This window comes from Gopherus flavomarginatus, chromosome 6 (assembly GCF_025201925.1).
Source record: "Gopherus flavomarginatus isolate rGopFla2 chromosome 6, rGopFla2.mat.asm, whole genome shotgun sequence".
Classification (NCBI taxonomy): Eukaryota; Metazoa; Chordata; order Testudines; family Testudinidae; genus Gopherus; species Gopherus flavomarginatus.
Window position 1 is genome coordinate 105,591,632 of NC_066622.1, and position 65,759 is coordinate 105,657,390.

Below are 65,759 nucleotides of genomic sequence, written 5' to 3' on the forward strand. Positions count from 1 at the left end.
AGGAAGCCAAAGGAGAAAGGATGGCTTTGTGGTTAGGATTACAAAATGGGACTCTGGAGACCTTGGGTTTAATTTCTGCTCTGCCACAGAAATCCTGTGATCTCCTAACTCTTCAGTGAAGCGGCTGATTATGGACAAAGTTCTAGTGAAAGTGTAGGCACAGTATACTTGAATTACAGAATTGTTACCTCTGGCCCCTTCTCTGCCAGTACTACGTATTTGAGCCTTGTTTTCCAGTGGTTATCAGAGCAAAAATAAATTATATACATCTTCCACCTTTTCACTGCAATTCATAACAAATAACAGTTACAGAACACATTGTTTTCTTTTAACCTGTTTGCTTCTCCCAGCAATTCGCAAGTAATAATTCTCATCAGTACTTTGTATTTTAGACATAAAGGGCCTTAGTGTAATTTTACATCAGTGCAACTCCACTGAAGTCCAGAATAATGTAACAGTGAATCAGACCCAGAATGTGAGACTCCAATTGGCACTGAAAGCGTGCAGTGTCAGCAGGATTCTTCTTGGAGTAACATTAGGAAGAAAGTAAACTGGACATTTAGTTCTTAAAAATATGGCTAATTTATGATTAAAGCACAAGAGAAAATAGCTAGGTATCTTTGGTTCCTCTGCTGCCAGTTTTAAACTGTCACTGTATTAGCAAGAGCACCACTAAAAGGTTTGGGAAGATCTACAGTAGAACCTAAGAGTTATGAACAGATCAGTCAACCACACCCCTCATCTGGAACCAGAAGTACACAAATCAGGCAACAGCAAAGGCAAAAAAAATTTTTTTTTAAAAAGCAAATACAGTACAGTTCTGTGTTAAACTACTAAAAACAATAAAGGGAAAGCAGCATTTTTCTTCTGCATAGTAAAGTTTCAAAGCTGTATTAAGTCAACGTTCAGTTATAAACTTTTGAAAGAACCACCATAATGTTTTGTTAAGAGTTATAAACATTTCAAAGTTACGAACAACCTCCAGTCTCAAGTGTTTGTAACTCTGAGGTTCAACTGTATTTGATTTTCAAATCAATGTTAATATTTTATTCAAGGGCAAGTGCTTATCTTTTGAACTTTCAGGCTCCTGACATGCAAAGTGGGTTAATTTGTCTTTTAAACATATCAATAAATTTACTTGGATTTAAAATATTTCCTCTAGGCAAAGGCACATTACTGTTTTCTGACAGTATTACCACATTGCATGAAGCCAGCAGGATAGCAAAGGGAATGTAAGGGTGAAAGAAATAACACTGTTTACATCAAAAATAGATATTAATCCAAACCAGTGGCCATTATTGGCATTTTTAAAGGCATTATAAATAAAGATGTGGTGCTATTTCCAAGACAACACCACACATTCCAAGAGAGGCATTTAGCAAGATTTTAACCCCACACCGCCCAAGCAGCTTTACAGATGTGCGCTCATCTCTTTAATGATTTCTTTATACATGCGATGAGGTGCGTCGAGACCCCAGATGAAATCCAGATGTTCCCATTCAGGAATGTGTTTGTGGTACACCAGATTAGTGACTTGGGTGAGCAATATGCCAATATCCTTCCAGTCTGCAAGCCAGTCATGTCCACCAGTCCACAGTGCAGTTGGCACAGTCATATCTTTTACTTTGTAGAAAGGAGGGGTAGACTATGGGGGGAGGGGGAGAGAAAGATTGCAATCTTTTAAAAATGAAAGCATACATACATTATATATATATATATAAAAAGAAAACTCTGGCTTTAGAAAGAGCCAATCTGCTAAGGGGTTTGTCTAGCACTACTGCAATGTACTCGCAAATGCAAGAGGACAGTTTCCTTTCTTTGCTCTGGGTGGCAGTCGCTGGGGAGCAGCAGTCAATTCAAGAGAAGCCCTGACTAACTCCATATTAAAGCCTGCTCGGTAGGAAGAATGAGGTTTTTGGACATTGCAAGGTAATGGTGGATGGGCTGTGTGTGGAGAGTCTACCATGTAAAATTTAAATCCCAAACCTGCTTATACAGGTCACTATTACACTGAAAGTAAAACTACGCCTACCAATAAGCATGCATATTCCTAGCCTGTATTGCACTGCTCAGACTAGGATTACTGCAAGAGATTACAGTCACAGTAAAGCAAAAGAACGGTAAACCTATGCACAGAGATCTAGAGAAGAATTTGGTATCCAAATGAAGCTGCAGCGGGGGTTTTAAGTAGGCTGAAGTTTGGCCAGGGCAGCATAATTAACCCTATACAACTCTAATGATCTCACAGCGCTTCTCACTAATGATCTAATGCTGAGCAAATAAGTGATTTTTCAACTGAAGAGCCACACCAAAAAATCTGGGAGGAAAATTGGTTTATTTCTAACTCAAGATTTTTTTTCCCCACGTTTTTGCTAAAGACATTTAAAAACAATTATTTCAGACTAAAACACACCCTAAAACAAACACTAAAATGAAATTTTTGTATTTTTTTGTTTCGCCCTATTTTTTTAAATATGTAGATATATTTCAAAACCAAAAGAGTCAAAACAAACATTTCAGAATGGTCAAAACGAACAGCTTTGACATATTAGAAATAAATTCTCTCCTTTTGGCTGAAAATATTTCTAAATTTTTGAATACTTCCAGTGCCCCTTACATGCATTTTTTTTTTTGGGGGGGGGGGGTAAATTTACTATTCACTGAAAAACCTGTACCCAACTCAAGTCTTAACCAAGGTCTTGATTGATTTACTGCACCTCTTGCAACAAAGTATCGCCCCATGTCATATCAGAAGCACTGACTCTGTACTGACTCAGAGACAACAGTGCCACCTTATGTCTAATCCAGGAGTCAGCAACCTTTCAGAAGTGATGTGCCAAGTCTTCATTTATTTACTCTAATTTAAGGTTTCGCGTGCCAGTAATACATTTTAATCTTTTTAGAATGTCTCTTTCTAGAAGTCTATAAATATATAACTAAACTATTGTTGTATGTAAAGTGAATAAGGTTTCAAAATGTTAGAAGTTTCATTTAAAATTAAATTAAAATGCAAAGCCCCCCCCCGACCAGTGGCCAGGACCCGGCAGTGAAAGTGCCACTGAAAATCAGCTCGCGTGCCGCCTTTGGCACACATGCCTTTGGTTACCTACCCTAATCATTTCTGAGCACCTATATGTTTATATCCTGGCTGCAGGTCCCTGTTTAATTTGCAAGGCCTGACTAGATCACAACCTGACATGGACTTCTGGCAGTTTTTGAAGTTTTCTTTTTTTGTTTCTCAAGGATTGTAAGGACTTCCATTAAAAAGTTCTTTACCTGATTATAGTGAACCAAATTTTCAGCCTTGCTTCCCCAGTCATAAGCTTTGAGTTCCCCAGATTTAACAGCCTAAAACAAATATTCACACACAGAAACATGAGGGTCAGTGTCTGCACTTAGGAATTGTAAAGAAAGAACATGAAGGTTAGGATTAAGGCACTTCTCCAGCTGTGTGATTAATGTTTTACCGAGGCAATGAGACCAAGATAATTGTAGCAAAGGAAAGCCAAACTGATTATAGCCTTTGTTCTTCTAAAATATTCATGCTACCATTCCCACACCACTTTCCCTCTACCATTCCCACACCCACTTCTTTTCCACAGGGTTTCTTAGATCTCATATTTTCACCTACAGATTATGGCCAGAAGCAGGAGCAGACACCATGTACTAAAATGGAATAATACACAGTTGGCCAGATTTTTAAAAGGTAAACATCCAAGAGTGCTGGATTTAATCCAAACCAGGAGTTGCACATACACATTGGACTGTATATTTCTGAAAATCTAGCTCAGTGCCTGCAGGTCACTATTTAAGCAGTAAAGATTTGTTCCTCCAAAGCTGCTGTTTTGGTGCATTTGCATTGCAGCAAAGCAACAATTAATTCATGTCTCACAAAGCCATCTTAGCCATTTGGGAACAAGCATTGACCATAGCAAAAAGAAAAAAAAATCATCCAGGCCAACCACTCTCATTTTTTTGCCTATTACTACACAGAAACACCTGTGAAGTCTGGCAAGGTAACCCCATGCAACTAGCCATGAGAGTTACAAAAACAATGCTGGTGATGCAAGACACCCTTAGATATTAATACATTCTGTTGCTTTGGCCTAAGGCTCCCAGCCCAATTTAATTCCCTTGAAATTATCTCAATTGTATATATTACCATCTTAAGAGCTCAATTCTGCCACACTTGCTCAGATTCAATAGTACCTTACTGCAACTCAACCTAACCCATGGAAGCTCAAATTACACTTCCCAGACCAACACACACTTTGTGTAGAAAACCAAGTTGACTCTAAGGCCTGGTCTACACTGGCGGGGTGGGGATTCGAGCTAAGTTACGCAACTTCAGCTACGTGAATAATGCAGCTGAAGTCGACATACTAAGACCTACTCACCACGGCGTCTTAACTGCTGCCGCTTCCCCATCAACTCTGCCTGCACCTCTCGTGACAGGGGAGTACAGGAGTCAATAGAGCGCTCAGGGGTCAATCGCTGCCTGCCGATCCGGCGAGTAGTGTAGATATACCCTAAGATCATATCTCACTTTGAAGCACCTATGCAGGGACCAGCAGCTGCTGATTCCACAAGAAATTTCTTCCCGCAGCATAGGGGTACTGCACCTGTTTTACACCACTGAGATACAGCCACTTAAATTAACTGCTACCATAGAATCATTTTGACATTTTTATCCCTATTTTACTGGCAGCAGTATTTTATACACAAGTTAGGTTAACAGGCACTTCAGATTTCAGAAGCTCTACCTGGCTCCAATGGATCATGTTTTGTACAGATGTCCCAGCAGGGCAATGTGTTGAATACACATCAACTCGGCTCTGTAACAGCAACATAATTAATCACAATTTTCATCTATTAATGTGCATCAATTCCATCTTTTATTGCTTTTTGCACAACCGAATAGAGTAAGTTTAAAAGAAGTAAGTTCTGATCAGAAAGTTAAGAGTAGGCTAGTATACACAAACTGGATAGGATGCTTGAGTCTTGCCATTAATTGAATAACACTGTCAACTTAGTTTAAACTAAATTTGATCTAAAGCTGATGTTTTATTTTATTGTAAAATTACACTTAAAAAACCAAGAAACTGAATCTGACCGGAATGTTTCAATGTTTTAGTCAGTTTTTTTTTCCAAAAAACAACCTCCACTCCCCACCCCCACAAAGAAGCATGGTTGTGAAGGAGAGATGTAAGCCTTCTCCGAACACATTGAGAAAAAACAAAGAACAGTATTGCTCGAGTTAATAAAAGTTACTAGATGCAAAAGTGAAACTAACCAATCTAGCTTTGTTTCCCAGCTGAATGAAATGCAAACTAAGTTCAGAAAAAACACTTTAGTTTCAATATTCTGTGGTGTCCTTAATACAAGGATTTTGTCATAAATATTGACTTTAAACTTAACAGTAATGTGCAAAAATAATTTATATCAAATTTACAAGTTTAAAAGTGTTAATGTTACCAAAAGTGTTCCAAGTTCTTCTAAGTTTTAAATGCCTCCCTACACTATACTATTTTTGATAAACTATTTAGCCTACCTATACTAACATAGGCTGTTGCTCCAAATAAGCTTCATTTATTTTCAGTTTAAAAATACTGTCTTCTGAAAGCTGAATCCTCAGGCAGAGTAAAGTATTATCTATATTTAGAACTATGCAAAATTGTGTGGGGAGAGTGGGGAATTCTGAACACAAAAATTAGCATTTTTTCTATTTCATATATCTTGTGCCAAATTCACATTTTCATTCAAAATTCTGATTTATTTATTTTTTAAAATTGAGGGTGAAATCCTGGCCCTATTGAAGTTAATGACAAGACATCAATTGGGACAAGTTTCAAGTTGTGATTTTGCCCAAATAGTGGAGGGTTTTTTGTTTTGTTTTTTTTCGTTTTTTGGGGTGGGGGTTGACAAAAGAAATAATTTTGCAGATTTTCCCACAATATTTTAGCATAGCTGCTTGGAAAAGCAAAAACTTAACATTGAAATTTAAGTTTTGTTGGGAATATTTTGCACAATCTTCCCCATATCAGAGTGTCCTCATTTCATTGCTCCTTCAGGTGGCTTGATCCCACTGGAATCCCAGTCAGATTCACGCTCTCTCTCTCTTTCTCTATGTGCTGACCAAGCCCAAATTTCCTTATGTCTATTAGAACATAAAAGTAGCCATCCAGGTCAGCCTAAAGGTCCATCTAGCCCAGTATCCTGTCTTCAAACAGTGGCCAATGCCAGGTGCCCCTGAGGGAATGAACTGAACAGGTAATCATCAAGTGATCCATCCCGTCGCCCATTTCCAGCTTCAGGCAAATAGAGGCTAGGGACACCATCCCTGTCCATTGTATTCTTACTATTGTGTCCCAACCACTGCCCTCAGCTTACAGTACTACTCCACAAACTGATTCTAAAAAGTGGCACTGTGGGATTCCATGTTTATTGTCTGTCACAGACATCCAGAGCAATGTAGAGAGATGTTCCGCTATTTGGTATTTGTTTGTTTGTTTAAACAAAAACCCAACTCTGGAAACTGAACTTTGAGACTCGAAATTTAAAGCTGGATTCTTTCCTTCTGAAGTTTTATCACCAGCAACAAAAGATTCTGCAGGCCAAATTATGCCCTCATCAAAACATACATCCCTTCAGTCTTTAAACCTCATCTTCAGCGACACCTCTGCAACAACATTTCCTCCAATGTATTTGCACAGGTGTAATCAATTATGACTTGGTAGATGATTTTTTTACATAAATCGCTTTTCAGACTAGATATGCACTTAACCAATTTGTCCACAACACACCTGCACTGTCTCTTGTGCTTCAATCCTCATTTGGAACACAGAACAGGCTACAGACTTAAAAATGTACAAATTGACTCCTAGGAAAGCAATTGCATATGTCCACTATGAGAACTGGAAATCTCAGTAGTTCTTGCACATGGATGCATCCCAAGCTGTGAAGTCTAATTTTTACTTCTCCCTTCTCTCCATGTTCTATACCATTAATTCTCTTCTCCATCTATCCATCTTGCCAGTGTTTTTCCCACAGAATACAAAAAAATTGTTTCATCCTTTCAATCCATTTTTAAATTTAGTTCTATGTATTTTATCAACTAGACTGTGCAGCTGGACTCCTGTCTATAGCAAGAAAAGATACTCATTCAAACTCTCAAGAACTAGAAGGTATTAAACTATTTTTAAGTTACATATGGAATATAAACACTCAGATCATAGTCTATACTCTTAAATGTCATGAGGAGATAATTGCTAGGTGTATATAGAACATACCATGTTTAAGTTTTTCACATCAAAGCCACATATAAGAAAGAAGAAATTGCCACAAAGGTCATCAAGTAATTGGTGGGTACAAACATGAGTGGCAAGCCACTTCAGCAATGAATTCTGGGGAAGGAATTGCTTCTTTCCAAACATATCCTGAAAAATAAGCACATACACATAACAGAAGGCTATTTGCTTTTATTCATACTATAGATTTCTTGAGATAACTACTTCAATTCATAAAAGAAAGATTGTTTTGTATTATATGTTCTCACCATGTGAGCCTAGATCATTTAATTTGAAGTGAAATATATAATCAGTACCTTTCCTACCAAGTTAAGAACAGAATAAATTATTCATGGTTACCAAAAGAAAATCCATGAAAATTCAAACTTTTAAAAAAGTTCTTACCAGTTTTGTATTCATTATGACAGAGAGGGCATGTCAGATTTCTGATAAAGGTTAAATATTTTAAGCTACATCTGCTTAAGTTGGTTGGTTGATATTTGAAGCTTCCTCAATTCAAACCATGTGAATAAAACCAAGCTTGCATTGTGGTGGCAGTTTCCTCTTGCAAGATACTATTTTTAAAAAGTCCAAAGGTTTGAACATGATCTACAGAGTGCTTTTTACTCACACTGACACAGCACAAAGTCTATGACCCATCCACTGGTTTGTGGTTAACTGGGTGGTTCCACAATAGCTCACTGTGCAAGTCACCGTGACTGGGTCAAGTTTCACAGGACCATGTGAACAGGTGCATTTTTTCTATAAAATAAAAGCTTCTTAACTGGGGACCCTGATCAGCCTATTATTCTAACTAAGCAGCCATCTTCACTATGAGAAGAGGGACAGAGGGAGCTGGCAGGTGTGATTTGGCCTCATTTCTATCTGCCTGAGAGGAGAAGGGGAGCCAGTGGCAGTTACAATACACAAAAATATCTATTCAAGACATGTCCTGTGATTAGAAAAGGTACATTACGCCTAACAGAGATGGAGTGACACTTCCAATATCTAAAACCTCGTCTGCCATAACTCACATGGCTATCCCTCCTTCTCCCACCAAAGGATAGCTGCGAATAGAGGTGGGCAGTCCAGCCCCTGTACACAGCACACAACAGCTAGTGAACATCTTCACTGGATCCTCCTTTTCCTCTCACTCTTTCTTTGGCAACTGGTGTGAAAAATTTAGAATTTCAAGTCTGGAAAAGCACCATAGTATTTTTCACCAGCCCAACTCTCCTTAATGGGAGCAGCATTTATGCTAATACTCCCCTGCCCAAGAAGCAGACGCTAGATTAAACAGGGTCTCCAGGAGACATTCCAATTCAGTGGAGTAGAACATGTGAGTTTATCAATGGAAAAATCTACAGAAAGTCTGAAGTACACAGAGGTGATTGCTAAATAAATCTACAGAAACTGATGACAAATGAAAAATACTCTATATAAAAGGAAGAAAAGGATATCAAATGACCCTACTAGAATTGAGCACTGTATATATTAATCATGGCTTTTTGACAACACAAGTCCTAGAACCATGTGCAAATGAGTAAATATAATACTGACTCTTTCAGGTCAAGCCCTATTCATGAGATACAGTTTAAGTTTTAACTTTCCCCCAGCTTCTCCTGTCATGTATTTAAATTTCTCAGCCTGATAGTTCAATTTTCCCATTTTGAAGGCTCTCAACATCCTTGTGTATAGTACATCAAAGATAAACATTAAGCGTTTTCAGATAGTATGTGATCCACCAACATCAAAACAAATGTTTGCTTTTACATTATTATTCACTTTTTTTAAAAAAATGCAGAGCAGTGGGCAACATCAAATGCATTTTGTGGTCAGTGGGCCAAATTCTACTCTCAATTACACAGTTATCAACACGGAAAACCATCAGAGAGCAACTCTGGATATATATTGATATACGGTCAAAATTTGGCTTAGAATGCATGTCATGCATGTTAATCTCCTGTACAAGTGTGTACAGAGCAAGAGAGGCACATTCATATGCATTAACTCTACACATAGTTTTATTTATACACCTCTACCCCGATATAACGCGGTCCTCAGAAGCCAAAAATTCTCACCGCCTTACAGGTGAGACCAAGTTATATCGGGTTCAGTTCAATATGGCATACTGGCAAGAGTCAGTATGCCGTGCTGGACTGGACCGGCTTCCCTGGCAGTGATTTAAAGGGCCCAGTGCTCCAGCCGCTGCTGGGAGCCCCAGACCCTTTAAATCACCGCCGGAGCTCCGGCAGCATGGCTCAGGCGGGGATTTAAAGGGTCCAGGCTCCCCGCTGCTTTACCGCGTTATAGCCGAATTTGTGTTATATCAGGTAGCGTTCTATTGGGGTAGAGGTGTATTCTCTACTAAAAACATTTTAAATGGAAAATAAATATTCTCACTTTGTTTTAAAACAAATATCTTGACTGAAATACACACCTTGAGCAGCAGCTCTGGAAGCACTCCGAGTTTTGTCAGAGGGCTAGTAGAGAACTTGACTGTGGCTACAGGTGCCAATGCAAAAAACATTTTTATTTTCTTAGCTAGCTCTGGCATAGTTGAAAATGCGATGAAAGCTGTTAAAAAAAAAAAAAGACTTCTCAAGACAATATTTGACAGAAATTAAATCAAAATTTTAGGTAGGCATATTTTCATTACAGTGTATAATAAGTTTTAAGTTCTGAATTTGGAAATTGTGTATGTGTTTAAAGAAGAATGTGAATTAGAATCAGTAAATACTGGTTTGGTTAAATACTGGTCTTTAAATACTGGTTTGGTTAATTAAAGGTTGACCTGAGCATCAATTTACATTTTAGTTGGAGTGATGAATCTATGATTTTCCATATACATTTTCCCAACTCTTTCGAATATTTGTTTTTACGGAAATTGGATGAATAACGTAATCTATTAGCATAATTTACTGTTTTACAAGTTTTCACTTCAAATAAATAGGTGAAAGTTAATTCTCTTTCCTTTTAGTTTTAATGAGGATACAAAATAAACTGTACATGTAAATCTGTATTTTATCATTATTTAACCAAAAGTGTGCAAATCTTTCTCTTTTAAAACAATGTATTTAAATTAAATCTCTTAACATACCTATAGTGGTACCCTGTGAATGGCCAATGTAATAGATTTTCTCTTGTCCAGTTTTATTCACAATAAAGTTTATAGCGGCAGGAAGGTCGTATTTAGCCATTTCATCAAAACTATAATATAAACGACAAGAAGATAGCTATATAAATAAAGCTAAAGAATTTCCATAGCAACATATATAGAGAAGAATTACTGAATGGAACTTTAGTACACTGAAAATTAGTCAGCTAAGAATGAACAAAAATTTCCAAAGGCTGATTCCAAATAGCCAAACTCTGACCAAGATTCACTTAGGGCTTGATCCTGAACCACTCAAGTCAATGGGAATTTTCTCATTGATTTCAATGAAGGCAGGATCAGGCCATTATTATAAAGGCAAATTTATAGTTTCCCTTACTGTTAGCATATTAGCACATATATAACCAGGATAAACAATTGCAGTGGCACAATCTTGTTTAATCTGTTACTGAAGTAGGGTAGTAGATAGAACATAAGAACACTCATACTTGGTCAGACCAAAGGTCCATTTAGCCCAGTATCCTGTCTTCCAACAATGGCCAACGCCAGGTGCCCCAGAGGGAACGAACAGAACAGGTAATCATCAAGTGATCTCCTGTCATCCGTTCCCAGCTTCAGGCAAACAGAGGCTAGGGACACCATCCCTGCCCATCCTGACAAACAGCCATTGATGATCCTTCATGAACCTATCTAGTTCTTTTTTGAATCCTGTTATAATCTTGCCAGAGGATGTTGTGAAGGCCAAGGAGTTCCACAGGTTGGCTGCAACGTGTGAAGAAATACTTCCTTTTGTTTGTTTTAAATCTGCTGCCTATTAATTTCATTTGGTGACCCCTACATCTTATGTTATGAGAAGGAATCAATAACACTTCCTTAATTACTTTCTCCACACCAGTCATGACTTTATAGACCTCTATCATATCCTCCCTTAGTCGTCTCTTTTCTAAGCTGAAAAGTCCCAGTTTTATTCATCTCTCCGTTCCATACCCCTAATAATTTTTGTTACCCTTTTACTTTGTTGCCCTTTCCTGTAGCTTTTCAAATTCCAATATATCTTTTTGGAGATGAGGTGAGAACAGGGTGAAATTTTTCAGATGAACAGTTTATTTGCCCCAAAAATGCAGATTTGGCCAAAGGAATTTCAGGGGGAGGGATGGGAGGGAGTCCTCCCTCACAGTCTTTATCCTAGTGCTTAGGGCAAGTCTTGATATGTGGGAGACTCAGCTTCAAAGCTCTGTTCTAGAGCAGCAACTGGAACAATTCGCTTCACCCGCTCTCCCCCAGGAGAATGCCCTACCACCCGCTTATGGACTATTCTGGGGTGGGTGTCTCAATTCCTCCTCTTGAAGAGGTCTCACTTTGTATAAAAGTACATGAATAACCAATAGGCCAGAGAGAGAGCGATAGAGAGAATGATTATATCCCAGTGGATAGGGCACTCTCCTGGGAAGGAAGAGACCTGGGTTCCAGTCCCTGCTCCACAGCAGGAATTTAAACCTGAGTCTCCCACATTCCAAGACAATGCCCTCACCACTGGGCTAAGGGGGAAACCCTACTGCCTTGGCTGTGAATTGAGACCTTCATTACCTTTTATTTTTTAAAAATGCCTGGAAACAAAATGTTTCATTTGACCCAAAAGGAAATTTTTTCTACTTTTTCAATTCACCAAAAATTTAAAAAAAAAAAAAAATGTTTCAGTTTGGCCCAAATCAACCCCTACCCTCTCGCCTCCAAGAACTGCCAGCAAACCAAAAATTCAGTGATCGGCACAGCACTAATACTGGGGGCATGGCATCACGGAGGAAATGGCAGAGGGAAAGGAGTGGTTCCTGTTGACAGCATGTATAAAATGTAATAAACAGCACTCCTCAGAAATGGGATCCAGCTACCTGAAAACCCAGAATTCTTCTTGCTTCACTGTATAGTGTTTATGCTTTCTGGACCAAGTGTTCCCCCTGCTGTTTCCCATCCAAACATCAAAGCCAGCATCTGCCAGCATAAAGCCCAGGCTGTTGTTGTCCAAATTTGTGATCCAGTTACTACCATCTGCAAGCAAACCATGCTGCAGAAAAACAACAGGCTTGAGACCTGAAAGATAAAGCATTTTATGTAGTTAAAAATCAAAGCTTCATGTTCTCCTCGCACTGAAGTCCTGACAAACTCTAGTGAGTATTCAATATTTCCTTCATCTCTATATTTGAGTGGTTAACCTATACTCCTATAGGACTGTAAGATTAGCAGCCTTTATGATACCAACAATGTCTTAAATTCATGCATTGTAATCTTTCACAATAGCAGGGTTTTAAAGAGTTATTTTATTGTAGTTATGGATTTAAAAACATTACATTAGGTTCTTAACTAGAGCAAAAGGCACCTAATATTTCTCACACAAAAAAAAGCAGGTTTGAAACAAGCAAACCCAAGAAAAGCAGGAACTACAGCAAGAACATAGAGAGCTATTTGTTCCCAGCATTTATAATTTCTGGGTGATAAGAGGCCTGATCCTGGAGGCATTCTAGCTTTTCTTCATTATCCTTGCTCCCCTCCTCTTACCACAAGGCCATGGAAGGCCTTCCCCTAGGTGAACTCCAGGGATCAGGCTTTTCAGGCTAAGACAATGACAAACTAAGGTGGTGTACCGCTGTCTTTAGCATCAGATCCCCTTCCACTATGTATCAACATTAACATCTGCTGCTGGTTCTCACAATGCACAGGAGCACAGGAATGCAAATGGGAATGGAAAGAGAACTTACTTTAATACCTTCCTTTCGCCTGTTCATGTTGATTTTCAGCATTTGTTAAACTGAAAGTCATTGCCATTTTTCTTTAACATAACAAATTTCCCTTACAGTTTTTCCAGCTGTGGAACCATAGACTGTTGTGGACTTTCGCTCCAAAAGATAATGTCATACATAACTGCAATTAATTCTATTCACATTTGTCAGATATTGCAACAGAAACATTATGAAATATTATCCACTATAAATTCTGTTAGCAGTAAATAAACACTGTTTGGGAAAAGATACCAGGTCTGTAATAGCGTGAAGTCAAAATGAACTTTTATGTCTTCATTCTTCTTCTAGAGGATCATACTTGACAAAAGTTGCTCAGCAATCTTTGTTTTTAAAAATTAAAAAAGTGCTTTACAAAACATGAACTTTGATACCGCTTCCTTCTCCACCCCCTCATCACTCTTTTGAGACAGGAAACTTCACTATTTGCTTACGTTACAGATGAAAGATTCAATAAAAAAGCCACAGAAGCATAATCTATCTTCACTTTGCGCTTAAAAAATCCTGAGAAATCCACAAACATAAAACTAGCCAATTTGACTACCTTGCCTTGTGCACCAAACTGTCTGCTCCTTGGCTCTTTGAGACAATAGTTAGGGCAAACATGCTTAGGAGCGATCAAGTCAACCATTAAGGACAGACAGATTTTTTTGCCTTTGGTAGAAGAGGGTCTTTTGCCATAGTACTTGTTCACACCTGCAATTATAGGATATTTGCTTTTTCCTCCTTCCATAAGGTACATATGTATGCATACATCTTCAGCTTTTTAAACTCCATGGGTTCAGACTCTACCCTCAGATATAAGCATACAACTCCCATTAAAATAAATGATAGAGGCATGCATGCCTCGGAGGACAGAATTTACCCCAAGGGACATTAAACATAATTTGATTCTGACTGAATTCATCAATTGCTATTCAGGTCTACAAGCATATTAGTTTCCACAGAATAGCATTCTTTAGAAATGATATTTTACATACTATAAATAGCTATGTACAATATGGTGCTATAGTAATTATTACTTTGCTTTATAGTTTATTATAAAGACAAGGAGAATAGCATACTAGAATCTAAAATCAACATAGTCTAATTCCTCTTTCCATGCAGAAATCAGAAGAGCACTGGGATTTTTCTTTGTTTTTTTTGTTTTGTTTTCGGGGAGGGGATGTGTCTTTCTGGTATGTTTTTCAACAGAAGGGGAACAAGACCTGCCCCTACCTTTAGTGTTAGTCAAAGTTTTTAAAACAAAAAAAAAAGTTTAAAAAATGAAATTTTTGCAACAAAACAGACTTTAGCACATTCTTACTTTAAAAAAAATTACCATTTCTCATTTATCATAAATTGAGTTTTTTCAGTAAATGTAAAATTTCAGCACAAAAAAAAGAAGTGTTTCTTTCAGATCCTACAAAATACAAACCACTTACAAATTTTGAATTTGGGGAGGAAATCCCTTCCCCTCCAATAATCTACTGTTTTTCTCCAACATTACCTACTCTAACATAGTCTGCACTGTTATTTTCCTTTATAAGTAATTGTAAACCACATAGGTTACCCACATTTTATCCTGGTCAGGTTTATTACAAGAGTTAGATCTCTCCAAATCAAAGTGATCTTTTTCAAGACTTCCCTTTCTTCAGGCAGAAGTAAATCTTACCCTTCTTCATCCCATGGCTTTTCTTCCCATGAGGAATTCGGTTAATGCTAAGGATATATCCATCTTCAGTCACCACTTCATGCTCCTCACTGGGGTAGCCTCTGTAGGTAACAATTTCACTCTGCAAAAAGAAAAACAAAAGCTTTTGATTGAAATTGTTGACATTTTTAATTCGTTATATGTCTGTAAAATGCTTGGAGGTCTTTCCACAGACAACAATATAGAAGTGTGATGTCTGCATTGCTGTGGCTATGTCTGGTAGGTGGTAGAGAGAGACCATCAGGGAAAGGTTTGTTACTAGGCGATGATGCGTTTACTCCTGCATGTGTTTCAGTCACCAATGAGAATTAGGCACCCAACTCCCATTGATTTTCAATAGGAGTTGGGCAGTGTTGGGCAGGAGTTGAGTGGTGCCTTTGAAATATCTCTTATCTGTCTCAATGTTCAACCCCTACAGAGAGAGAGATCCAAGTTCTAGTGCATATCCCAGGCTAAAGCTGGTAGTCTATGTCTTCACTACAGAGAAGACACATAGGTCATCTAGTTTACCACTAACCAGGTGGAAAGAGTGTTGGAAAAGGGAGCAGGGGAAAGAAGATTGGGGACAACAGGATAAAGAAGGGAAAGACTGTCCTTCTTTTTACCACTTCAGACAGACAATGCTCACTGAAAACAGCAAACGTCTGTCAATTACAGACAAGCGATGTCACCAAAACACGTGCTATCAGTGGTAGATGAGGGGATGCATCTCTCTTCTAAAGGGTAAGATTTTAAAAACAATTCAAATATTAGAGGCATGATCCTTACTCCTATTAATCACTCACTGAACACTATCATATTTAAATACATCGTCTAAATGACCTACAACACAGCAGGTTTGAAACAAAATGTTGTATAACAGTGGCTTCAATAAAGTCATTTATATTAGGACTTAACCATCACAGCAAGAACAGGAAAGTTTTACACACTGTTCATATGCTTAGGCTACAGCTTTTAATATCTGACACTAATACTATAAAATAGGACTACTAAACATCGTCTCTTCTAAAAACTCACTTCTGTTCTATCACCTGCAAGTGAGTTAGTTCACAAACCTTAACAACAACAAAAAAGCTCATGTAGCTGAATCGTTTAGATGATGTGTAAATACCTAACCCGTACAACTGCATGATCCTATTGGCAATAACTCTAGTTACCTTTAAAAAACAGTACTCAAAAATACGCTAGGTGTTGCATGGAAAAGGCAAATTCTCTCTTCCCCAAAAAGTTTATAAGCTAGTTTCAGATGTGATGCAACAAATGAAGATAAGAAAGAGGGCAGGGAAATGAGAGGAGGGGCAAAGGTACCAATAAGATGACAAGTAATTAACAGCAAGTCCTTACCCAATGAGGGTAAAAACTTGGTTATTATGACAGAAAGAGGGGAAAGCGACAACAGTGAACAGCAAAGGGGGAGCAAACAATTGTCAGGAAAAACTTACTAGAAGCTTACTAGCAACAAGTGATTTTAATAAGTACAGTTCCTTCTAGCAGTTTTAACTGGAGTGGAGGCAGAGCCACAGAGAACGATCTGGAAAAAGGCCGAAACAGTGGCATTGCAAAGTTTACTTATGATACAAAATTACTCAGGATAGTCAGCTTTGGACCTAACTACCAAGAGTTACAAGATGATCCCACAAAACTGGGTAATTGGGCAACAAAATGGCAGATGAAATTCAGTGTCGATAAATGCAAAGTAATGCACATTAGAAAACTTAATCTCAACTATACATACAAAATTATGGGGTCTAAAATTAGCTGTTACCACTCAAGAAAGATCTTGGTGTCATTGTGGATAGTTCTCTGAAAAGAACTGCTCAATGTGCAGCAGCAGTCAAAAAAGCGAACAGAATGTTAGGAACCATTAGGAAAAGGAAAGATAAGACAGCAAAAGGCTATCATAATGCCACTATATAAATCCATAGTATGCCCACACCTGGAATACTGTGTGCAGTTCTGCTCGCCCCATCTCAAGAAAAAATATTAGAATTGGAAAAGCTACAGAGAAAGGAAACAAAAATTATCATGAGTGGGGAACAGCTTCCATTTGAGGAGAGATTTTAAAAGGTTGGTACTGTTCATCTTGGAAAAGAGATGACTAAGGGGGAAATATGATAGAAGTCTATAAAATCATGACTGATGTGTATAAAGTGAGAGTGTTATTTACCCCTTCATATAAGACATGAGACAGCATATAGGCCAGAGATATATTTTATTTATATATGTTACTTCCTCTACATCAGGGGTCAGCAATCTTTCAGAAGTGGTGTGCCGAGTCTTTATTTATTCACACTAATTTAAGATTTCGCAAGCCAGTAATACATTTTAACATTTCTAGAAGGCCTCTTTCTGTAAGTCTATAATATATAAGTAAACTATGGTATGTAAAGTAAATAAGATTTTTAAAATGTTTAAGAAGCTTCATTTAAAATTAAATTAAAACGCAGAGCCCCCCAGACCAGTGGCCAGGACCCAGGCAGCGTGAGTGCCAGTGAAAATCAGCTTGTGTGCTGCCTTTGGCACATGTGCCATAGGTTGCTTACCCTGCTCTACATCTTTCTCACACGCATTTCCATACCCTCAATCAACCCACAGCCTTTTTTTCCAATTTGCAAGCAAGTAGAGAGATGGAAATAGAATGTCACTGACAAGACTCCTGCTTACTGTCAGGCATGTAAACAGGTTTAGGCAATTTAAAGAACTAGGTTAGGCAATTTCCCTCTGTTCCTTAATCCAGATCTACAACAAGAACATTATTAATTAAAGTTTAATAGGCAAAACACCCTTCCACAGTTAAAGTAATCATCATTTTTAAAAAGTCAGCATTTTCCCACAGTAATTATACTACAATATCTGAGATAACTAGCTATTCCCTGTATATAGTAACCATATGACAGATGACAAACATCATTTTTATAAATGACAGCTACTGAATGAATTTTACAATATGTAACTTACAATATTCATAGATGTTTCAGGATCCACATTTCTTCTTTTTCTGACAAATGCTTCTGAACTTACAATTTCTTGGATCAAACATGCCACAATTATAAGGAGCCATATCTTCATTCTGTAGAAATACATGTCATAAAAAATAAGGCTTTGTAAAAGCTGCACTGTATAAGATAAAAAAGACTTATGCTGCAAAAGAAAAAAAAGTGAGGCCCTGAGGTTAAGTTGTATGGCTTCTTCTGCAGAAGAAATACATGGGGGGGAGAGGGGAAGACAAAGGGGGTATGAGTACTATACAAAGAGTCACTTTGTCTATTATAATTGAGAAACTTTTCTGCAGCATTATTTCCTTTCATAAAGATTTCCAGTGGATTTAATACAAATAAATCAAATATTCTTCCCTTCCAAAAATCAAATTTTTTTTAAATGGTGATGTAGAAACAGAAATCAGAAACAAAAACACTATAAAGACACATTAATTTTAAACAAAGAATGGTGAAAGCTGAGCCAGCTGTATTAAGCTGTGCATGTGCTTCCCTGGATTTGCTCTTAAAAAAAAAACAACTAAGAAAATCACTACAGTTTTCTTGTGCAAACTGCCCAAGAAGTGTAACCATCTCATCACATTAGTGTAACCATCTCACAATGCTATTCACCTAGTTATATTCAGCCCTGACTTAGCCATCTCACAGCATCCAATGCTATTAAAGTTTAACATGCAAAAAAAAAAAAAAAAAAAAAAAGCCAAACAAACCAGACTTTTGTGAGGGGAGAGAGATATGTACTCAAGGAATGTCTTTAACAAGAAAATAGCAGCTTCTGCCACTGTTTATAACCTCTCTTTCCCTTTCCCCTTTACACCTCATAAGCACTGCTCACAGGAGGTAAAGGACCAAAAGGCTCAGGGGCCACTGATGTGATCAGATATTTTTATTACTAAAAAAAAGAATGGTGGCCGTTAATAGTTTATAAACTTTATTTTTCCCATGGGCAGCATATAACACACAAAACCTTGTGGGAAGGAGGCAACAGCCTAAGTGCCTCCCACAACGATAACAATGAGTCCGGTGGCACCTTAAAGACTAACAGATTTATTTGGGCATAAGCTTTCGTGAGTAAAAAACCCACTTCTTCAGATGCATGGAGTGAAAATTACAGATGCAGGCATGATATAACGACACATGAAGAGAAGAGAGTTACCTCACAAGTGGAGAACCAGTGTTGACAAGGTCAACTCAATCAGGTAGATGTAGTCCTCTCCCAATAATAGATGAGGAGGTGTTAATTCCAGGAGAGGCAAAGCTACTTTTGTAATGAGCCAGCCATTCCCAGTCTCTATTAAAACCATTAATATAGGCTTGAAATTTGCAAATGAATCTCTTATAGAACGTCCAGGGAGATTGACCTGTTCTCCTACTGGCTTTTGTATGTCACTATTCCTGATGTCTGATTTGTGTCCATTTATTCTTTTACATAGGGACTGTCTGGTTTGGACAATGTAAATAGCAGAGGGGCATTGCTGGCACATGATGGCATATATCACATTAGTAGACGTGCCAGGTGAATGAGCCCTTGATGGTGTGGCTGATGTGGCTGGGTCCTCTGATAGTGTCACTAGACAACAATAACTTCATTGGCAAGAAGGAATCAAGGTGACTGAGGGAATATCTTTTATTGGACCAACTTCTGTTGGGAAGAGACAAACTTTCGAGCTTCCCAGAATTATTCTTCTGGTCTGGGAAATTTAGAGTGTCACCACTAAATACAATGTGAAACAGACTGTTTAGCATAAGTAGTTAACACATTTCAAGATTAACTGTCCCATGAAATGCGTGTTAACTACTCATTCTAAAGACTTTGCTCCCTTTAGCTGACACTCTTCTGAGAAGAAGAGCTCTGTGTAAACTCAAAAGCTTTTCTCTCTCACCAACAGAAGCTGGTGCAATAAAATTACTTACCTTGTCTTTCTAATCTCCTAGGACCAACTCAGCTACAGCAACACTACATAGAAGAATCAAGACAGAATTCACTGCAACATATTTAAGAGTCTGAGATTTAGCAATATTCGTGACAACTCTAAAGGATCACAAGGGCAGCTAAATGGCTCCAGCAGTAACCAAGGGCTTGGGAGATCTGGATTCAAGTTCCTGCTCCACCACAGACTTCCCATGTGACACTGGGCCACTTACTTCTCCTTGCTGTGTCTGTTCCCCCCTCTGTAAAATGGGGATAAATACCTACAATAAGGGGGGGATATTTAAGTACTTTAGAGAGGAGGGGGAAGCCACACAGCTGCAGCCCAAAGAGGCAGCATGCTGTCAACTATTAGTATTAATTTATTATTTGCACTGGGGTAGCACTTGATGGTGGATCAGACACAGTTCAGGCCCCCAGCGTGGTAGGTGCGGTACAAACACTGAAACAACAATCCTACCACACAGCACAGAGAAACAGGGAGACACATCAGGCGCCCCTGCGTTCGGGAAGCGAGGGCACAGCTAGAACTAGGCATTCAAGCAACGGCAGGGGGCCGGGCCGGAGCTGCTTCCCCCCGGTGAATCAGCTCCAGGGCAGCCCCAGGCCTCATGGGGGCCTGCACCCGCCAAGTCTCTTGAGAGTGTCACCGCCCAGGCCGTGCCGCCGGTGCGGCGAACGGTCCGTGCCGTGCCCCGCCCCGCTCAGGCTGAGCGGTACCCGCACGCTGCCGGGGCGCTGCAGGCGGCATGGGGCCACGGCGGCGCGTCCAGCCGCTGCCGGGGCAGATGTGCCGGCGGAGCAGGGCAGCGCACTGACCTGAGAGGAGGCTGCAGCGGAGCGCTCGGGCCGGGCTGCCGGGGACTCGCAAGAGGCCGCGCGGTCGCTGCTCACACCGGGGTGGCTACTCCCTGCTGCGGAGGGGGACACTACGCTGGCGCCGCCCAACCCCGCCGGCCATCTCAGGCCACGGCGCGGCGCCAATCAGCGGCTTCGGGAGCAGGGGTCGCTCCTCCCACCTGCCGCTCTCCCCTCCCGGTCTAGCCCGGGCCCCTGGGCGGCGGGCACTGGTCCCGCCGAGGGCGGGCGCTACCGTTTAGGCAGCCTAGGCAATCGCCTAGGGTGCCAGGATTATTGAGGGGCGGCATTTTGCCGGGGGTGCAGCAGGCGGCTCCGGTTGACCTGCCGCAGGCATGGCTGGGGAGGGGCCGTTGGTTCACGGCTCCAGTAGAGCTGCCGCAGTCATGCCTGCGGACCAGGGCCGGTGCAACCATTTAGGCGGACTAGGCGGTTGCCTAGGGCGCCAAGATTTGGGGGTGCCAAAAAGCGGTGCCCCCCCCCCCAATTTTTTTTAAATGGTTGAGCAGCTGCTGCTGCTGGGACAGAGAGGGAGTCTGAGTTGCTGGCGGCAGCGGCCGCTGGCAGCCCAGGGTGTCCCCTGGGTCAGGGCGCCGCTGCGGCAGCTGGCAGCCCAGGGCCCCCCTTGGGTCAGCGCATCGCCGCAGCAGCCCAGGGCGTCCCCTGGGTCAGCCCGCCGCTGCAGCAGCCGGCAGCCCGCGGCATCCCCTGGGTCAGGGCGCTGCCGTGGCAGCCGGAAGCCCAGGGCCCCCCTTGGGTCAGCGCACCGCCGCAGCAGCCCAGGGTGTCCCCTGGATCAGCGCGCCGCTGCAGCAGCTGGCAGCCCAGGGTGTCCTCTGGGTCAGGGCGCCGCTGCGGCAGCCGGCAGCCCAGGGCGTCCCCTGGGTCAGCGTGCTGCCGTGGCAGCCGGAAGCCCAGGGCCCCTCTTGGGTCAGCGTGCCGCCGCGGCAGCCGGCAGCCCGGGGGTCCCGTGGGTCAGGGTGCCGCCGCGGCAGCCGGCAGCCCAGGGGTCCCGTGGGTCAGGGCGCCGCCGTGGCAGCCGGAAGCCCAGGCGCCCTCTTGGGTCAGCGCGCCGCCGCGGCAGCCGGCAGCCCAGGGGCCCCCGTGGGTCAGCGTGCCGCCGTGGCAGCCGGCAGCCCAGGAACCCCCCTGGGTCAGGGCGCCACCACGGCTGCCCAGAGGTTCGGGCTGCACGCTGACCCAGGGGAATCCCTGGGCTGCAGGCAGAGGCTCAGAATCCCTCTCCCTCCCAGAGCAGTGGCTCCAGCCTGTGCCATTTTTCTCGTTGCCGGCAGGGGCACCGGCGGCTGGGCAGAGCTGCGCAGCTCTGCTTAGGGCACTGGCAGGAGCCCTGCAAGGGCAGCATGACACCAGGGCTTCTGGAGGAAAGTGGAGGCTGCCCCCTGGCTCAGCCTCCACGTAAGCCCCAGCCAGGGGCATGGAGAAGAAAAGAGCCTCAGCAGTGGTCTGGTGGAGTGGAGGAAGAAAGAGGACCCCGATGCTCATGCGTTGGGCAAGGTAAGCAAGTGCTTCCCCACAGCTTGGCTTCAGGTGCCTGTGCTCCTGCCCCCTTGGTCCTTAGGTGGTCCCTGCTGCTGATCCCCTTGTGCCTGGATGGCTGGAGAAAACAGCAGCCTGCAGAGCTGAGCTTGCCCAGCGCCCCCAGGCACCCACCTGACCCCATCCCCCCCACAGCCCTGACCCCCAGCTCCAAGCCCAGTCTCTCTGAGCTGGAAACCCCCTCACCTCATCCCCCCCACAGCCCTGACCCCCAGCTCCGAGCCCAGTCCCTCTGAGCTGGAAACCCCCTGACCCCATCCTCCCCACAGCCCTGACCCCCAGCTGTGTCCCTAACACAGTTATTGCTCTTCACATCCTCTTGACTCTCCCAGTTTCTGTGGCCAGTGGTGAGCGAAGCTTCTCAAAGCTCAAGTTGATAAAAACATACATGTGAACATCAATGTTGCAACAAAGACTTGTTGGGCTATCTACCTTGTCACTAGAACATGACATTGCTCACAGCATTGACTTGGAGGAACTTGTTTCTAAATTTGCTAAACTTAAAGCACGGAAACATAAATTCTAAATTATAACATGTTACTCTGTGACCGTGTATTGTCTATAATGTATGTGATTTTTTTAGGGGTTGGGGGGCGCAAGATGGAAGTTTCGCCTAGGGCACAAAATATCCTGGCACCAGCCCTGCTGCGGACGGTCGGCTACTCCCGCTGCTCCGGTGGACCTTCCGCAGCTCCACCGAAGCCACGGACCAACGGACCCTCCACAGGAATGCCTGCGGCAGCTCCGCCAGAGCCGCGGGATCAGCGCGGGGGGCGGCGAAATGGCCATGCTCCAAGGGCGCGAGAAACCCTGGCGCCGGTCCTGGCGGGAGTGGAGCCTGCTGCAGGGACAGGGGCGGTGATAACTGTTATACCAATTATATTAGACCAGTAAAAACCAGCAGGATCTTATTAAAGAGGACAAGGCAAAGATGCCACATTTATTATGATAACAATTTCTGACTAATAACTAATATTTTAATTCTTATACACACACATTATACCTATTACCTACACACACACACACACACACACACACACACACACACACACACACACACATACATACATTTACATTATACCTAATACCTATACACACACACACACATTCATTAGGTGTTCTGCAGCTGCTGCATAGTTACCAGTCCTGAAGATAGCTTAAGTTCATGGCTTGATTTTGCAGCTTGGGTTCGTAGCTTATGGCAGCTAACTGGCCAGGAAAGCTGGGCACAAGGACAAGCTGGATCTCTGTTGGGCAGGCACTGATGTCCTTCCATGTTGGCAGCAGAATGTTACCCAGAGTTTTTCATCTCACCCTTTTTTTTTATAGGCTTTTAGTTTGGATTCAAAGTCTATAGATCTTGCTGTGTCACGCTGCCTCTAGGTTTAGATTGATCACCCATCAATTGCAGGCGTGACTTTCAGCCTTGGACCTGGCTTTGATCTTCCTTCTGTTGTTCTGTTGTCCTTTTCTTTTTAGGGTGGATGCTTCTTACTTTGTTTAGGGCTGTTGTCTAGGTCTTCAGCTGTTGGTATTTGAACTTTATGTCATCAGGACAGGCTGGGGCTGGAGGTTGATTTCATCATTCATACATACCTCATTCACACATCTAAACTAAACTAATAAGATTACAGCAGGGTTTGCAAAAATGAAGGTTGGAGGAAGCTTTTACAAAATGGAGTGAGTGTTTTAAAATGGGGTTTGAATTACAATATGGAACAGAAGTTACTGTATAGGCAAGTGTAGTGAATGGTGAACAGAAGTTACATTAATAAAGTGAACAACTGAAAACAATTTCATTTATCAGTTCTACATTGTCCCCCTTTTGACCCTTCAATCCAGGGGCATTGAATGGGTCACACTTTATGTAATTGTTTTAAGGCAGAACCAACATAACAGTTAGGATTACTAATAGGACAATGAGGGGATGAAAAATTATATTTAGAACTGCTGACCAGGTGGGCTGCTTCTACAACACTTTGCCCCTTGATTTATGACCATTACAGTAGTTGTTGACATTGCAGGGCAAGGTGATCTGTTGCAAACAAACCAAATAATTATAACTAGGTGAATATAACTAAACCTATTACAATTGACTAAACACCAGATATAACCTACACATAAATTAAAACAATTATAGTTATAATAATTGGGAATACAATAAAACCATTACAATCATTGGGTACATTAACAAATAAAATGAGGACCAAGTTTGATGCAGCAATTACTGAAGTCAGGACCTTTTTAAGCACACACAGCAAATAAGATTTTGTAGGAGGACCACAGTTGTCATGCAAAGTTAAGCTGATTTGGACTTAAACTAACATTTTGTTGCTAAAATGTTGCAGAATCCCCTATTTTAACAGTTGTTTTCAAGAGGTTTCTGGAGACCTGAAAGATGGGGCCCTACAATTATGGGCCAAGGTTTTACAAGTTATGAGGGCCCAAGAACTACCCTTTAGGGCTTGGAGGAGTAGAACCAGAGTGCATAGAGGAAAGTGTGGAATTAACAATATAAGCAAATGTAACTAACAATACAAATGTATCAATAACAAAAATTAACAACAAAATGACTATTAGATAACCTAACAAAAAATAAACCTGATGCACTGGGGACCAAAGTTTTTTGGACACAAGTGGTGATTGCTAAGTTGGATGCTAGTGTAGTATTTTTTTTTTTTTTTTTTTTTTTTGGACCCAATGCTAGCACAGGACACCATGAGAGACAGACACAGAACTTGCAACACAGAACACTGAACACAGACTTTGTCGCAACACTATAACCATGGTATTTTATAACTCTTCAACTGATACCAGCTCTTCTGATGTTCTGGTTCAGAGCCTGAAAAATAGAAGCTTAGAAACAAATTAGCACAGTGCTCCCCCATGGCAGACCCTGCTCAGTCTTTGCCACAGTGTGTTTGGTACTTGGGGCTGCACAAATGCTAATTAGGTGGTTCATTTCTTTGTGACTTTAAATTTTTTATTTTAAAATCCCCAGCCACTTTGCCATGGCCTGGAGGTTTGAGGCAGAAGCAGGCACTGTTGTTACTGTTGCAATGGCATTTTGGCCCTGGGAGGAGGAATCTACCCAAATATTCCCCTTTCCACTCTCCAGAGGGGTCCCAAAAGTCTGCCCCTTCTGGGGTCTCAAATGTTCCTTTTTTTTTTTTTCTTTTAGTTGGAATAGTTTCTCTTTTAGCTTTTTACAGGCTGTTAGGTGGAGGTAGCTGTCATTACAAGCCTCCCACAGCAGCCAGATCCCTGCAGCGTCTCTTTTTGTTGCATTTGGGGGTTTACATATGAGGATATATTGGGCCAACCTATCCTCTAGATCCGAAATGGTGCAGATATCTGCAAGGGCTTGTTCAGTCTAAGGACTGTGCCCATATCTCTGAAGGATTTGTTTAGAAGGCATTATCTCTTTAATAAAAGGTGAGGTAGAAGCTACTTTTGACTCCATTCCTCCCTCTGAGACTGTTTTCCCTTGCCTTTTCTTAAACATCTTTAATTTTGTTCAGCAAGCAGCACTGCTGGTCCCTGAGACCCTCTTGTTGCTCCTGATTTGATTTTTTTTCTTTCTGCTACCTGTTCGGAGGCCAGCAGGTTTTGTTAACAAAAAAAAACAAGTTTTCTGCTACCTACGCGGAGGCCAGCAGGTTTTAACAAAAAAAAAAAAATGTTTTCTGCTACCTACGCGGAGGCCAGCAGGTTTTGTTTAACAAAATATGTTTTCTGCTACCTATGCGGAGGCCAGCAGGTTTTGTTAAACAAAATATGTTTTCTGCTACCTATGCGGAGGCCAGCAGGTTTTGTTAAACAAAATATGTTTTTCTGCTACCTATGCGGAGGCCAGCAGGTTTTGTTAACAATTTTATGTTTTCTGCTACCTACGCGGAGGCCAGCAGGTTTTGTTAACAATTTTATGTTTTCTGCTACCTACGCGGAGGCCAGCAGGTTTTGTTAACAAAATATGTTTTCTGCTACCTACGCGGAGGCCAGCAGGTTTAACAATTTTAAGAGCTCTTTTATTGTCCTGCTACCCACACGGGGGTCAGCAGGTTTTGGTTAACCAAGAATAGAACCATGCTCTGTAGAGCTGGTTGTGTGCACACAGATTGGTTTACAATAAGTGAGGCAAAAATACCAATAATCCCCCTTTCGCTATTCTCCACCAAAATGTTATACCAATTATATTAGACCAGTAAAAACCAGCAGGATCTTATTAAAGGGGACAAGGCAAAGATGCCACATTTATTATGATAACAATTTCTGACTAATAACTAATATTTTAATTCTTATACACACACATTATACCTATTACCTATACACACACACACACACACACACACACACACACACACACACTTACATTATACCTAATACCTATACACACACACACATTCACACACACACATCCACATTCATTAGGTGTTCTGCAGCTGCTGCATAGTTACCAGTCCTGAAGATAGCTTAAGTTCATGGCTTGATTTTGCAGCTTGGGTTCGTAGCTTGTGGCAGCTAACTGGCCAGGAAAGCTGGGCACAAGGACAAGCTGGATCTCTGTTGGGCAGGCACTGATGTCCTTCCATGTTGGCAGCAGAATGTTACCCAGAGTTTTTCATCTCACCCTTTTTTTTTTATAGGCTTTTAGTTTGGATTCAAAGTCTATAGGTCTTGCTGTGTCACGCTGCCTCTAGGTATAGATTGATCACCCATCAATTGCAGGCGTGACTTTCAGCCTTGGACCTGGCTTTGATCTTCCTTCTGTTGTCCTTTTCTTTTTAGGGTGGATGCTTCTTACTTTGTTTAGGGCTGTTGTCTAGGTCTTCAGCCGTTGGTATTTGAACTTTATCTCTTCAGGACAGGCTGGGGCTGGAGGCTGATTTCATCATTCATACATACCTCATTCACACATCTAAACTAAACTAATAAGATTACAGCAGGGTTTGCAAAAATGAAGGTTGGAGGAAGCTTTTACAAAATGGAGTGAGTGTTTTAAAATGGGGTTTGAATTACAATATGGAACAGAAGTTACAGTATAGGCAAGTGTAGTGAATGGTGAACAGAAGTTACATTAATAAAGTGAACAATTGAAAACAATTTCATTTATCAGTTCTACAATAACAACCGTGCCCCCGCCACACCTGCCACACTAATCCCCTCTCCACGTGGGCACGCCCCATCCCCTACCAACACACACATTGCATACGCCAATTCCACCCACTGCAACCCAACAGCTCCCACCTCACTGTCCCCCAACCCCATCCCACTGCAACCCAACAACCCCACACACACACTGCATCCGCCAATCCCATCCCTGCAACCCCAACAACACCCCCCGCTGTCCCCCAATTCCATCCCACTGCAACCCAACAACCCCCACACGCACACACTGCATCTGCCAATCCCATCCCTGCAACCCCAACAACACCCCCTGCTGTCCCCCAATTGCATCCCTCTGCAACCCACCCCCCACCATACTATCCCCCAGTCCCATCCCACTGCAATCCAACAACCTCCCCACACACGCACACCATCCCCCAATCCCATCCCACTGCAACCCACCACCACACTGTCCCCCAATCCCATCCCACTGCAGCCCAACAACCCCCCCACACACTCTGCATCTGCCAATCTCATCCCTCTGCAGCCCAGCAACCCTCCCCCACACACACTGCATCCCCCAATCCCATCCCACTGCTAGTCACACACACACTGTCCTCCAATCCAATCCTGTGCAGCCCAGCACCCCCACACACACACACACTGCATCCCCCAGTCCCATCCCACTGCTGCCCAACACCCCCCACACTCACACACACACACACTGTTCCCCAATCCCATCCCACTGCAGCCCAGCACCCACTCACACACACACTGCATCCCCCAATCCCACTTCAGCCCTGCAATACCCCTCCACACGTGCAAAAAACATATTGTCTCCTAACACACACCCAGAGCATTTCCCTCCAAACCAGGGCACCCCTCACATGCCAATCCTTCTTTGCCCCAAGTTTACTATTTTATGGCACCCCAAAATACAATGGGCTCTTCCCAGAAAGACATAGTCTTTGCCTAGCTTAGTTTAATTTAACACCATTTAAGGTGTGAAACAAGTGCAGATGACAAGCAGGGAAGTAATGATTTTTCATAGATTCCAAGGCCAGAAGGCACCACTGTGATCATCAAGCCTGACTGCATGTCTGACCAATAGACCTGTGTACCCTCCCCTGCTCTGGTGTTATGTTGCCAAGACATCTCTCCCCCGACCCCCTGCCATTTTAAAGCTGATGGAGGACCAGATTTTGCCCATTTGCTCCTGAGTTCCGAAGTATCAGCATGGCTGAAATGCTACTTCAGAAGGCCCACAACAACATGCCTCACACAACCACCTGGAGCCATGCTGAGATGGATCTCATTGCCATCTAGGGTGACCAGATGTCCCAATTTTATAGGGACAGTCCCAATTTTTGGACCTCTCATTTATATAGGCTCCTATTCCCTCCACTCCCTGTCCCGATTTTTCACATTTACTGTCTGGTCACATTATTGCCATCTGGGGTGAAACAACAGTGCTAGAAGCTCTTGTAGCCAGCCTCTAGAATTAAGATCTGTTTGTGGACACTGCAAAGCAGATGTCCAGGATTCTGAGCAGTGCAAGATAATGTTAAAACCAGGGAAGACAAGGGGTGGGGGGAAATCAGATAGAGGACACATAACCTGTCCATTTTTTGAAGAACTGGACAGAATTTTGCACTAAACAACCACTCAATCCGGTGAGGTTGTTGAACCTGCTGCCTGCTGTCCCCTAAGAGTCAGGGTCTCTTTGGGACTCAGGACCCTGATGCCAGCCAAGTATAAAGCCAACCTGATTCCTGCAATGCAGTCCAAGTCCCAGCCAGAGGCAGATTATCTAGAGCAGCATTTCTTGCATGTGGTCACCTGGGGTTTTTGTGCAGCCACAACAACCTCTTCGGTGTTGATAGGGGGGCAAAACATTGGCCCCTCCCCCTCCTGGATGTGCTGCTCTGCACTGCCTCTGGAGACAGGTGAGGCGCAACACTGCAGGAGCAAGGTGAGTTCTCGACGCACCTGGGAGGCAGAGGAGCTCAGGGTCAGCCCTGTGGTGGTTGGACAGCAGGCTCCAGCAGCAGGACTTCGGGAGCCTGGCCATGCAGCCCCGGCAGGTGCTGATCCCTGTCTCCAGCCACATGGCCCTGGCCTCCAGCCACGGGGCTTCGGGCTCCAGCCCCTGGTTCCAGCCATGCAGTGGCAGGTGCTGGCCGCTGACTCCACTTCAGGCCTCTGGCTGTGCAGCAGGAGGCACTGGCCCCAGGCCCCAGCCCCAGTCACACAGCAGTTTCCTCTGACCATGGGGATTTGGGCACCAATCCTTAGTTCCAGCCATGTGGCCCTAGCCTCCAACTGCAGGGATTCAGATGCCAACCCCCAACTTCGGCCGTGCAGCCCCAGCCCCTGGTGCTGATCCTCAGCTGCAAGGCAGTGGGGGCCGACCCCTGGCCTTGCAGCAGCAAGTGCCAGCAGGTGCTGATCCCCAGCTCTGGCCATGCAGCCCCAGGCTCCAGCATCCAGCTCCAGGCTCTGGCCACATGTGGTGGGCACTGGCCCCAAGTACCAACCCATAGCTCTAGCCATGTGGCAGCAGGCTCCAACACCCAGCTCCGGCCGCACAACATGTGCCCCTAGCTCCAGATTCTGGCCAAGGGCACTGACCCCCAGCCCTGGCTGCAGACAGAAACACCTTCCTTTCAACCGGCCAAATGCACGCTCCACTACCATTCTCCTACTGAGGGAGGTAGTTAAAAAGTTTCTTCCTTTTGTCCAAGTAGCCTGTGAATGTCTTCATTATTCAGGGAAGCAGAGGATAACCCAGGTCTCCCAGGATAACTGGAGCAACCTCCACACCATTAATGTCCATAGTAATTCTGGGGACAAATGGTCCTTTCTCCATTAATGTAGATAGAGCTGAGTTCCATCAGGACACATGTGGCCACCAAGTAAAAGTGATATCAGGCCATAATGCCTACAGACAGTCATGGCCAGGTCCCTTGTTTATTCTCCAGAGACATTGCAGCACATGTTAATGTATCTCCAGCACTACCAGGTAGAGATCAGATATTGTCCACAATGATTACTGGTGTTAGCTGACACCCTGAGCAGGACACAGAAACCCAGTATCAGTGAGTTGGAGAAAGGAGAAGAAGATATACACCATCATGTTAATGGATTCAGTCTCCCAGTTTCAGCGGTGAAGCTGTTGAAAATCAGAGAGGCTATGGAAAAGGACATCCAACGACAGGTAGTCAAGGTAGTGATACCAGCAGAGAGGCCAAAAGACAAAAAAGTCAAGTACTGGTAGGAGCAGAAAAGGTGGCAGTTATCTAATGTATTGTTTGCAAAACTGATGATGTTTGTTGTGTAAGTTTATATTTTGTTTTTATTCACCAGGATTATTTAAGGGTATTATTTGTTAGTATTGCCATTTCATTTGTGCAAAAATCTGTATAACTGCACTCTTACTGCACTGAAGAAAGGTGTACCAAATCCTCAACCTACAGTAAAAAACACTGTCTATACAATACAAAGTTTCCCATCTCTGGCCTTTGTCACTGAGTATCATGTTTTCTTTAGAATGACCTAGTTGGTAAAAATATTGCTCAATGTATCATTGGACTTTGGCTTTGCTGCCAAGTTAACTGGAGGAAATATAGTGTCTCCTCTCTTATTGGTTCAGGAGCTGAATCCAGGTTACAAGTGTCACAATTGCTGCTGATAAACATGGTCATTAAATTGGTAGAACTAGTGGCTGCTAAACCACACTAATTGGAAGCACAAGATAGGACTTTAAAAAAGTTAAAAAAACAAAAGCTATAGATAAATGATCCTGACAGGTTGAATATTTTATTGGAGTGATTCAAAATATGGAAAAGAATGTGACCTACATTTCAGGTAGGTATCTCTGAGCAGATGATGCCATGGGAAAAATTCATTGTCAGCAGATATCCGTTTCGGCTCTCAAATACAATACAGATGTAAGCTTTATCTTGCAAATGTTTAGAGGCCTTCGAAATGTCACCTGAATATGGTAGGAGAGGAAAGAGCAGAGATTTTTGCTACAGTTGTTGCCTGTGTTCTGCTTCTTTGCTTTGTTCTTTGGCCTCCATTTTTGCCTTAGAAGTCATGGTTCCTGTTTTCTTGTGTTGGGGTGCCCTGTGGTGTTTATTGTCTGAAATGCAGGCTCTATTGTCTCCTGGGGTCAGCCTAGCAACAGTGCCTTTTTCCCTTTCTTCCTCTAGCTAATCTTTTAAATGTAAAGTAAACCAGAAAAACCACTTTATTTGCATGTGTATAGTGCTGGTAATTGCCTCCTAATGGGAGTGCTATTGTGTGACAAAAGACCCTTAATAGCTTCTTAATGGTTCCTTGCTTAATATGCAAGCCACAACTGCCAGAGAGAGCAGAAAAAAAAATTCTCTCTGGTTCCTTTTAAAATTAAACTGTCTCTGCTTAAAAGCCCCTAGCAGAGAAAAGAAACATATAATATTTCTACTGGCTTCTGGATTCTGTCTTTCCCACAAACGCTGCCACTCATGTCATAACTAGTCCCAGATTTGAACCTTAGCGTCCAAAATATGGGGGTTAGCATGAAAACCTCCAAGCTTAGTTACCAGCTTGGACCTGGTAAAGCTGCCACCACCCAAAAATTTAGAGTGTTTTGGGGCACTCTGGTCCCCCCCAAAAACCTTCCCTGGGGATCCCAAGACCCAAATCCTTTGAGTCTCACAACAAAGGGAAATAAACCTTTTCCTTTCCCCCCTCCAGGTGTTCCTGGAGAGATACACAGAAGCAAGCTCCGTGAATCAAAACAGAGGGATTCCACCCTCTCTATTTCCAGTCCTGGAAACAGAAGTACTTCCCTCTTCACCCAGAGGGTATGCAAAGTCAGGCTAGTAAATCTAACACACACAGATTTCCCCCTGACTTCTTCCTCCCACCAATTCCCTGGTGAGCACAGACTCAATTCCCTGGAGTTCCCCACTAAAGAAAAACTCCAACAGGTCTTAAAGAGAAAGCTTTATGTAAAAAGAAAAAAAAATACATAAAAATGGTCTCTCTGTATTAAGGTGACAAATACAGGGTCAATTGCTTAAAAGAAATATGAATAAACAGCCTTATCCAAAAAGAATACAATTCAAAACACTCCAGCAACTACACACATGTAAATACAAAAAAAACATATAAATCACTATCTGATCTTTTGTACTTACAACTGGGAAACAGAAGATTAGAAAGGCAGGAAACAGAGATCCTCTCATAGCCGAGAGAGAGATAGGCACAAGACCAAGAACAAAGGACTCGCACACAAACTTCCCTCCACCCAGATTTGAAAAAGTCTTGTTTTCTGATTGGTCCTCTGGTCAGGTGTTTCAGGTTACTCCTTTCCAGGTGAAAGAGACATTAACCCTTAGCTATCTGTTTATGACAGGCCTTCGAAATGTCACTTGAATATGGTAGGAGAGGAAATAGCAGAGATTTTTGCTACACACACAAGTGAGAAGATTAGTCAGGAAGCAAACCCTCCTGGCTAAAATACCATATCATCTTTCTTGTTCTCATCCCCTTTTCCTCTCTTCTCCCTTTTCTGCCATTTCCTTTCTTCTTTAAAAAAAATGTGTTGCTGAGTGCTTTGGTGTTTAAAGTTTGCCTTTTGGTGCTACTTTCTCCAGACTTCTTGTGCTCACTTCTCTCTCAGTCCCAGTAAGAACTCGCTCTTACTGCCAGGTTGCTCCAGATGCAGCTGTTTCAAAAGTCAATACATCACTGTGCAGCAAGTGTTGTGGACATGCCATAGGAGGGCTTTCAAAATCCTTCTCTTTCCTTTATTTGATCTGTTTTATTCATATCTACTGTGCCCATCACTGTTACATCTAGGCACATATCTGGGCCTAAATTTACCTAAATGTAGTTGTTGACATAAGTTGCTCTATTTCAGATGGAAAACTCCTTAATTCCCCCATCCCCATACAAATACGCTTGAGGGGACACAGTTCACCATTCTGCTTGACACACGTACTCTGGTACCATAAATAGGAAGTTAAATAAGTGCCAAAGTCATCATACCTGCATGATGGAGATCTCATTAGATAAAGATCCCAGCCAAAGCACTCAACAGTTTACCTGATAAATAGGTATGACTTGGAGCCAACCTTTTTCACCACTGATAAAAAGGGACTTTGTGAATACAATGTAGACTAAATGCCAAGCAACAACGTAATACAAGGAAATAAATAACTGACATATTTGGTGAGGTCATAAACCACAAGCACGAAGTCCACAGTTGACTGTGGTATCAGGTGAATCTCTCCAAGTATTCTCTCCACTATTATTGTTTCCCCGTATTTTAAATTTTCTTATCATACCTGGATCCATTCAGACCTCTACTCTCCCCCTTCATTCTCATCCTACTGCTTCTTCTCTCTGTCTATCAAATGCCTAATTGCGGTGGGCTTCCACAGTACTCTCCATGACTGCTGTAGTAAAATGTTTACGTAAAAAACTATCTGGATTTTTTTAAACTCAGATTAATCTTTTGAAATAAAAAACAAGTGTCATGTTTAATTGTATGGATAATCCTTGCAGAAACCTCTGGCAATACAGTGCCAGCTTAAACTGGCATTCTTTCCTCAGGATTCAGAGCCTGATTTGTAACTGAGCCTATAGTTGGTACTATATTTTGGTCCATTTCCTTGGTCCACTTTATGCAGAGGCCAGCACAGGGTGAATTCCACCCCTAGTCCTTTGTACCATTCCACAGAATGGTCCTTTGAATGATTTCCAGTTTTTGACAGTCTTCTGACTATCGTACGCTCACTTTTAGCAAGGTTACTTTGCATGACAACTCAGGACAGACCCAATGTTCTTCAAATATCAAAATCCCCAAACTGGAAACCACAGGATACTTTATATTTATATGGCAAGTACTAAGAGACAATGCCCTTAAGTAACCCAGGTAAATAAAAAGCAAAATATGCACCTTCACAGCAAGCAATGAACAGCATCATCTTTGCAAATTAGACATTGGCTAATTGCCACCCTTTTCTTTCAACCCTCTGCCTCTGTAGAAAGAAATCTGAATTCTTGATAAGTTCACAACATGGGACTACAAAGTCTTACAATAGAACCTTCCTAAAATACCCAACACTTCTGAACCTATTCCAGCTGTTACGTTGTTACCAGTTAGATTACTTTGATTAAGATAATGAGTAGATATTTTCTCTAAAAACTCTTCCAGTCCCATCTGCATCTTTTTCGCAGGCTTTCCTATACACCATTTAAAATTTCTTGAAATGGGGGACGCTGATACTGATCTATGCTGGAGATGGAAAAGCTCACAAGGTACAATTTGCCTAAATGACTTGGAGCCTGTCCCTTCCTAAAAATACTCTGGGTACATATGTGTAAATTCCTCCAGGATGAGTTTTGGAGGGACATTGTCAAATGTTTAAAAAAATAAAAAACATTTATTTTATTTTACAAATGATGTGAATGAAAATCTTAGATTGTAAAACTGAAAGGACACTGAAATTGAAGAATAGGTTATATGGTGCCTAGCAAAAACTGCAGGAAGTCTTACTGAAAGCAGTTGCCACTTACACTCATATCTGATCATCATCTACAAAATGAGGAGCATCTCCTTCGTCTCCCTCCCCCCCCCCCCCAAACACACCACAGAATCTTCTGACTCTGGATTTACTTTTCATCTGTAATGCTGTTTGTTTGTGATTTGCATTCAATTCAGTTTGGACAATGAAAACAATTGAGTCGTTTTTGCTGGGTTTTAAGCACTAGCAAAAAACTACAGAACAATTTTGACCCATCTTTAAATACACATCTGTACTGTCTGATACTACTGTGTAATCCTGCCTACCTAACAGCTCATTGCCACAGTTTCTGAGTACCGTCCGGGTTAACCGACTAGAATACTAAGGTTCTTAGTGGATTTCACTGAGCCTTCAGTTCTTCTCCCTTTCCTGGTGCATTCTTTTTGTGGGAAAGGAGAAGGTAGTTGATATAAATGTCAGTCTGCTTATGGTGGTAAGGCTTTATCAAAGAGGCAGGTACTGTAACATGCATCAAAGGCTGAAGAACTACATTATATTCTAGACTGCAAGCTCTTTGGGGCAAGGTTCATCTTTTCATTACTGTATGCATGTACAGTATACACAGGGACCGTCTTTACTGTACAGACATAAACACATTTGATGTCTATGCAGTGCCTAGCACAATGGGACCTCCAATCCCTTTTTGGGGCTTATAGGCAATATTGCAATATAAATGACAACATTGTATCAAGAAATAGTATGTGAACACATTTAAAGCCTAGCATCTGGTATTTAAAGACAGTAAAAATCAATAAAAATCAAACCTTATTCACTAGCAGTAACCATTCCAATGAAAGGCTTATATCCCCCCTCTTCTGCCAAGTCAAGATCACTGCCTAGGCTAGGGCACAAAATGGGGGATTTCTTCCTCTGTGGCATCATTCCTCCTCCCCACCTTGTCCTAGATTTAATGGCAGCCCCTGCATGGATGTTGGGATTCCACACATGGAGAGAGAGTGGGAAGGTACCAGGGAGAGACAACAGACAAGCATTCTCCCACACACACATCCTGGTCCCAAACAAGCCACTGGGAGTTCTTCATATGCATTAATACTGACGGAGCCTCCTCTGCAGATTGGAACCCCCTCTGGGGATTGTGGGAGCAGTGGCCAATGCAGGAGGCCTTGGCAGCACAACTCCAGTGGATATCTGCTGCTGGGGAAGGGAGAGGTGGGGCAGCATGTCCTGGAGGTAATTCATGGTATGTCTACACTGCAGGGGAGTGAGGCTGCCAGCCTGCCAGACAAACTTAAGCTAGAAGGGCTCGAGTAGCACGCTAATGATAGCAGTGTGGATGTTGCAGCTCTGGCACAGACTCGAGCTAGCCACCCAGACTAGGAGAGGCCAAACTGCTGCCCAAGCTGTAACATCCACACTGCAGAACATCCACTATTTTTAGTGCACTAGCTTGAGCCCCCCAGCACAAATCTGTCACCATGGGCTGGGAGGCTTGATCCCAGCTACAATATTTAGACACTTAGAATACACACAATATACAGACACTTCAATGTATAGACATATAGGCACTTAGGACGGAAGAATCCCATGCACTGGTACAGACTAGGGACCGAGTGGCTAGGCAGCAGTTCTGCAGAAAAAGACCTAGGGGTTACAGTGGACGAGAAGCTGGATATGAGTCAACAGTGTGCCCTTGTTGCCAAGAAGACTAACGGCATTTCGGGCTGTATAAGTAGGAGCATTACCAGCAGATCAAGGAACGTGATCATTCCCCTCTATTTGGCATTGGTGAGGCCTCATCTGGAGTACTATGTCCAGTTTTGAGCCCCACACTTCAAGAAGGATGTGGAAAAATTGGAAAGAGTCCAGCAGAGGGCAACAAAAATGATTAGGTGTCTGGAGCACATGACTTATGAGGAGACATTGAGGGAACTGGGATTATTTAGTCTGCAAAAGGGAAGAATGACGGGGGGATTTGATAGCTGCTTTCAACTACCTGAAAGGGGGTTCCAAAGAGGAAGGATCTAGACTGTTCTCAGTGGTAGCAGATGACAGAACAAGGAGTAATGGTCTCAAGTTGCAGTGGGGGAGGTTTAGGTTGGATATTAGGAAAACTTTTTCACTAGGAAGGTGGTGAAGCACTGGAATGGGTTACCTAGGGAGGTGGTGGAATCTCCTTCCTTAGAGGTTTTTAAGGTCAGGCTTGACAAAGCCCTGGCTGGGATGATTTAGTTGGGGATTGGTCCTACTTTGTGCAAGGGGTTGCACTAGATGACCTCCTGAGGTCTCTTACAACCCTGACATTCTATGATTCTATGACATGCTCCAGCCGCACACCCCACTCCCAAAAGGCACATGGTCTTCCTGCAGATGGCCTCAGCCTCCTGCAGATCTCTGATTGCCTAGTCTGTGACAAGCAAAGCTTTCCTTTTCTTCCTCATGGTAATGACCTAGAGGGAACACAAAAATCACACCATTTCCTGTGTCACCTGAACTGGTTAGTCCTGCATGTGGAGCAGGCTGCACTTTTAAATAATACAAATCTCACAGCACCCAGCATGGTTGTGCAGTAAAAATGCACAGGAAAGGCCCAGCTTTTGAAGGTATTTAGGCATTGCTCTGCTCAGCATTGCAAGGAGCAAAGTGACGTAGATGGCTAAGTCCCATTTTCAAAAGTGACATAGCCACCTAGAAGTCTAAGTCCCATTGACTTTCAATCACACTTAGACTCCTAAGTGTGGGATTCACAAATTTATGTAAGCACCTACCTCCCATTGAAATCAAAAGGTATTAAATACCTAAATATCGTTGTGAATCCTACCCTAAGTACCTCAGTCACCTGTGAAAATAGGACTTAACCACCTACATCACTTAGGACTTCCAACACGGAGCAGAGCAACACATAAATTCTTTTAAAATCTGAACCAAAGTGACTTGTCGAAAGTCACGGTTCAGTGGAAGAACCAGGGGTAGAAACACTCCCAGTCTCTCCACTGAGCCATGTTTCTGTTCAATCCACTAGCCACAAATCTTTCCTCTATTTCCACAAATCTTTATATTTTAAACAAAGGGGAGCCTTAAATTCTTTTATATTAGGAAGGTCTACCTGAGCACTCTGGGCTATTATTGCCTTAGTCTCTGCAGAACAGTTAAATCAATGGCATAAAGCCAAATGCAAACAGAAGGAACAGATCCAAGTCCCTTAAGTTTCAGTTTCCCTGGCAGCAGCTAGTTCAGCTTTTCTGTTGTGTGTTCAGAGGGCTGTGTATAGCTTTCACTTTCTAGTTTCCATTTATTTCAGGAAACTGCTGAGGAACAGCCCATGTCACATGATGCTGGAATACATATAAAATAGAGTAGAGGAACAGCAACCAGCCTCAACATCCCAGGTTAGTAAGAAAAGAGGCCAAGCTGCATTACAACAGCAGATCAGCAAAGCAAAGCCATGAGGTAAGTAAACAATAGCAACTCTGAACTGTTCCTATTACATAGAAATGTAGAGCTGGAAAGGACCTTAAGAGGTTGGCCAGCCATCTAGTCCAGTGGTTCTCAACTAGGCGTACGTGTACCTCTGGGGGTAAACAGAGGTCTTCCCAAGGCACATCAACTCATCTAGGTATTTGCCTAGTTTTACAACAGGCTACATAAAAAGCACTAGTGAGGTCATTACAAACTAAAATTTCATACAATGAATTATTTATATGGCACTGTACACCATACACTTAAATATAAGTACAATATTTATTTTTTATAATTATATGTATATAATTATATACATGTATTATAATTTTATATATATCAATTAAAATGAGAAGTAAGCAATTTTTCAGTAAGTTTGCTATGACACTTGTATTTTTATGTCTGATTTTGTAAGCAAGTAGTTTTTAAGTGATGTGAAACTTGGGGTACACAAGACAAATCAGACTCCTGAAAGGGGTAGTCACTGTTCTAGTCCATCCCCCTGTGCTGAGGATTTGTGGTTTTCTTTCATATGAGAATTCTAAACTATAATTTACTTGAGTTTAAGTAGTTAAGCAGATACGGTACCAAATGTAAGTAATTGTTTTATGTGTTAATTAAAATGAGGACTAGATTAAAGTGATGGTATTGTTAGAAATTTAATTCTGTCAGTTCCAGATGTTCAAGCCTCAAACCTCTCTCCATTTTCATGGGTGGAATTTACACCAACAAAGCTTGTGCCCACAATGCACTGTTGCTACAAGTACTGTAGGGTCAAGTGGGTGGCTAAATAGATGATTTGTGCTCTCAAATCAGAAAACTAACGTTCTAATTACTACTATTTCGGGTGGAACCAGAAAATGCGAGAACAATTTTTGTGCTGCAAACTGATACCACAGAAAAGGAGACCAACTTCTGGATATCTGTTGGGGGGCTGGGAGGGTTAGGGAGCTTTTTTCACTAATATTTTAAAGGAGCAAACTCCAGACTTATGATGATTCTGAAAGTAACATCATTTAATGCTTCTGAGCTGAAGCTAAAAGATGTTTAACCTGCTGCAACCCCGTGCCTTACTGGGTCAGAACTGAGGATTCCAAATTCAGGACAAACTGCTGAGAAATAGGGGAAACACAACCCTGAACTGGTGGTTATTCTTTTATAAAATATACCAAACCAGCCACAAAAGTAAACTCCTGTTTCCCCACATTGGCTAACAAGAAAACATAAAGGCAGTTTCCTCAGGCTTTCCAGTTCTTATATCACCACCAAAAACACTGGATTCAGATGCATGGTTCTTTACAACCAGTCTCATCAAATAACAGGTTCTTCTGATCCCAAAGGACCAGCCACATACCCAGGTCAATACATAACTTAGATCTTACCCCAAATCACACTGATGCCAATCCTTTAGTATCTAAAATCTAAAGGTTTATTTATAGAAAGAAAGAAAGAAAGAAAGAAAGGTGAGAGTTAAAATTGGGTTAAAGGAATCAATTACATACAGTAATGGCAAAAAGAACAGGAGTACTTGTGGCACTTTAGAGACTGACAAAGTTATTTGAGCATAAGCTTTCATGGGCTGTAGCCCACTTCATCAGGTGCATAGAATGGAACATACAGTAAGAAGATATATATACATACAGAGAACATGAAAAGGTAGAAGTTGCCATACCAACTGTAAGAGGCTAATTAATTCAGATGAGCTATTCTCAGCAGCAGAAAAAGAACTTTTGTAGTGATAATCAAGATAGCCCATTTCAGACAGTTGACAAGAAGGTGTGAGGATACTTAACATGGGGAAATGGATTCAATATGTGTAATGACCCAGTCACTCCCAGTCTCTATTCAAACCCAAGTTAATGATATCTAGTTTGCATATTAATTCAAGCGGAGCCGTTTCTCATTGGGGTATGTTTTTGAAGCTTTTCTGTTGCAAAATTGCCACCTTTAAGTCTGTTACTGAGTGACCAGAGAGGTTGAAGTGTTCTCCTACTGGTTTTTGAATGTTATGATTCTTGATGTCAGATTTGTGTCCATTTATTCTTTTGCATAGAGACTGTCCAGTTTGGCCAATGTACATGGCAGAGGGGCATTGTTGGCACATGATGGCATATATCACATTGGTAGATGTGCAGGTGAATGAGCCCCAGTGGCGTGGCTAATGTGATTAGATCCTATGATGGTGTCATTTGAATAAATATGTGGACAGAATTAGCATCGGGCTTTGTTGCAAGGGTAGGTTCCTGGGTTAGTGTTTTTGTTGTTTTCTAGAAGATCACCAATGGATTGTAGTTTCCTCAGGAAGTCAGTGGTGTCTCAAAGGTAGCTGGGAGTGCTGGTAGCATAGACCTGAGGAGAGAGTCCACATAGCCAGAAAATTCTGCTGTTAGGGTGCCAATGCCTGAGATGATGGAGTGTCCAGGAATTCCAAGTTTATGGATCTTGGGTAGCAAAGAGAATACCCCTGATCAGGGTTCTAGGCATGTGTCTGTACAGCTCTGTTCCTGTGCTTTTTCAGGGAGTTCCTTGAGCAGATGGTGTAGTTTCTTTTGGTAATCATCAGTGGGAGCAGAGGATAATGGCCTGTAGAATGTGGAGTTAGAGAGCTGCCTAGCAGCCTCTTGTTCATATTTCAACTTATTCATGATGATGATAGCACCTCCTTTCTCAGCCTTTTTGATTATGATGTCAGAGTTGTTCCTGAGGCTGTTGGTGGCATCGTGTTCAGCACAGCTGAGGTTATGGGGCAAGTGATGCTGCTTTTCCACAATTTCAGTCCATGCACGTCGATGGAAGCAATCTATGTAGAAGTCCAGTCTGTTGTTTTTGACCTTGTCATAAACAGATAGCTAAGGGTTAATGTCTCTTTCACCTGAAGCACCTGACCAGAGGACCAATCAGGAAACCGGATTTTTTCAACTTTGGGTGGAGGGAATTGAGTGTCTGAGTCTTTTGTCGTTTGTCTGCCTGCCTGCTTTCTCTGAGCTTTGGAGAAGTAGTCACCATGACATAACCTTAGTCCCAGATTTAGACCTTAGCGTCCAAAATATGGGGGTTAGCATGAAAACCTCCAAGCTTAGTTACCAGCTTGGACCTGGTACCTGCTGCCACCACCCAAAAAATTAGAGTGTTTTGGGGCACTCTGGTCCCTCTGAAAAACCTTCCCTGGGGACCCCAAGACCCAAATCCCTTGAGTCTCACAACAAAGGGAAATAATCCTTTTTCCCTTCCCCCCCTCCAGGTGCTCCTGGAGAGATACACAGACACAAGCTCTGTGAAACTACACAGAGAGACTCCCCTTCTCTGTTCCCAATCCTGGAAACAAAAAAGTACTTTCCTATTCCCCCAGAGGGAATGCAAAATCAGGCTAGAGTTCCTCCCACCAATTCCCTGGTGAGTACAGACTCAATTTCCCTGAAGTAAAGAAAAACTCCAACAGGTCTTAAAAGAAAGCTTTATATAAAAAGAAAGAAAAATACATACAAATGTTCTCTCTGTATTTAGATGATACAACACAGGGTCAATTGCTTAAAAGAATATTGAATAAACAGCCTTATTCAAAAAGAATACAAATCAAAGCACTCCAGCACTTATATTCATGCAAATACCAAAGAAAAGAAACCATAGAACTTACTATCTGATCTCTTTGTCCTTACACTTAGAAACAGAAAATTAGAAAGTAGAACTACTTCTCCAAAGCTCAGAGAAAGCAGGCAGGCAGACAAATGACAAAAGACTCAGACACTCAATTCCCTCCACCCAAAGTTGAAAAAATCCGGTTTCCTGATTGGTCCTCTGGTCAGGTGCTTCAGGTGAAAGAGACATTAACCCTTAGCTATCTGTTTATGACAGACCTTCAGGAGGAGTCCATGCAGAATCCTTCTTTTTGTAGTGAATAAACTGCTGGCCTAAGTCAAGTCTCTGGAGTACATCCACAGCTTGCATGGGTCATTCAGTCCTTTGTTCAGAGCTTCAGTTTGTAGCAAGTTTCCTCCAGAGGTAAGAAGCAGGACTGAAGACAAAATGGAGGTGTTTCCAGGGCCTTTTACAGCTTTTGCCAAGTGGAGGGCATGCCATTGTTCTTACTGTTGAAAATCACAGCAACAAGATGGAAGTTTGGAGTCACCTGGGCAAGTCATATGTTCATGTCCAATTTCCCTCAGTCATTGCAGGAAGCCACTACCTACTCTCCAGACAGCATGTTAACATGACAATCCACTCAGTGTAGATGGGTGTCTCCCATGGTCCATTGTTAAACAACTGTTTCTCCAAGATATGCTGGGCATTACCTTGTGGGCGTTACTCCAGGAGCAAACATTTGAAATCCAAGTATAAAGCCAATACTTATTGTGATGGGTTGCATCACAGAAACCCCCTTGGGAACTGCCAACTGATGTGCCAAGACTACTTCTGCCCCTGCTTTCCCTGTCAGCTTGGGACTCCAGCACCCTATCTTGTTGAGCCAGACACTCCCGTCTTCTCCAACACAGACTCAGGGTCTGAACCGTGTCCCCTAACAGCTGTAGGCTTAAATTGAAAGCAGCTTACAGAAGTGTTTCTGTCTTTAACACTCAGATGCTCAACTCCCAATGGGGTCTAAACCCCAAATAAATCCATTTTATCCTATATAAAGCTTATACAGGATAAACTCAAATTGTTCACCCTCTAGAACACTGATAGAGAGATATACACAGCTGTTTGCCCCCCTTTCCCCCGCCTCCGGGTATTAATACATTCTCTGGGTTAATTAATAAGTAAAAAGTGATTTTATTAAATACAGAAAGTAGTATTTAAGTGGTTCCAAGTAGTAGCAGACAGAACAAAGTGAATTACCAAGCAAAATAAAATAGAACATGCAAGTCTAAGCCTAGTTCAGTAATAAAACTGAATACAGATAAAATCTCACCCTCAGAGATGTTTCAATAAATTTATTTCACAGACTGGATGCATTCCTAGTCTGGGCACAATCCTTTCCCCTGGTACAGCCCTTGTTCCAGCTCAGGTGGTAGGTAGGGGATTTCTTATGATGGCCCCCCATTTGTTCTGTTCCACCCTCTTATATATCTTTTGCATAAGGTGGGAATCCTTTGTCCGTCTGGGTTCCCACCCCTCCTTCTCAATGGAGAAACACCAAGTTAAAGATGGATTCCAGTTCAGATGACATGATCACATGTCACTGTAAGACCCCAAGCCTTCATTCCTCCCAGCCTGACTCACAGGAAGGCCTGCCTGCCAACAGAGCCATCCACAGTCAATTGTCCTGGTTGATGGGAGCCATCAAGAGTCCAAACCACCATTAATGCTCACACTTTGCATAATTACAATAGGCCCTCAGAGTTATATTTCATATTTCTAGTTTCAGATACAAGAGTGATACATTTATATAAATAGGATGACCACACTCAGTAGATTATAAGCTTTGTAATGATACCTTACAAGAGACCTTTTGCATGAAGCATATTTTAGTTAAATTATATTCACACTCATCAGCATACTTTCATAAAAATATATAGAGTGCAATGTCACACTTATAACTTCAAATACAAAAATGATACATGCATAAAGAGAGCATAATCATAACCAGCAAGTCATAACCTTTTCATAGCCACCTCACTTGACAACCTTTGTACACTATTTGCTGCAAATATATAACAGTGATTGCAACAATGCTCTATATGGACATATTTTAATCAGATAATGTCACACCTACACTACAACTCCATCTGTTCACATTATTTATTTCTCTACTGCTATTATACACATGAATGTTTCTGTTCTAGACACAGGCTGAACTAAGTACATGAGTAGTCCCATTGACTTCAGTAGGACTATTCACATGCTTCTACTTAAGGATTTGCTTAGAGTGTCTTACTGAATCAAGGCCCAAGTGAGGCCCATTACAATATGATGGGGGCTAATTTAGCTACAATGAGTCAGGAAAAAGATCTTGGAGTCATCGTGTACAGTTCTCTGAAGATGTCCACGCAGTGTGCAGAGGCGGTGAAAAAAGCAAACAGGATGTTAGGAATCATTAAAAAGAGGATAGAGAATAAGACTGAGAATATATTATTGCCCTTATATAAATCCATGGTACGCCCACATCTCAAATACTGTGTACAGATGTGGTCTCCTCACTGCAAAAAAGATATTCTAGCACTAGAAAAGGTTCAGAAAAGGGCAACTAAAATGATTAGGGGTTTGGAGAGGGTCCCATATGAGGAAAGATTAAAGAGGCTAGGACTCTTCAGCTTTGAAAAGAGGAGACTAAGGGGGGATATGCTAGAGGTATATAAAATCATGAGTGATGTTGAGAAAGTGGATAAGGAAAAGTTATTTACTTATTCCCATAATACAAGAACTAGGGGTCACCAAATGAAATTAATAGGCAGCAGGTTTAAAACAAATAAAAGAAAGTTCTTCTTCACGCAGCACACGGTCAACTTGTGGAACTCCTTACCTGAGGAGGTTGTGAAGGCTAGGACTATAACAGTGTTTAAAAGAGAACTGGATAAATTCGTGATGGTTAAGTCCATAAATGGCTATTAGCCAGGATGGATAAAGAATGGTGTCTCTAGCTTCTGTTCGTCAGAGGATGGAGATGGATGGCAGGAGAGAGATCACTTGATCATTGCCTGTTAGCTTCACTTGCTCTGGGGCACCTGGCATTGGCCACTGTCGACAGATAGATACTGGGCTAGATGGGCCTTTGGTCTGACCCAGTACGGCCGTTCTTATGTTCTTATGAGAACAATTGTGTATGAAATGTCCATTCTCCTATTGGATTAATTTAATTGACACCACAGCTCCCTAACAGATGCATGATTATTTCAACATTTAGAGTCTCCTCTCCACTCAAAACTTGTCTTTTACTCAAAGAGGAAACATTTATGCTGATATCAATTAAAAACTTAAACTGTACAATATTACCACCTGATAGAAATGAGGAAGTCTTTGATGGTAGGGATATGCATTAATAGAATTACTATCACTCTCTCCTTCAGACCTCATTGTAGTATCCAAGTGTAAAACATTGAGACTAGAAAAAAATATTCAGGAACATTTTCTCCCAAGACCCCTGTGATCCAAATTGAATTCCACTCCATCCCCCTCCTCCACCCCAGCTCTAAGAGGCCTGCACAACTTGCATCCCGGGGGCCGCATGCGGCCCGCATGGGCTCACTGTGCGGCCCGCGGGGGGTAAGTAGGTGGGCTCACTGAGCGGCCCACGGGGGGTGAGTAGGGAAGCAGAGGGTGGGGACGGGGGCTGAGGAGGCATGCGGGCAGGCAGTGGCAGGGGGGCAGATGAGCGGGTGGCGAGGGAGGGGAGCTGAGGAGGCAAGTGGTGAGTTGGTGGCTGACCTGTTCTACTGATCTCCCATCCCCTCTCCAAGGGTTACAGCTGTCTGGAGGTGCTGCCTTCCACGCCTTCCTCAGTCACACCTCATTCATTCAACAGGGCAATTGAATACAAAGTGTGGGGAAGATCTTATTCTACTTCTAGCAAAAAGACATTTTTCTTTTGCCTTAATTATACTACCTTAGGGGCCTGCTATAACGTATTACCAAGGTTCGATACCGCTGTTTCGGTGGGGCGGCACTAGGGAAGAAGGGTTTGGTTCAGTGGAGCGGGCGGGGCTGGAGGGGGCTGTTTTGGCAGCACTGGAGGGGTTGTTTCCGTGGGCCGGGCGGCACTAGGAGGGGGTGTTGTGTTTCAGGAGGCTGGGGGGGGCGTTCAGCAGCGCTGGGGGAAGTTCGGAGGGCCAGGGGGGCCCTCAGCTGTTTTCTTTGAAGTAATATGGCCCTCGCCGCTTTACAAGTTGTGCAGGCCTGCTCTAATAGTTCATTTCTGGCTCCTCTTCTCCTGACCTCCCCACAATTTGCTAATAGATCTCCACAACCCCATCTCATCTTTCCTTCCCCAATCCTCCAGTTGTACCCCTTGCTCTCTCTCTCCAGCACCTTCAGCATGCTTGATTTTGCCATTGTGTGGCAGCACATGCATTGGCACACAAGCTGCTAGATCTTCTGTGTTCCACCAAAGTTCTGCCAAGCAACAAATAAGTATTTGATTTAGGGCTCTATTTTGTTTAAGCTATACAAATATTTGTTTGTGGAGATGCAATTTGTATCACCTGCAAAATTTGCCACCTCACTGTTTACCGACTCCATGGGTGCTCTGGGGCTGGAGCACCCACAGGGAAAAAGTAGTGGATGCTCTGCACCCACTGACAGCCAAACTCCCCTCCCTGCTCCTCCTGCCCCACCTGTGCCTACTTCCCTGAGCGTGCCGGGTCCCTGCTCCTCCGCCTACCTCCCAGCGCTTGCCACCGCCAAACAGCTGCTCCAGGAGGGAGGGGGAGGAGCGGGAACGTGGTGCACTCAGGGATGAGGCACAGAAGAGGTGGGGCTGGGGCAGGGACTTTGGGGAAGGAGTTGGAATGAGGGCAGGCAGGGAGGGGAGGGGGTGGGGCAGGGATGAAGGGCAGGGCTGATGGCAGAGGGGAATGAGCACCCACCAGCGCAAGTAGAAGTAGGTGCCTATGGTTTACCCCTTTTCCCAGATGATTGATGAATATATTGAACAGTTCTGGTCCCTGTATAGACCCCTGGCGACACCACTGTTTACCTGTCTCCATTCTGAAAAACTGACCATTTATTTCTACCTTTTGTTTCCTATCTTTTAACCAATTGCTGATTCATGAGAGGACCTTCCCTCTTATCCCATTACAGCTTACTTTGCTTAAGAGCCTTTGGTGATGGACCTCGTCAAAGACTTTCTGAAAATCTAAGTACACTATATCCACTGGATCACCCTTGATCACGTTTATTGATCCCCCTCAAAGAATTAGACTGGTTTGGCATGATTTCCATTTATAAAAGTCATGTTGACTTTCTTGCAATAAATCATGTTTAGCTATATGTCTGATAATTCTGTCCTTTACTATAGTTTCAACCAATTTGCCTGGTATGGAAATTAGGCTTACTGGCCTGTAATTGCCGAGATCACCTCTGGAGCTTTTTAAAAAAATTAGCATCACATTAGCTATCCTCCAGTCATCTAGTCCTGAAGCTGATTTAAATAATAGGTTACATACCACAGTTAGTAGTTCTGCAATTTCACATTTGAGTTCCTTCAGAACTCTTGGGTGAATACCATCTGGTCCTGGTGACTTGTTATTGTGTAATTCAGTTTATTCTAAAACCTCCTCTAAACACACTTCAGTCTGGGACAGTTCCTCAGATGTCACCTAAAAAGAATGGCTCAGGTTTGGGAGTCTCCCTCACATCCTCTGCATTGGTGAAGACAGATGTAAAGAATTAATTTGGTATCTCTGCAATGGCCTTACCTTCCTTGAGTGCTCTATTAGCATCTCGATACGATAGTCCAGTGGCCCCACTGGTTGTTTAGCAGGCTTCCTGCTTCTGATGTTGACCTAGCATTATCAACTTTGGCTCTTGGGTCATCTTAACTATCTCTCTCAGCGGTTGAAAAATTCACCCTAAGTGATGCAGGTAGGTTGACCTTAGTTTTAGGTGTAGACCAGGCCTGAATAACATCCTATCCCCAGACAAACAAATAAGTGGAAGTGTGCAGATCTGGTATAACATAGCCCAAATGAAGTACAAACCAATTTAGGCCTCCTGCCACCTTTCTATCCTTTAACTACACAGAACACTCTACTAGGGTAACATAATACACGATAATTTAAGTGTACAGAGTGAAAATGATCCAACATGGACAAGAAAAGTGAGGCGTTACTGTAGTTTACATGGGATCAGAGTAACAGAGACAATATGTGTCCTAAACAGATAGCTAAGGGTTAATGTCTCTTTCACCTGAAGCACCTGACCAGAGGACCAATCAGGAAACCAGATTTTTTCAACTCTGGGTGGAGGGAAGTTTGTGTCTGAGTCTTTGTTTTCTGTCTGCCTGCTTTCTCTGAGCTTTGGAGAAGTAGTTCTGTTTTCTAATCTTCTGTTTCTAAGTGTAAGGACAAAGAGATCAGATAGTAAGTTATATGGTTTCTTTTCTTTGGTATTTGCATGAATATAAGTGCTGGAGTGCTTTGATTTGTATTATTTTTGAATAAGGCTGTTTATTCAATATTCTTTTAAGCAATTGACCCTGTATTTCGTCACCTTAATACAGAGAGACCATTTGTATGTATTTTTCTTTCTTTTTATATAAAGCTTTCTTTTAAGACCTGTTGAAGTTTTCTTTACTGGGAAATTTCAGGGAAATTGAGTCTGTACTCACCAGGGAATTGGTGGGAGGAAGGAATCAGGGGGGAGATCTGTGTGTGTTGGATTTGCTAGCCTGATTTTGCATTCCCTCTGGGTGAAGAGGAAAGTACTTTTTGTTTCCAGGACTGGGAACAGAGAGGGGGAGTCACTCTGTGTAGTTTCACAGAGCTTGTGTCTGTGTATCTCTCCAGGAGCACCTGGAGGGGGGAAGGGAAAAAGGATTATTTCCCTTTGTTGTGAGACTCAAGGGATTTGGGTCTTGGGGTCCCCAGGGAAGGTTTTTCAGGGGGACCAGAATGCCCCAAAACACTCTAATTTTTTGGGTGGTGGCAGCAAGTACCAGGTCCAAGCTGGTAGCTAAGCTTGGAGGTTTTCATGCTAACCCCCATATTTTGGACGCTAAGGTCCAAATCTGGGACTACAGTTATGATAATATGAATAACCAGTGGTGTTCAAATCTTCAGACCTATGAGCTCCATATCTTTGGTTTCTCAAAGTATTGTTCTCTGATTAGTACTACTTGTGATGCACCCTCTTTCTGAAGCATCTGTAGAGGTGACATTATTGCTATCTCACTAGTTAAGACTGGCAACATTGTAAATTAAATACAGAGGTAAAGAAAAGCAAAATAAAAAAGATAGATAATTGTCCTCTGGGGTAAATAAAGTTTTAATTTGAATCTCTTCTTCTTCACAAAGGCTTAAACATGCTTCTTTTTTTCTCTCTAGCAATATTTCCAAAAATTCGCTAAGAACTGTCTTGCTGCAACTTGAATGCCATTTTACATGGACTTTGCTGAAGGATGATGTTGATCTTGATAACTTAGAGGAAACAATTTGTGATCAGATTGAGTTTCTAACCACAAAATCCAAACTCAGTAATTATAATCTGCTAGCCTATGTGAAACACATGAAAGGCAACAGTGAGGAAGCTCTGGAAAGTCTACAAAAAGCTGAAGGAGAAGTTCAGACAAATCATGCAGATGAGGTTGACAGGAAAAGTCTTGTTACCTGGGGGAACTATGCTTGGGTCTATTACCATATGAACAAACTTCAAGAAGCTCAATCCTACATAGGCAAGGTAGAAAGCAGCTGCAAAAAGCTCTCAAGTGCATCTTGCTATAAGATTCATCTCCCTGAGATCTACTGTGAACAAGGGTGGGCACTATTAAAGTTTGGAATAAAGTATTATGAAAGAGCAAAGAAATGCTTTGAAAAGGCTCTGGAAGAGGAACCCAACAATCCAGAATTTAATTCTGGCTATGCAATTGCCATATATCGCCTGGAAGATTTTCTTACAAGAGGCTCTTCTGGTGAGGACTCATCACTGGAACCTTTAAGGCGTGCAGTAATACTGAATCCAAATGACACCTTTGTTATGGCACTCCTTGCACTGAAACTTCAGGACATAGACCAAGTCAAAGAAGGAGAAAAGTACATCGAAGAAGCATTGCAAAAAACCCCAGATCTTCCCTATTTATTGCGATATGCTGCAAAGTTTTACAGAAAAAAAGGACTAGTGGAGAAATCACTGGGGTTTTTGAAAAAGGCATTAGAATTTACACCAACCTCTGGCTTCCTGCATCATCAGATAGGTCTTTGCTACAGAACACAGTTATTCAAAATGAAAAAAGCTACAAAATATCCACCTAGAGAGCAGATGGAGGAACTGATTCGATTTGGCATTTTTCATTTTAAAATGGTGGTGGAGCAAAAATCAAAGTTTATGTATGCCTATATTGACCTAGCAAGCATGTATGCAGAAGGAAATCAATATCAAGAAGCAGAAGACACCTTTCAAAAAGTATTTAAGATGGAGAAACTTACCTGTGAAGAGAAGCAACAACTCCACTACCGCTATGGACGCTTTCAGGAATATCACAAAAAGTCCGAATCTGAGGCCATTAATCATTACACAAAAGGGCTGAAGATTGAGAAAAACTCGCATGAAAGAAACCTGTGCAAAGATGCTCTGAAGAAATTAATAGAAAGGAGAATTCAGAGAGGCGCTGCAGATGCTAAAAATTTCAGTATTCTTGGACTTATTCACCAACTGAATGGAGAGAAGCCTCAAGCAATTCGGTGTTATGAGAAAGCCCTGGCATTGGAGCCTGATAATGAAGAATCCTTATGCTCTCTCTGTGATATACAGCTTTCCAAAGAAATCTAAAGCTTCTAACACCTGGCAGAGAATCCATTTCTGTAACCACCCAATTTTTTTCTTCAAAACTGTATATGATGAAAAGTTTGTCAACTTCCTGCATTATTTGTATGATAGCCTGAATTCCTCATCTAGGCAAAACTTGCATTGGAGTTTGGACATTACTAATTGGCATGTAGTGCAGAATTTGTAATCCTAGCAATTAATGAGCTCTTGTGTCCTCTCCCCCCTGCAAAATAACTGTGTTTATGTTGATAACAAAGCCCACGTCCACACTACAGGGTAAAATCGATGTTATTAAAATCGATTTTATAAAGCAGGCTTTATAAAATCGATTTTGCGCGTCCACACTAGGGCTACTTACATCGATGTTGAGCGTCCATGTTCCCTGGCGTCCATCTTTTCCCTGAGCGTTGCACTCTGGGTACCTATCCCACAGTTCCTGCACGGGTCCCTGCCCTTTGGAATTATGGGTTACTAGCCCAGTGCATGATGGGATCAAAGTCCCCGTCCTGGGTGGTTCTGGGTACAGCCCCCCCCCCCCTTCCTGTAAACGGCACACAGTCAGTTCGCGCTGTTTTTACTGGCTGCAGTGAGGGAAACGCCATTTTGCAGCAAGCATGGATCCAGGTCTGCTCTTGTCCTTGATCGCGAATGCTGTAAATAATTCACGCATTCTCGTTCTATCACTGCTGACCCATGATGCAGAAATGCAAGAGAGAATGCTTGAATGCGGGGACGACAGCGATGACGAACTGGAGAACGAGTTTTCTGACTCCCCGGGCCCCTGCACGTTGGAGCTCCTGACGGTTATGGGTGAGGTTCTACCCGTTCCGCGCCACTTTTGGGCACGGGAAACAAGCACTGACTGGTGGGACCGCATAGTCCTGCAGGTGTGGGACGATTCGCAGTGGCTGCGGAACTTTCGCATGCGTAAGAGCACTTTCTTTGAACTTTGTGACTCGCTTTCTCCTGTCCTGAAGCGGCATAATACCAGGATGAGAGCAGCCCTCACAGTGGAAAAGCGAGTGGCAATAGCCATATGGAAGCTTGCAACGCCAGACAGCTACCGGTCAGTCGGTAATCAATTTGGAGTGGGCAAATCTACTGTGGGGGCTGCTGTGCTGGAAGTATCCAAAGCAATCATTAAGCTGCTGCTTCGAAAGGTTGTGACTCTGGGAAACGTGCAGGCCATTGTGGATGGCTTTGCTGCAATGGGATTCCCTAACTGTGGGGGGGCCATAGATGGAACCCACATCCCTATTTTGGCACCGGAACACCAGGGTGCCCAGTACATTAACCGCAAGGGGTACTTTTCGATGGTTCTGCAAGCCCTGGTGGATCACAAGGGACGTTTCACCAACATCCACGTGGGATGGCCAGGAAGGGTTCACGACGCACGTGTCTTCAGGAGCACTACACTGTTTAAACGGCTGCAGCAAGGGACCTACTTCCCTGATCAGAGAATAACAGTTGGAGATGTCCAAATGCCTATTGTTATCCTTGGGGACCCAGCCTACCCCTTGATGCCCTGGCTAATGAAGCCATACACAGGGAGCCTTGACAGTGCTCAGGAGTTGTTTAATTACAGGCTGAGCAAGTGCAGAATGGTGGTAGAATGTGCATTTGGCAGGCTTAAGGCGAGATGGCGAACGCTTCTTACTCGCTCAGATCTTAGCCAAACCAATATCCCCTTTGTCATTGCTGCTTGCTGTGTGCTCCACAATCTCTGTGAGAGCAAAGGGGAGGCCTTTATAGCGGGGTGGGAGACTGAGGTAAACCACCTGGCCGCTGATTATGCACAGCCGGACACCAGGGCAATTAGAAGATCTCACCAGGATGCTGTGCGCATCAGAGAAGCACTGAAAAGTAGCTTCCTCATGGGCCAGGGTACAGTTTGAATGCTGATTTTCCTTTCAATTGATTGCTGCCCTCCCAGTCTATGCGGTGTTGCTGCTGCAAGATACTTTGCCTGCAGCATTCCTCAATTGCTTGCTTAGGTTACTTGCAAGAGCTGTCCATTGGAAAACATATAATTCTGTATTTCCCAATTATTACCTACCTCCACCATTAGCTGCTTCCGTCTGCTGCTAGGCACAGTACCTGCAACCTTCCTTAACTGCTTTTTTATTGAAAATAAAGTTACTACTATTTGTTACAAGAATTGTGTTCTTTATTTAAAATCAGACCCTTTCATCAATCAAGCATAATGCTTGTTGTTACAATACTGTGCATGAAATTTCATAACTCATTGTTCTATGGGGGACGGAGCGAGGGAGGTTTGGAGGAAGGGGGAGGGAGGTTTGAAAGAAGAAAGTGCATCAGAGAAGACAGAACAAGAATTCTCATGGACCAGGTTACGGTATGGCTGCTTTCTTTGTTTTCCCTGTATTGCCCATATCCCCAATTGTCAAATCCTGATGCTGATAACTAGCTTCCGTGCAGCTTTCCAAAGCTGCTTGCTTTAGTTCATTACCAATCTACAGTCACACTGCCTTAATAGCATGACCTGAGAGTAAAAAATAGGCAAAGGTGCCATGGTAGAAGTTTGGATCATTAGAGGAGGGAAAAAACAGGACACAAAGGGCTTTTCAATCTAATGAAAGCCTTCTGGTTGGAGTGTCCGCAGCGGTGGAGGGGGCTGGTGCAGAGAGCCTTCCCCCACGCGTTCTTACACGCCTGGTTCTGGAAGGTGTGGGACAGGGTGAGTACTGAGGGAGGTTATACACGGGCTGTAGGGGCATTCTGAAACCACGGAGCTCTTGCAGCATATCGCGGAGGATGTCAGTCTGATCACGAAGAAGATCCAGAGTTGCTGCTCGCCAGCGCTGATCTTCCTGCCACCTGACATCATTTTTGGCGTCCCTCCTGTCTTCGCGTTGACTGGCAGCCTCCCTGTACTTTGCGACCAATTGCTTCCAGTCTCCCTGCTGAGCTCTCTCTGTACGGGTTACTGCCATAATTTCGGTGAACATGTCCTCACGCGTCCTCCTTTTCCTCAGTCTTCTTATGATACCCCCCCCACGTAGATGAGAAGCGAGAGGGAGGCTGGAGAAATGTGCAGCTGTGTGTGGGGGGGTGGGGTTTGGAAAGAGTGATAAAAGAATCATAAGAGACACATTTCACACAACCATGCATACAGTCTCTCCCCTCACTGACCTGTGCCTGTTACCGAACCTTGAACATTTTACTTTACCACAAGGTCACCTTAGGATTCCTTTAATACTTATTGCTTGTGGCTGAGGACAGAGAGTTCTGCTCAGACGCAGGTCAGGGGAGCACACAGACCATGTCCGGAGAAAATGGTAAGTTAATAATGGCTAGTAATCCCTGTAGTAGATTGTACTGGTAATCAAGCTACTCTCCTTCCCTGGTTTGCTCTCGCGTTCCCCGAACAAGCAGGTCTCCTTGCCTGCGGTTTGCTGGGTGGTTCGGGGAACGCGAGAGCAAAGCAGGGAAGAAGAGTAGCTTCCCGCGGTTTGCTCTCGCGTTCCCCGAACCACCCAGCAAACCGCAGGCAAGGAGCCCTGCTTGTTCGGGGAACGCGAGAGCAAAGCAGGGAAGAAGAGTAGCTTCCCGCGGTTTGCTCTCGCGTTCCCCGAACCACCCAGCAAACCGCAGGCAAGGAGCCCTGCTTGTTCGGGGAACGCGAGAGCAAAGCAGGGAAGGAGAGTAGCTTCCCGCGGTTTGCTCTCGCGTTCCCCGAACCACCCAGCAAACCGCAGGCAAGGAGCCCTGCTTGTTCGGGGAACGCGAGAGCAAAGCAGGGAAGGAGAGTAGCTTCCCGCGGTTTGCTCTCGCGTTCCCCGAACCACCCAGCAAACCGCAGGCAAGGAGCCCTGCTTGTTCGGGGAACACGAGAGCAAAGCAGGGAAGGAGAGTAGCTTCCCGCGGTTTGCTCTCGCGTTCCCCGAACCACCCAGCAAACCGCAGGCAAGGAGCCCTGCTTGTTCGGGGAACGCGAGAGCAAAGCAGGGAAGGAGAGTAGCTTCCCGCGGTTTGCTCTCGCGTTCCCCGAACCACCCAGCAAACCGCAGGCAAGGAGCCCTGCTTGTTCGGGGAACGCGAGAGCAAAGCAGGGAAGGAGAGTAGCTTCCCGCGGTTTGCTCTCGCGTTCCCCGAACCACCCAGCAAACCGCAGGCAAGGAGCCCTGCTTGTTCGGGGAACGCGAGAGCAAAGCAGGGAAGGAGAGTAGCTTCCCGCGGTTTGCTCTCGCGTTCCCCGAACCACCCAGCAAACCGCAGGCAAGGAGCCCTGCTTGTTCGGGGAACGCGAGAGCAAAGCAGGGAAGGAGAGTAGCTTCCCGCGGTTTGCTCTCGCGTTCCCCGAACCACCCAGCAAACCGCAGGCAAGGAGCCCTGCTTGTTCGGGGAACGCGAGAGCAAAGCAGGGAAGGAGAGTAGCTTCCCGCGGTTTGCTCTCGCGTTCCCCGAACAAGCAGGATGAATCCGCCCTGTAACAATGGAGACTTTTCTAAAAAACACCTCATGGGTCACTGTTTTAGGAAAGGTTTTTAATCTACTTGGTCAGTGACTCTAAGTACAGGTAGTGATTTGAAGCACCCAGTAAAAAAGGCTTACATTAAACCGAAGCTTTTAGTAAAAAAAATTACACTCACCAGAGGACGGTCCCTCAGCTTCATTTTCTGGAGTACTGCCTTGAGATGGCTGGCAGGGAACCTCAGTAAGGGTGAGGAAAAGATCCTGGCTGTTTGGGGGGATAAAATGCTCTGTGCTCTCTGCTGGAGCCTCCTCCTCTTGGTCCTCATCATACTGATCATCGCCATCAAATAAATCTTCCGTAGTTGCAGGAATCACGACGCCCACCTCTGAATCAACAGACAAGGGGGGGTTCGTCGTTGCGCTGTTCCCCAATATTGCGTTAAGCTCGTCGTAGAACCGGCATGTTTTGGGGGCAGAGCCTGACCTGCCCTTTGCTGCTTTGGTCTTCTGATACGCCTGTCTGAGCTCTTTCACTTTCACTCGGCACTGTAACGAGTCCCTGGTATGTCCCCTCTCCCGCATGGCATTAGAAATTTTTTCAAAGGTTTTCTCATTTCGTCTGCTCGAGCGCAGTTCTGAAAGCACTGACTCTTCTCCCCATACAGCTATCAGATCGAGTAACTCCTGTGTGCTCCATGCTGGAGCTCTTTTCCTATTTTCAGGAGACTGCATTCTTCTCTCTGCTGCTGAGAGCTCCATGCTGTGCAAGCAGGAAATGGAATTTCAAACTTCCCGGGGCTTTTCCTGTTTACCTGGCCAGCAGAAGAGTACCTTTACCTGTGTAGAGTGGCCACTAGAGCACTGTGGGATACGTCCCGGAGGCCATTAACTTCCATGGCCGTCCACACTATCATAAAATCGATTTTAAAAAATCGATTTTGGGGTTACTCCTCTCGTTTTGATGGAGTTCCAAAATCGATTTTAGGGACCCTTAAAATCGATTTTATGCACTCTGTAGTGTGGACGGTTACAGCTTTAAATCGATTTAGAGCTCTTAAAATCGATTTAAAGCTCTAGTCTGGACCTGGCCAAAGAACACTTATTCTGAGGCCTTGCAGTGAAAAAGTATAACAGATGCAGAAGATGGTAGCACCACCTGCTGGTGATCATGTAAAACCTGGAAAATGTTTTCTAACTTGCATATTGCCAAGAGTATAACTGTGGAGAATGTATAATAGTTAATCTATCTTTTGGCTCAGTTAAAGATCTCTTTAAATATCTGTGTTTGTGTTCATTTTTGCTCTTAGATACATAGCTTCAACATGAATCATCAGAACATGCAGTACACTGGGAAAAAATGAGTGTTAAAATTTATGAAGAGTCTGTTAGTTTATACTATTTCAAGACATCAGATAACTGAATGCCTCCTCCTATAAGGGCAAGAAATAATGATATGGATAGGATACTACTGATGAGTTTTATAATTTTGGACAGGGGGGATTTATAGTGTTACTAGGATGCACACTTTGGCGCTATATTCAGAATTCAGTGTGGGTCATGGACTTTTGTGAGTTTGAGAGTCTGTAAGCTTTCATAATTGACTGTTTGCAGTAATTGTTTAACTAGAAAGAAAAGAGAGCCCTGCTTGTATGTTTTTTCCAATGAGAATCTTATAAACCATGTACCATTTGCACTTTAATAATTTACAAAAATACAGCAAACTTCACGGAGTCAATTAAATTTTGCTTTGGGAATCTGTCTGCAGACCAACCCTCACATCTGTATGTAAAAGCTACTAAAATGGCCATTTAAAGCATAGGAATAAAATTCTAATCAGCTGTTAAGGAGACAGATTTAAAGCCCACTTGATTTCCTGGACTGTCTGCAAAGCTAGTTTTAATAGTTTTGCACTGAACCATTGAACTGTGCATAGAGAGCATCTTTCTAGTTCAAGAACACCCCCCAATCTTGGGCACGTGCACATGGGTAGAGGGGTGAGAGGACATAAGGGGTACATGTAGAAGGAGCTGACAGAGCATAGGGCACAGGGGAAGAAGTTTGACAGGCCATGCGGGAGAAGATGACAGAGCACAGGGCCCAGGCATGTGGGGGAGAGGAACAAGGGAACACAAGGCACGGTGCTCATAGGAGAGGGCCTGACAGAACACTGCACCCAGACACATGGGGAGGGGGGTGACAGGGCAGAGCTGCATGAGAAAGGAAGTGACAAAACACAGGGGATGTGCACTAGGGAGAGAGGAGTGACAGAAGACAGGTTGTTTAAAAAAAAAGAGGAAGGTTTAGAGAATGTATTCCATCTTGTGAATTGCTAAGAAGAATTTAGTTGTTTTAGGACTGATGGCCAAAGGGCAAAGCTTGTACAGTGTGACACTTTTATATTCCACTACTGTATCTTGGCCAATGGGATGGCATGCAATGCGCCACATAGAAAACATACTACATTTCCAAAGCAAACCCCTTTAAGACTTTATTTGTGAAAAAAAATAAGAGCTATTTTTCACTTTTGTACATTTCTATTAGACAGCAGGCACCAGAAAAATGCAATAACCCTCCAAGTCATGCCACCCAGCAGTCACATTATTAAGCTCCCAAATCACTCATGTTGTTACAGGTGCTTCCCGTAGTCAATCAGTTATCCAGGAATAAATATTACTCATCAAGGGTGTAAACTCTGGCTTCAGATGCCCATGTGGAATTCTCCCTCACTGCACTGGCAGCTGTGTTATTGCCGGGTGGGGTTGGTCTCTGGGAAGCACAGATGAAGCCAAAGGGAATTTACAGTGTGATTCTGGGTCATGAAAACCCCCTTTCTCAAAGAATCTCTCACAGAATTGATGTATCCCATCCCATATGAACACAGTCAAAAAAGGACACTTCCACCTCTTCTCTCTGAAAAGCCGGGGGAGCAGGCCTTTCTCGCTTTTTATAACTAAGGTCCAGATTGTCTCTTCCACTTCCAAAAACAAAGCTGACCCAGAATGGGTGGTAGAGGTTGGGGAGGGACTCCCTGTGGGAGAAGAGAAAGTGGGGGGAAGAGAGTCACATCCACACAATAGTCTATCCCTACCCCACCTCTTTCCCTCTCCAAGTTTGAGAACCACTGGAAAGAAGAGGAGATGAAGCCACGAACCACTGACTCTCCAGAGCATGATCCCTGAGTGGCCTCACAGATATGAGAGTGAGATATTTCATCTGCACTTGGTGTTTCAAGCAGGGTGACCAGACAGCAAATGTGAAAAATCGGGATGGGAGTGGGGAGTAACAGGAGCCTATATAAGAAAAAGGCCCCAAAATCGGGACTGTCCCTATAAAATCAGGACATCTGGTCACCCTAGTTTCAAGTAACATCATCTTCTGTTAAATCTTCTATGCAGCTGCAACTGCGCAGCCATGCAGCCATGGCGGTATGGCTTCCACACGAGCCATCCTGCTCGGGGAGGAGGATGAAGGGGGCAGCAGAGTAGCACTGAGGGACCAGGCCTCCATCCGGCTGTCTCTGCACACCTGGAGGCTCACTTCCCTATGGAAGGACCTTCGGTGTAGAAAGACTAAGCTCCACTCTGCAGTGCCCCCCCCCCCCCAATTCCTGTTATGAGAGCAGGGTCGGTGCAACCATTTAGGTGACCTAGGTGGTCACTTAGGGCACTAGGATCTGGGAGGCAGCATTTTCTTCGGCAGCAACCGGATCTTCAGCTGCCCCAGTCGCCGCTGGCATTTAGGCGGAGGGACCAGGAGCAGGGGAGTACGGGGAGGGCCGCCTGCAGCAAATAAGGGGGGAGAGGGAACAGCATGCAGGGGAACTCCCTGCCCCAGCTCACCCCTGCCCCGCCTCCTCCCCGAGCACGTCGTGGCTGCTTCACTTCTCCCGCCTCCCAGGCTTGCAGCGCCTAAGTTGATTGGTGCTGCAAGCCTGGGAGGCTGGAGAAGTGAAGCAGTGATGTCGTGCTTAGGGTGGAGACAGAGCAGGGGTGAGCTGGGGCGGGGGGGTGCCTCAGGGCAGAGGGTGGGGGATGGGGAGCTGCCACAAGGGGGGCACCTCAGGGTGGAGGGGGGGACCTGTCATGGGGGGGGTGGCCTCAGGGCGGGGGCACCTCAGGGTGAGGACTCAGGATCTAGGGTGCGAAACATGCTTGCACTGGCCCTGTATGAGAGAAGACAGTTTTCGGGAAACTCCCCAAGATGAACCTTGAGGAAGGAAGGAGTAGGAATGCAGCTGTTTGTGGAGAAAGATCTTGGCCAGAAATTTTCAAAATACCAGACACTGAAAGCCTCTTAAATCTAGCAGAGAAAGGCAAACAAGAACCGATGGCTAGAAACTGGTGCCAGATAATTACAATTTAGAAATACAGCACACATTTTTGTAAAGAGGGTGATTTACCACTGGAACAAAGGTAGTGGTGTATTCCCCATCTCATGATGTCTTCAGATCAAGACTAGATGCCTTGAAGTTATGCTTTAGCCAAAAGATAAACACAAGTTGTTGGACTCAGTACAGGGCTAGCTGGGTTAAATGTAATGGCCTGAGGTCAGACTAAGATGATCTAATGATCACTTCTGGCCTTAAATTCTATGAATCTATGAATGTGAAGCCTATACATTTGATGTTTATGCATCTAATGTTGAAGTACATAGCCTTCACATTCCTGGATATTTTATTATATTAAATATTAACATTCTTAAAAGAGCAAAAATAACGAGCATTGAGGCAATGATCACCAAAGCACAGCTTACATGGACAGATCTTATTATCAGAATGGGTAAGGATAGACTCCCGAAAAAGTCCTCTATCATGAGATGAAACTCAGAAAGGGCAGTAAATGTAATTACTTCAAAGACAGAATCTCAAAGCATGAGGCTTAAATATAGATAACTTAGACACAGCCAAGGCCACACCTGAATGGAGAGCAATCAATAAAGGCGTGTAAACACTTTGAGAAAGACAGATACAAAAAAATCATTGGAAAAATGGCCACACATCATGAAATGTCTTCAGCAGGAATCTACACATTCCTATGTGACATTTGTTCCCAACCTCACTCCTCAGAGATAGGACTATGCAGCCACAAGAGATGTCATCGTTGAATGTGACAGACAGCCACACATTTTATGTACAGCTACTCACCAAATCAAATTGGTTTAACATTTTAAATCTCTCAAAAAAATTTCAGAATCTGAGCCAAATATTATTTCTATTTCTTAGTACAGGCGCTAGATTACATATATTTCTATCATTGCATACAGTAAATTAAGGACCATTAAGGTTGGTGGAAGAAGAAAAAAACCAGAACACTGGCCTCACATAAGAAAGGTTATAACTTGTGTATTAACTTGTTTAGGTACTGAGATGTACTGTATATTTCAGCAGATCTGTATCAGTGTAGAGTTTTGTATGTGGGAGAGTGATTTTCTTCCCCACCAGGTGGTTCTGTTGCTTAGTTTTGTGCTGCCAAGAGACTGAGCCTTTGGCATTATTGATAATGAAATATAACTGAAAGAGGTGAAAGTCGCTTGGTTTAGGTATTGGGTCTGATACTTAAGCAGGGCACATTTGTTAGATTTACATCTTTAAACAGATGGAAAATCCCCCAAAAACACTACCATGCATAGGGCAAAGCTTGAAGAAACTGCTCTATAGAACAGATCTAGCTTAGAAAAGCTGGGCAAACTGAAGCCATGCTGATTTTTACCACCCACGCCTAGGATTTGTATGAATAACTCCGACTTCAATGGGGACAGGGGTGTTCTGACTTTTTTTTTTTGGTCCGATGTGTTTGTTTAGGACAGTGGGCCAATTCTCAGCTGGTGTGTATTAGCATTGCTCCCTTGAAGTCAGTGCTGATTTACCAGCGGAGAATCTGCCCCATTGGCTGTTTCTCAAACACTTCTTCTTGCATATTCATTCTCCAAGTGAAATAAATTCAGAATAAGAATCCTGGAATCCCAGCATGAAGTTATGCTTTTATTGCCTCTGCCCCCTCTGCTAAAATCCACTGATCCTAAGACAGTTTCAGATTGGGTTTTCATGCTTTTGCCAGTGGGTACTGATTTATGAGGAATGGGCTAGGCATTTAGAATGGTTTCTGAAAACCCAGCTCTGTACATTCAGTTGTTTAGAGCAATAAGCGTATGCAGAACACAGAAGTGGTATCCATGTTCATCCATGGGTGAAGAATATGAACAAAGAACACAACGTTGTAGAAGTTTCCTTTTTATGGAACTAAAAATACAAGAAAAGTAGTCAGCTCCAGAACAATTTGTGAAGCTGCATCACCTCGCTCTAGGCTTCATTTGCACACTATAAAATCAGCACCATCCGTAGAATAATATTTTTCTAAATTGCTTTAGCGTCAGTTGTGGCTACATTTTTTTAAATCTTTTATAGTATATGCTTGATAGAAGCAGAACCCAGTCATAGTGGGCACTGTAAAAAAGTAAACGTTTACCACACTCCAATATAAATGCCTCACTATAGCCTACGTTCGAAGTACAAGAAATATTGACGGTAATGACACAGTGAAGTATTTGTTTGGATGGAATGGAATGGAAACAACATTGACATTTTTGGCTATTGTTGCCCCCTCCCCTCTCTTCTCTTCTCTTCCCTATTTCAACGAGCTGAAATAATAATTATTTATAAAGCACTACCAGTGTGATCATCTCTGAACAATGAAGGATCCAGATCCTCTGCTGGGTGGTGGCATTGAAGTCAATGGAGCTACGCTGATTTGTACCAGCTGATGGTATTCTCACGGGTCACTTCTCAAGGAGCTTGCAATCTGTTTCAGACGCAGACATACACTTCTGACTTCTGGCACTTTAGACATGTCTGTTTGAGGGGATGTCTTCAGGGAGAATTACATTGAAAAGATTAATGAAAGAGGCATATTTTCAGGAGAGATTTAAAGAATGACAGGGAGCTTGCTATGTGTAGCGGGAGCAAGTTACAAGGGTAGGGTTGTGGCCAAGGGTGGAAGGAAGCTGCAGGTGGGGATGATAGCAATGTAGCCATTCCAATTTGGCGTAGGGCAACAGGAATAGGATCCATATCTTTTATATCTCCTCCATTTCATGCCTACGCTACTTGACAATTACTGTTTATCTCTCCTTGTGAGAAAGAACCACAAAGTCTTCTACATATGGTGAATTAACAACACACCCACAAACACACACACAATGGTGATTGTAAAAGCAAGCTTAAGTTTAATTTAAATTTTCAAAGTTAGTGACTATTCCTGAACACTTTTTACTCATACAAGAGGCTTCCTTGAAGACAATGGAATTACTGGTATGAGTAAGGACTTCTCCTGTGAACAAGAGGATACTGGACTGGGCCTTTAATTTTATTAAATACTGCTTTACCAACTGCTTTACTGTTCCTAAGCCCACAATTAGTTTTGCAAGCTAAGCTCATGTACCAGTATCCTAAAAAGTTGTGTTCTTAGAGATCAACCCATCTAGTTATTACTCCATCAAGATTTACATTGCACTCTCTGGGCATGTATAAGGTGCCAATCATTGTGCTATACAAAGCTGTCATACACAAACAAGCATTTTTGTCTACACAGTTGCAAAAGCACAAGACAAAAGAAAATACAAAATTAACACATGAAAGGGCCTGCAAATATAGCAACATCTTTCAACTGATTAAGGACCAGATTCTGCCACTCTTACTCACATTGAGTAGTACCTTACTTGGTGAGCAATTCCATTTATTATTACTTAACTTAATAAGTATATATTATCTGCCATTTACAAATGGTATAGTAATCAAGAGATTTCAAGCCTCTCCAGCTTGAAAGAAATGTAAGTTGTTCAGGGACAACATTATACCCCAATTTTTGAATAGGATCTTGGAGTGGGACTTAAACGACCAGGGTTCTGCTCCTGGCTCTGCTACTGACAGCCACTTCACCTCTTTGTGCCTCCACAAACTCTTCAGAAGGGGGACTGTTTCTTGCTATGTGTTCAGTGCTATTTAAATATCATTCTCATAACTGGGATTTTCCCCATTGGTTTAAGCAGGGGCAGAATCAGAGACTAGAAGATATGCTGAATAAAAGCTGACTTCTTGTGAGCAATATGTGTTTTTATTTAGTCTCTGGTGTAACAGTACCAACACATGCTACATTCACTATCTGCCAAGATGCTGGTAAACAAGATGCATACAATTTATAAACATATATATTTCAATTTAACAATACATAAACAAAGCACTGATATTTTGACTTTGCTGTATTTTAATCTTGTGCGGACGTATAATCATTACTGCACTTTTTTCAACTTAAATGTCTTTGAAAAGTTCCACTTACTGTTATAAAATACTGAAGGTCTATAATAAAATAAATACTCCTATTCATTCCTATCAATACATTTTCCCAAGATGCTGACTATATGACCTATATTGGTCAAAAAGAGTTATATAGTCAAACTTTTATTCAGCACTTTGGGGTAAATGGGTTGATAGCAATGTACTCTACAGCCAATTTTAGAGTCCCTGAACACACTGCCATTATCACCGTATTTTCTACCTCCATATTTGCATGCCCCAAACATATAAACAAAACAAAACTAATCAAAGAATGTGACTGCAAATGCCTTTTATTTTTTCCTTAAAATACAGGAAGGGAGCCTGACCTTGCAAAGCCTTACTCAAGCAAGTAGTTCTTACTAATGTAAGTAGTCCTATTTGGATTGCCCGAAAGAGCAGCCCGACAGAGTTTGAAAGAAGGACAAACTTCTTTTCTTAGCACAATTTACATACACAAGAACAATGCATTAATGTTTCTTTTTTATGGCAGCTTGTGAGAGTTTCTCCAGTATGCAGAAGATGGGCAAACAGAGGGGGACAAAGTGAAGACAGGAGTTACAGGAGTTAGAATCTTACCTGAGAGTTTCCAAACTCTTTGATGTATAAGTGTTTTGAATGACAGCATAGTTCTCTGAAAACATCCTGTCAATGTGCAGCAGCAGTCAAAAAAGATGACAAAATGTAAGGAACCATTAGGAAAGGGACAGATTATAAAACAGAAAATATTATAATGCCACTATATAAGACCATGGCACGCCCACACCTTGATTACTGTGTGCAGTTCTGTTACCCTGTCTCAAAAACAATATTAGATATGGAAAAGGTACAGAGAAGGGAAACAAAAATTATTAGGGGTATGGAACAGTTTCCATATGAAGAGAGATTATAAAGATTGGGACTATTCATCTTGGAAAATAGACAATGAAGGGGGGATATAATAGAGGTCTATACAATTATGAATGGTATGGAGACAGAGAATCAGGAAGTGTTATTTACCCTTTAACATAAGAACTAGGGATCACCTGATGAAATTAATAGGCATTAGGTTAAAAACAAAACAAAGGAAGTACTTCACACAACACACAGTGCCCTGTGAAACTTGTTGCTAGAGGATGTTGTGCAGTGAAAACTATAACTAGATTAAAAAAGAATTAGATAAATTCTTGGAGGAGAGGTCCAGAAATGGCTATTAGCCAAGATGGTCGGGATGCAACCCAATGCTGCAGATGTCTCTAAACTGCCAGAAACTAGGAGTGGACAACAGGGCTGGATCATTCAGTAATAATGCCCTGTTTTGTTCATTCCCCGCTGAAGCATCTGGCACTGGTCACTGTCAGAAGACAGGATACTGAGCAAGGTGGACCTTTGGTTGACCCAGTATGGCCATTCTTATTTAAATATAGCTCTTTTTGCTTAAGGTATGTCTGCTGTACCATACTTACAACTTGAATCCTTCCTGAAATTTATTGTTTGGCAATATTCCATTGATTTTAAACCAGAATTCCCCATGTGATTTCCTCCACTTAATACCAATTTTTGGTTTTTTTTAAACAGTTTTTAGTAGCCTTTCTAGTTCCTCTGCAGCAATTATAATACACTACAGAATAAACTGCAAATAGCTGAAAGAGTACAAAACTACAGGCTTCCAAAGAGAAAAGGATTATGTTAAAGTCAGGGGCCAGATTCACCAGCATGGTATGACCACTTGCATTGCACTATTGGCATAACTGGCCCACAGAGGGTCACCTTTGAAAGAGCGATCCTTCAGTGGCATACAGTCAGCAAACTACATTCTTCCTCTGTATTATCAGAACAGCAAGGAGAAAGGGGATGTGGCTGGGACACTCTCATGCTATATGTGGATGAATGGCTGGGTGTTTCAGCCCCTGGGCCCTTTGCAGTCCATGAATAGGGGTACCAGCCCTTTCACAGAGCTGCTGTAGTATCAGTGAAATGCAAAGGTTACTTTAAAGCTACCTTTGCATGCAACCCCCTTACCTATGCTCTGTGTAGCTAACCTGGACTGCAGAATCAGGCTCTTTAGCTTTATGTAGCATGGTACCCACAATAAATACCTTCTCAGAACACTAACAGTGAGGTCAAATTATGTTTCAATATTTTATACTGAAATATGCATGACAAATAAATCTAGTCAACTCATGTTCTATTTATAAAAACAGTAAAAAAATATAGTGTTAAGCCCCTAAAGCATGTACCATCAGCTCCCGATGATCTAAATCAGCTTTATA

General features: G+C 43.0%; 3 protein-coding genes across 3 annotated transcripts; 1 reads left to right on the forward strand and 2 right to left on the reverse strand.

The window, feature by feature from the left end:
* Positions 1-775: 775 nt before the first annotated feature.
* Positions 776-20,786, reverse strand: LIPA (lipase A, lysosomal acid type). The gene is made up of 10 exons (XM_050959586.1): positions 20,632-20,786; positions 17,845-17,956; positions 14,848-14,968; positions 12,291-12,489; positions 10,387-10,496; positions 9,727-9,863; positions 7,290-7,436; positions 4,764-4,835; positions 3,277-3,348; positions 776-1,645 (listed from the first exon to the last, which is right to left on the reverse strand). The coding sequence occupies exons 2-10, from the start codon at positions 17,953-17,955 to the stop codon at positions 1,412-1,414; spliced, it is 1,203 nt and encodes a 400-aa protein (XP_050815543.1). The 5' UTR covers position 17,956; positions 20,632-20,786; the 3' UTR covers positions 776-1,411.
* A 17,404-nt stretch (positions 20,787-38,190) lies between these two features.
* Positions 38,191-51,736, forward strand: LOC127053971 (interferon-induced protein with tetratricopeptide repeats 5-like). The gene is made up of 2 exons (XM_050959514.1): positions 38,191-38,324; positions 49,307-51,736. Exons 1-2 carry the CDS (start codon positions 38,320-38,322, stop codon positions 50,745-50,747), a joined length of 1,446 nt encoding a protein of 481 aa, XP_050815471.1. The 5' UTR covers positions 38,191-38,319; the 3' UTR covers positions 50,748-51,736.
* Positions 51,737-53,290: 1,554 nt separating this feature from the next.
* Positions 53,291-55,855, reverse strand: LOC127054038 (uncharacterized). The gene is made up of 2 exons (XM_050959682.1): positions 55,358-55,855; positions 53,291-53,802 (listed from the first exon to the last, which is right to left on the reverse strand). Exons 1-2 carry the CDS (start codon positions 55,761-55,763, stop codon positions 53,330-53,332), a joined length of 879 nt encoding a protein of 292 aa, XP_050815639.1. The 5' UTR covers positions 55,764-55,855; the 3' UTR covers positions 53,291-53,329.
* Between the last annotated feature and the right edge of the window lie 9,904 nt (positions 55,856-65,759).

Excerpts from the sequence above, each read along its gene's own strand:
- LIPA (XM_050959586.1), bottom strand. The coding sequence starts at position 17,955 with ATGAAGATATGGCTCCTTATAATTGTGGCATGTTTGATCCAAGAAATT. Across the intron at positions 9,864-10,386 it reads TTCACAGGGTACCACTATAG|CTTTCATCGCATTTTCAACT; the intron begins GTATGTTAAGAG and ends TTTTTTTAACAG. Across the intron at positions 7,437-9,726 it reads TTCCAGAGCTGCTGCTCAAG|GATATGTTTGGAAAGAAGCA; the intron begins GTGTGTATTTCA and ends CTTATTTTTCAG.
- LOC127054038 (XM_050959682.1), bottom strand. The coding sequence starts at position 55,763 with ATGCGGGAGAGGGGACATACCAGGGACTCGTTACAGTGCCGAGTGAAA. Across the intron at positions 53,803-55,357 it reads AGCTGAGGGACCGTCCTCTG|CTGCACATTTCTCCAGCCTC; the intron begins GTGAGTGTAATT and ends CCCCACACACAG.